The sequence below is a fragment of the Chionomys nivalis genome, chromosome 6 (assembly GCF_950005125.1).
Source record: "Chionomys nivalis chromosome 6, mChiNiv1.1, whole genome shotgun sequence".
In the NCBI taxonomy this organism is placed as follows: domain Eukaryota; kingdom Metazoa; phylum Chordata; class Mammalia; order Rodentia; family Cricetidae; genus Chionomys; species Chionomys nivalis.
The window spans coordinates 44,144,429-44,216,517 of NC_080091.1; the positions used below are offsets into that span (position 1 = coordinate 44,144,429).

Sequence of the window (72,089 nt, forward strand, 5' to 3'; positions counted from 1 at the left end):
TTGCAGCCTTCAGCTAGAATCAGCGTCACTTCCTGATAAGACGGAGTAGATGTTACACGAAAAGGCAGCAGATCCAGGAACACCCCTGGACTTCACCCAGGCTCCCTCCATTAGTCTGCTCACTCTTTTGCCTTGCACTATTGTTAGCTGGTACTTATTCTATGTCCTTCATCTACCACGCTCTCATGTTGACATTGTCCACTCTTGCCCGCACCTTTCCCGTGTCCAGCAACAACAGTGAAGTCTGAAGTTTGAGAGTCAGGCCCAGTTAGGGCTTTACCTGGAGCATCTCCAGCAAACCCTGCACAGCCCCGTGAGGTATGTGTCTTTCTGGTTCTCATTTTCAGCAATGGAAGCTGACAATACCGCTGTGGACACTGATAAACACCCCTGAGATATATTCTACTCTCTTCCATTCTGTATGTCAACACAGGACAGGTTCTGCTGTGCTGGCAAGCATGTTCATGGCCTGGTAAAATCGGGGCTAATTTCTTGCTCACACTTAAGTCTGGAGTCATGTTCGTTGGGTATGTATTAGCTTTGCTGGTTCTGTTCAGACACCAGGTCCCTATCCTTGGCACCCACTCCCTGTAGCAAGCAGCTCTGGTTAGTGAGATCTAGGGGGACTCAGCCATCGCTCTGGGAAGATCTTTTCCTTTTGATACTTACACCACTTTCTTTCTCCTCCACCTTCCTTTCCAGATACAGCCTTGGAGGATGGACCCACATAAGATGGGCCAGAACTGTCAGCCTCCATTAGCAGAAGTTTCGGGTTGTTCTGTTCTGCTGTGCACCTGAGAGGGTCTTACCCAATGGGGATTATCATAGTACTCAGGGTACCCTGTGACCCAGGCCCCTGCCAGTTCAGTTTGGCTAGCGGGAGGCTCTACAGAACTCCCTGATCCACCTGCACAAGCCCTCTTCCTTTGTACCTTTAAGCTCAGCACTGATAACAGCTTCCTGCAAGGTACTTGCAGGTGCTCCTTCACTCTACCTGCCTTTAGCATCCCATCCACAGCCCTTCAAATGGTCCATTTGCTCAGCCATCTCCAGTCATATCCTTGGAGCTGGTGTCTGCTGTATACTCAGAGGTGCAAGCTGCTCACTGCTTCCTGAGGCAGCTCGTCCCATCCAAGAAGTGGGTTGTCTCTCCATGTTTTTCCTGTGCTCTTGACTCTGCTTTGAGATCCTAGGGCTTGCCTGGAGGATTCCGACAGGCAGAGCTATTTTCAAGTCTCTGTGCTATTCTCTCCAGTTACCCAGCAGACTCTTGCCTGCTTCGGCATCTGTTATTTGGGGAGTAACACCCACACGTTAAAGGATGGCTGTGAGGGATAAACTCCAGCCCATCTGTCAGAATTCTACAGGTAGCAAGACATCAGAAACAGTGGATCTGAATCTATTACCCATGGTCATGCCACGCGGAGTTGTCTGGTCTGATCAGAAGGGTGCAACTACATGTGGAATACATGGTACATGCTTGTGCTAAAAAATAAAAAATTAGGTGCCATTCATCTGAGACTCAAATGCATCTAGGTGTCTTATAAAGTATAGCCTCCAGTGGCAGCAATTCTTATTATTAATCTCCAGAACTTCTTGACCTTAGGTCAATATTAGACAACTGATTTTTAAAAAGCAAAATAATAATAATGAGTCAACAGGTGAAGAGAAGCTGAGAACTGGTGGAGGGATTTGTGGGAGTGAGGGATGCATGGTTAGAGAGTCACAATATGGAGCTCAAGTACCCTTGCTTCCAGTCAGTATTCCCCAAAATCACATTGGGAAACACAGAAGAGGAAATTTCTAGAAAGAGGGAATCCTGGTGTGGCACTGAGTAGACTCTCAGCATTATGGGAAACAACCTTTGGTGTATTCACCCAGGGTAATAATTATGTCTTGTCTATGTGTTTATTTATGGTGTTAGCAATGAAACCAGGGCGGTCTCACCTGCAAGGTAGATGCTGTCTCATTGAGCTACATCCCCAGCCCTGTTAATGCTAAAGGAACCCTTACAACGACCCTTGCTTAACTGCCTCTTTAGGGGTATGGGTTAGAGCAGCAATAGCTTTGTTTTTCTTAGGAAATTTCCCCTTTGAATAACAAAAATAGTAAGAATTAAAGGTTAGAAATTAGAATCTTTCTGTAACTAAATGCTCAGGCAATTTTTTTTTTTTTTTTTTTTTTTTTTTTTTTTGGTTTTTCGAGCAGGGTTTCTCTGTGGTTTTGGAGCCTGTCCTGGAACTAGCTCTTGTAGACCAGGCTGGTCTCGAACTCATAGAGATCCGCCTGCCTCTGCCTCTCAAGTGCTGGCGTGCGCCACCACCGCCCGGCTGTGCTCAGGCAAATTTAAAGTTGTTTTTGGTCTACAGAAATAAATTGTTGGTTTTTAGAGTTGATTTCATTCAGTGGTTGTCAAATTTTGTACAGTAAAACTTTTACATATAAAATGATACCTAGAATTCTAAATGGCCAGGGTATTTATTAGTTAAAAATGAACAGCATCAAGCTGAACTATATGCACAACTTTATCCATGTGGCTGTTTGAAAAGCCATGTTTGAGCTGCAGAACAGACTGCATTAATATGATGGGGTCCTCGTGACTTCCTGCCATGTGTGTGGCACGGCCACTGCAGCTTTGTGTCCATCATCACAACTGCACGCTCATCAGTTGTCAACTGTTGTCTGCTCTGAGTTGCAAGATAATTGAGAAAATCTTTGCTCATGAGGATGATACGCAACTGATAATTTTTTCTAAATCACCTTACAATCCAAATATAGTTAACATACATGTAAGAAACAAAATAAAGCTCCTTAATGTATTCCCTGACTTGCCCAGAAGTCTTGTGTGGGCATTTGCTGTGAATGGGAGGTTGGTTGATCTCCTCACCAATTCGGGAGCAGTCACACTGGGGAGGAGCCTACCTCATTGTGGACTGTTCTTCCCAGCCTCCAAGTCCAGCTCTTCAGCCCTCTGAAAGTGTGCTCACAGGACTAAGGGCGCCCATAAAATCAGAGTAGATACTGTGGGTGTGTATGCCATAAGCCCACATGGATGCCCCCTCTTCCTCCTCCTGGTAGGTGAGATCAAACAATGCAAACCAGACTTGAGATTACAGGAGCAGAGACCTAAAATCCTGGGATAGCCACTCAGAGTTGTGTCAACTCTTAATATTAATGGTGCTACGTTCATATTATTAATATCATGGTGACTTGAGAGAATGGGACTAACAGATGCTTAAATGAATGGACCATTTCCAAATAATGTTTCACACTGGTAAATGGATACAAGAAAAATCCAAGGTGGGTTTCAACTTAACAGAGGACAGAAAGTCAGTGGCTGGGATTTCAGGTTGCTCAAGATAATTCCTGCTTGGCTTCTTACTGGTCTGCCTTGGGGTAGTGTCCAAGATGAAGACCTACAGCTCTTGTCTGCAAAGTGGACCAAGTCCTTCCTCTGTGCATGAGACCAGATTGTCACTTCTTGAACAAGAATGATATATCACACATTGGAGACATACATTCCCTAAAATGGAAAACAATGCTATTCTTCTAATTTAGGGAAAGGGGGGGGGGGCATGTTTTTCTGGTAAGTGTGCACTGATAAGAAGTGTTGTGTTAACCAGCTTCTTTCAGATACACTCATATGTCGTTTTGCTTGGTTTTCAGTGGCGTGTCTCACGATCATGGATCTTGGGGTCATTAAGGAGGATCTACACTTCCATGGAGCCATCAGCTCTGAGGTCCATACTGGGAACATTCAGCTCCAACAGGTTCTGGGTGACTTGATGAGGAAATCCGCACAAGACTAACCCCAAGAGATCCTCGGAGAGCTATTTTCATGCCTGTCGGGTGACCACCATCACCACTGTGCCAGTTCAGGGGTCAGCTGGCCCTGCCTCTCCATGGACACTGCAGCAAGAGAGCTGACCCTGCACTCAGGAGAGACGCCCCAACCCTCACTGGAGGTGAGGGAAAACTGACCCTGAAGACATGGGCACAGGGGAGCTGGCTCTGCCCCCTTATCTGAGTCCAGTGGCTGGGACTGACCAGCTCAGCTACCACCTGGGTCCACAGCCGGACCATGTGTTGGCCCACCCTAACTTCTACCCCGTCTAGGACCTGCTGGAGCTCGTGAAGGTTCTGGTCCCGAGGAATAATATCTGCAGGACCTCCATGACTCGGGATGGCTGTGGGCTGAGGGGAGTTTCAGTGAGGATCCAGCGATGATGGTGTACCAGACACCAGAGGCTTTGAACCAGACCAATGACTCACTGCAACGAACATTTGCAAGAAAGGCTGATTGGACAGAGGGTATGCTAAATGACACAGTGCTGCCAGTGCCACCAGGACAAATGAAGGACTTGGAGAGGCGGGAAAGATGGAGATTTCCTGTGCTTGTTTTTGTTTGCATTTTAAAAATTTTCTTTTGGCGCAGGGGTGAGGGACGAATATGCGAAAACTGGGAGGTGAGCATAGTTAAGGTGCATGATGTAAAATTCCAAAGAATCAGTAAATAATTTTTTAAAAAAACTATATATATCTATATATCTATCTCCCCAAGTATCAGAGTTGTGTATGTGTGTTGGTGCATGGTCTTACCCAGTGAGACTCCACTGGAGAAAACTGCACTGGTTCCCTCAGGGTGAGAAAGAATTAGGCTTCACAGTGCCTGAAGCTGGCTGATGGGCCCTGCTGGTGGGCATGCTATTCTGATTCAGTGTAGCTTGGGGATCTTAGCATCTTTTCTCTTTTCAGGCAGTCAGAACTGTACCCCAAATGTAGTTGGCTGGCATAGAGCTGTTATCCTGGCTCTAAGAGGAAGAGGGCAGGTCCCATCCCACTGCTGTGAACGCTCCTTGAACAAGTCAGTGATGACGACCTGGTGGTCTGGTGTGTGGCCACCAAACCGCTGGCTCACTAAAACTTCCCACGCCCCCCTCAGAGTGGACTTTCCTTGACATTCTGTGCTCCCTTGAAGCTTTCACATACAGATCTTTCTTGTTGAAATGATAATAAAGATTGTGGGTACGGGTACTTTTTTGAAGTGTCTTTAGAAATGAAGCCAACCCCACCAGCCTGCTGTACACTGGTGGCACTTGAAATGGGGTCACTCAATAGGCATTATCATGCACTGTGGTTTCTATTCCTATATTTTGAAAATTGTACTAATTTCATGAAAAAAAACCTTCAAATGTGTTTAAAGAAAAAATTGCTAGGTATCAAACTCATGAAATGTTCCTTGGTCTGGTACAGGGCAGTGTCTGTATCATTGGTCAAACTGTTATTCTCCTTCCAGCATTGGCTTAGTTATGAATATTGTCAAATGCAACCACTTTAACTTGCTTGTCTTTCTTGGAACCAAGTTTGGGGGCTGCAGGAATGTGTCAGTAGCTAAGAGCACTTACTGCACAATCACGAGGGCCAGAATTCAAGCCAAGTATTCTTGTATGCGTCTGCCTCCAGCACCAACGGAGTCAGACAGGCGTGCAGTCTATCAGAGAACAAGAACCCCAGGTTGTGGGAGAGGGCTTGACTTGAAGCTTCTGGTCTCTGCATGTGTGCTGTAATACATGTGCACTTACATTCACACATATAAAGCTTGTGTTTAAAAAAACCAAACCAAACCCACTTTCCATTGAATTGTCCCTTGGCATCTTCTACCCTGAAGCAAATGATTCCTTTTGTCAAACTTTGCGGCTCTGATGTCCCTCTGACTCCACAAGGATTGAGACCTAGACAGGCCGCCACCCCTCAGAGGCTGTCCACTTTCATCCACTGACTCACTGACATGAAAACATCTGGTCTCATTGCCCAACATGGGTCTGACCTTGTTCTGTGGTGATTTGTGTTTCAGATAATGGCGTCCTTTTTACACCTGAATGGAGGAGCAACATCAAGAACCCGAGAAAGGATTGTTTTTATGGAGAGTATATACTTGACCCCAAGAGCGGTACCTTTTGCTTCAAATTGCTTTGGCTGTAGGGGAAGTTTTCTTAAATACTCAGATCTGGTTCCTGGCTTGAGGATTTAGGCTGATTATAGACAGGAGGGTGAGATAACGTCAGGCCTAATGCTCAGTTTACAAATGAGGGCCTAAGGGGATGGACCAGGCCACATGGGGTCTGGAAGCAGGGATGGGAACAGGCAGTCCTGGTTTCTCTGGGGCTATCCTTCCATGTGATTGCCATAATGTGGGTTCGTGAGGACCCTACCAGATATGCTGGCTGGTGGGTCCTTCAAAGCATCCCATCCTCCCGCACGTACCACCACACAAAGCCAGTGATCCACAATCAAGAGAAAAGATATTTAATTATTTCTCAGTCTAATCTCTTAAAGCGCTCAAAGTGTTTTCACAAATGCAAGGGGAGGGATTGTTCTCAGCCAACATTTACCAGTGATTCCGACAAACGCAAAGAAACTGCCAATCATGGTGCTTTATACTTACTTTAATTTCTGCACTGAAAAAGAAAAAAAAAACAGGTAAAAACATGACAAGTTACAGTGACATCATCTTGTCCTTAATCTCTGCTCTTGGGGCCAGAGGGGGGGAAGAGACAGGAAAACATTGAAGCATGGTTATCATGTGACCAGAACACCTCAGTCTGGCTAAGGGCTCTACTCGCCTAGACATGGTACTGTCAGTGCACCAGCTCAGGAACAAGACAGACAACAGTCAAGATACATTTAAAAAAAAAATAATTTCCATGATTTCCGTTCTTAAAATCAAGCACAAAATCTGATCTGACAATGAGGTCAAGGTTCACGTGTCCCCGTGGGATCCGGGGATGGCTCCAGAGAGACAGCCATGTAACGTGACTAACACCAAGGAGCAGACACCTGTTCTCCACAGAACGCTGACACAGGGGTCTGCAGAGCAGCTCCTCCTCTCCAGTGCAGCTGCATCCTGCATCCTGCATGGGAAAGGGGAGTCGTGGCCTGCTCCCTACCCAACTTCCTGATAAGCTGCAAGAGCCACAGGGGCTGGGGTCTGTGCTTTGGAGGCTGCTGCCTCTGGAATGTTCCACGCTCTCATGGTCTGGTGGGCTGTAAGTTTTTAGGTACGCTCCACACGCTGTTTAAGTGCTTGCTTTATTTCTCATGTGCAAACTGTTACTGTCTAAAGCTTTCAGAAGGACGCGTACAGACATGGACACCCTGCAGAGAGGAGGGTATTCGCAGGCCCTGCTCACTCCCGGGGCAGGCGGGAAGGGGAGCATTACAGAAATAGTTAAGAGAAGGGTGCTCCGAGGCAGTTAAAATCTAGTCCCTGATTCGGTCCATGGGGTGAGTGGTGTCCTCAGTAGGTGATTGTCCACTCCTTCACAGAGGCGTCATGGGAGGTGGTGACCAGTGTGTGCTCATCTAGCCAGGCCAGGCTGCTGACATGGTGCAGCCGGTGAGCATCTGGGAAGAAGAGAGCAATGTGAGGAAACAGGCCCACTCTGCCTCTCCCTGTATTTGATTAAGAAGAGAGAAGTCAAGGCTAAAGTCATCAGTGAGAACCAGAAACTACCACAGAGGCAGTTTCATTTTCACAAGGACAAGTTTGTGAGGGCAGAGGCAGGACCAGGTGAGCTCAGCCTTGTACCAATTCCAGGCTTCTAAAATGCCAAGTGGTTCCTCTCTAATTCCCAACACTGATATATATCACTAGTCAGATAAGAGAGAACAGACACACGTGTGGGTCCACAGGATCTACATTCACAGATTCAACCAGTCAGCTCCACACTGGCTCTGAGCTCAACAGACCAGTTACTCCGTCAATACCACAGCATGACAAGCGGATGAAGTGCACTGACACTGTGTCAGTTTATATAAAAACGGTGCCGTGCCATTTCCAACAAAGGACTTGAGGTCTTTGAATTTTGTTACCTGAGGAGGTCTTGTTACTAAAGTGGAAAGGATGGGTGGAGAATGGACAGCAAGAGTTGAGGACGTGTCTGGTGCCCTCCAGAAGTCATACCAGAGTCATACCACAGTGATGGGATTCCAGTTGCCATCTTACCTCCATTATTCTTGACTCCAGCCATGAGATCCTGCACCTTTGGACTCCTTCAGCTCAAACTTCTCACAAAGCCCCAGGGACCTCCCAGTTCCAGGAAAGGGGTTCCCCAACAGGATTCCTAGTCCCTAGGCCCAGGTAGCTCCTAGCCTAGATCAGCAGCCTAACCTAGGTGGAGCAGCTGTCTTGGGGGGTCGGGCCATCCTGGGCCAGAGAACTCCCTAAGCTGCAGCACTCTCCATGGCAAGGCCAGGAGTCTGTGACCACAGCAGACAGACGCCAGCACTGTTCTTGGACCACTAGCGCTGACACAGTACCTTCCTGATCCATTTATTTGTGAAATTTCTAGATTTCCTTACAAACCAAAATGGCTCCTTGGAAGTTGCTTCAGGATTCCTCCTCCTGGTCTGCCTTATATGAATTCTGACACAGCAGATAGTGGGTCTCTCTAACCTGCAGCTGTTGGGGGTGGTCTCAGGACAGCTTTAAGATAGGCTAGGATCTCTGTTCTGGTACACACAGGAAGTTGTCTCCCAGGGGACAGTATAAAATGGAATGTAGCCGTCTCACTCAGGATCACCAGCCATATGTGACTCTGGATCCTAGCATGGAACTACCAGCAGAAGCAGTGTGATAAGATAACGGATAACCAGAATAAAGATTAAAAAAAAAATCTGTCTCCTTTGAAAATATGTTTGGAAAAACATGCTTCCCATTACTCTATTGACGTCACCATGGTGGGACTGAGCTAACTTAGTTGTGAGTTAAGGCACAGGAGCAGGGTGGGAAAGAAAGGTGTCAAAAGCTTTTCCTCATTTATGTCCTACATACGGAGAGCAAGGATTCCTACTGTAATGAGTGTCTCAGGATCCTTCTGCACAGGCCAGCAGAGTGTCTGGTGTGTGCTGGAGGGAAGGACAAAGCATCATCTCTATCAGGTCACCTTTTAAAGCACAAACCCCATTTGACCCTAGGAAGCGTGGTCAGGGAATTGACAGACTGAGACCCAGGGTAAGTTACCTTGGATCTTCACTTTGGTCTCTGGATCACTCAGTGTCCATACGTATACCATCATGTCCATGCCACCAGAGGCAAAGTGTTCATTGTCTGGTGACCAGGCCAGGCACACAATTTTTGCATGGTGTCCATAAAAAACATTGTTCTCCTAGTACAGAAAGAAAACAGAGGCATAGGATCGGAGTGCAGGCCAGAGTGCATGTGTCCTCCCAGCCAGCCCCCACAGTAACAGGGAAAAGTCCTAGTCCCTGATCACTACCAGCAGCCTCCCAAGAGTTCCAGCAGGTATCTGCCATTCACAGAGTGGAAGACATAACTGAGCAGGTCAAAACCCAAGAGCATCTGGCTAGGGTGGGTCCTCCCTTAGGTCTCTAGTACAGGGCTCTGCACCCTACTCACCGAGTAGCCATCAGCCACACTGAACACTGTGACCACCTTACTGGCATCACACACAGCTAGGAAGGCGCCATCATGGGAGTAGGCCACGTCTGTCACTGGCCCCTTGGCTTCTAGGAGCTTGCCTTCATCCTTTAGTGTGGTGCCCAGGATGGAGTATACACGCACATTGCCATCCTGTAGGCAGGGATAGGAAGTGGTCACTCCTTAATATCCACACTATGTGCCCTCTGTCACAGCGGAAGGTCAGGTTTTCACTAAAGAAGTACTCTGCCATGGCTCAGTAGGCACCAGTATGAGCCCAGGGCTCTAATTGCCAAGAAACAACTGATTCCTCCTCCCATACTCCTTTATGCATGTCATCTCAACTGGGCAGAAAAGACTGGACCCCAGGCCTTCTTACTGTTGTTCTTGGTGTTGGCTGGCTACCAAATAGGCCCCATAAATAGTATTCATAGCTCCCTGAAAGGTCAATGTGGAGAAAACTGCACCAACAGCTTCCCAGTCTCTAGGGGCACCAGTTGTGCTGGGCAAGCTGCATATATCTGTCTCCAGCAAGCTTCCTGCCACCATGTGCCAAGTATACCTTGTATAATTGCTATTCTTGGTTATTAACTTGACTATATCTGGAATTAACTAAAACCCAAGAGCCTAGGAATATCTGTGAGGCTTTTTTTTCTTAATTAAAGCATTTGAAGTGGGAAGACCACTTTTAATCCAGAACTTTTTTTGTTTTTTCAAGACAGGGTTTCTCTGTGGCTTTGGAGCCTGTCCTGGAACTAGCTCTTGTAGATAAGGCTGGCCTCGAACTCACAGAGATCTGCCTGCCTCTGCCTCCCAAGTGCTGGGATTAAAGGCATGAGCCACCACCACCCGACTAATCCAGAATTTTTAAATCAGGAAGATGCTTTAATCTGTGCTACACCTGCTGGCCGTCTATAGGAAGGACATGGAAGGACCTTGCTCTCTTTGTTCTTCCTCTCACTGGCAAGTCCATTCTTTCTCTGGCATTAGAGCATACTTCTTCAGGATTCCAGTGTATACTGAAGACCATGGCCTTTTCCAGGCCCCAAATTGTTCAGATACCAAGGTCACAGGGTAAAGAAGAAAAGGACCTTACCGAGCCCCCAACAGCCACTGCGTCCCCACCAGGGTGCACAGCCACGACTTCGGGCTCGTAGCCAGGGTTGTCGATACTGAAGCACTTCTTCTGGTCCTTCAGGAGGACAATCTGTAACATGAAAGATGTAGTCAGGTCAGTGGCCCTTTGAGTTACTGTTCATCAGTAGGAAAGGTGAGTTCTGGTTAGTGGCTCTGGGCTCCAAGCCACACCCTGGGCCAGTCTCAACCTCGATAAAAGCATTTCCTCCCTCACTGTAGGGACCGTGTTACTTTTAGTTGCAGGCCAGAACCTGAGAAAATGTTCAGTGACAAGCATGTGAAGTGCTGATCTCTGAAGGGCAAAGGGCAGAAGTACCAGGGACTTGGCTCAACCATCAGGGAAAGTGGCCTGACTTGAGGATTCCACCTCTAGATCCTAGATCCTAGGTCACAAGAAACAACCAATGCCTACATAGTGCAGGTTTTTGTTCAGCTTGGAGGACAGTGTGTTATCCAAAGTAATAGTAACTAAGGTTACTGGACACTCAGCACAGAGTTGTTTGTGCAGCCCTTCAGGGCACCAGCGGAGGTCTGTGGGAACAACTGTGCAATCCGAGATGCAAGGAAGAGGAGGAGCTGGGAGGCATAGCATAGTTGGGGTGGGGGTGTAGCAGGGGGTCTGCAAATGTATTGCTCTGAGAGAACCCTCAAGACCTACCCCGCTCTAAGAGAGGTGGAAGACTATGTGTGGAGAACGCTATACCACACTCAGTCAAGCTGGGGCAGGCCATGTTTGCCCGAGCAGCAGACACTTCCATGTGTTTGCTGTTAGGACTTTGGAGATATGTGGCAGCCTGATCTTAACTAAGCTACGTTCTGGTTAGGGGTAAAGGTCATACATGGACCTTGCCTTGCTCCCCACAACAGCAGATAAAATGTTTACACACATGCACAGAGAAAAGCCCTTCTTTTGGGAGATGGTGCCCTAATCTGCTATTACTCTGTGGAGGAATTTGTCACTACCTTCTGAATGACAGGTAATCTGAATCCCTGCTTTCACCCACCTTGGCTAATTCTTCTGATCAGCCTCAAGGACAGGGTCAGCTTAGGGCCACTATGACCTCAGATGAAGTAACTGGGGCCTGGGACAAAGAAGTGCCTGTCTGAGGCCTTCTCACAGAAAAGGCCTTAAGTCTTCACGCACTGTTCACTAGGGCCAGGTGCTGATACAAGGCTGACAGATCTGCCATGGAGAAGCAGCTGCCCAGAGAGCCCCATGCAACACATTCCTTTTTGTGCCTTGTGGCTGCCCAGACTGAGTTACTTGGCAATGCCATCGAATTATCTGGGACACAGAATCCACGCTCCCTTTAGCAATCAGCTTCACAGACCAGGGAGGGGCGGGGATTTTCTGAATGGCTCTTTCTTCAGCAGAGTCTGTCACTCAAGCCAAAGGAAGCACTAGTCAGCTTCTGGCTCTGACCACAGATGGGATGCCTGGGTTTGCAGAGATGACACATTGTGGAACAGAATTCTGCACAAAGTAGGTCAGGCACAGATGTGAGCCCAGGGCTCTGTTCTAGAGGAACAGATATACAGGAACTAGAGAGTTAGACCCTATCATGGCCTGGGATCTACCTTCTCATGTGGCAGTGTCACCCCAGCTAAGCTGTACTAGGAGTAGAACAACTTTATCTTCACGATCACCCGTGCTTTTGTTAGAAAGAACATAAAAGCTCAGAGAGGGTGAGCTTCATTAGGGAAAGGCACATCTGCAGAATAATGGCAAAGCCATATAGCTGAGTGCCTCAGACCTCATGGAAAGATGGCTCTATAATTTAGTCTCATGAGACCAGCTCTGCCCTCTTCCTGTGTCTCAATTTTGAGGGCAGCACTTTGCTAAAAGGTCCTAACTAGTAGCAGAGTGAGTCCATGCAAAGGCAAGCCTGTAGCACAAAACCCTGGCTACACGTACTTGTTATCTTGACACAACCTAGAGAAACCTAGAAGATGGAACCTCAGCTGAAAAACTGCTTTAATTTAAACAGGCGTGTGGGGGTATTGTCTTGACTACTAATTGACACACACAAGGAGGACCCAATTCATTGTGGGCAGTACAATCCCTAGGCAGGCATTCCTGGGATAGGAAGGAGACCAGCAAGCAGCATTTCTTCAGAGCTCCTGCTCTAGTGGTCCTCAATGATGGCCTGAGTGGCTGCTCTTCCATAAGTCCTGAGTTCAATTCCCACAACCACATGGTGGCTCACAACCATCTATAATGAGATCTGGAGCCCTCTTCTGGTGTGCAGGCATACATGCAGGCAGAACACTGTGTCAACCTTTCTTCCCCAAGTTAGTTTTGGTCTGTGTTTTATCACAGTATCAAAAAAAGAAACCAGAACATGAGTCATGGGTGAAACTAGACAGTAGTTATACATCTCATATCCCACTACTTCTGGTTAAAATGTAGCCAACCATACCTGTCCAATGCATACGACCACAGTATATCCCCCAGGGCCAACAGCTACACACTTTGGTTGGACATCCAGTTTCACAACACCTTGTCCACTGTTGAGGAGGAGGGAGGGCAGTTACTTCCACATTCAGCTGGTTCAGCATGGTTATTAATACATACTGAGAAAATTGCACCTCTTAACTATATGGAGAAGAAAATCCTACTGTAATCTCTCCTGAGGGGCAACTTGCTAAAATTTGAGGTGACAAATAGGGCACTGAGGTCTTTTTATCATAAAGGGAGACCAGAGTAGGGAAAAGGTGTCAGCAACAAGTGGAGGTTAGAAGTTGGGTAGATTCTTCCTGTACACCTGTGCTAAAAGCAGACATATTATCCCCACCCATCTGTAGGCTCGAGACTAGATTTTCTAGGTATATACAGAATTGAGTTCTGCTCCTTCTGTGTGTCATAGCTGCTCTTCCCCTCACGGTTAACTAAAATTCCAATACCTTTAATGAAGACCTAGTTCCCTCTTATATTAGACAAATGCTATCAAAACTCACCTAGAATAATTTATAGCCCTATCTTTCTTGAAAACATTAACAAGCTTCCACAGAACTGAGTCAAGCCATGGTTGGCCACCAGGACAACTTTCATGAGTGATATCACAAGGCAATAAGAAGCAGACAGCCGAGACGCCTGGGTTCTCAGGTGCCTTTGTTCTCAGATGCCAGTGGCCACTCATCAAAACAGACTGCACACATTGGCAGGTTTGCTGCCAGTCTGAAGTGGGACCCTTATAAAGATGCACTCCTGCCAACCCCATCCTTCTCCTAGTCACACATTTCTACCAAGATGTGAGCTACAAGAACTGCTTTAGAGGGCCGAGTTGGGGGTGGGTGGGAGGTCTTGCTAAACTAAGGTCAGTGGGTCTATTTCTGAGTCAACGACTTGGAGCAGCCCATCTCACCCCCCCTTGCCTGTTCTCACCTTTCATTGCTGAGGATGGACACCTCTGATTCAGTATCCACTTATACTCTAAACAGGAGGTGGCTCCTTATACCCAGCATCTGGCATGCCATCAATCTGTGAGCTTCCCTTGAACTTTTCAATAGCCTAAGCTTTATTGTCACTACCTCTACTGGCAGAAAGATAGACAAAATAATAATGCATGGGCTGCATCTGCTTTGGTGCAGAGTCTACAACTGGCCACACCTATGAGTCTGGTTACTAGGGCCCTGCCACTCAGTATCCTGGGCTTAGTACCTGAATGATGTTCAGAAACAAACATAAAGGGCAGACATAAACCCCTTGACATGGAATGTTACAGGCACCTGTGGCTCCTTCTGGACCTCTCTAGAGTCATGGCTGGCTTCCTCGGGCAGAACGTACCTGTAGTCCCTCAGCGTGAGGTTGGTGTACCGCACAGTGTCGTCCATGCTGCAACTGACCAACTGGCCAGACTCATCCACTGTCATTCTGGACACCTGATTGGTGTGGCCTTTTCCAGAGAAGGAGTCATTCTCTCCTGTCTCTGAATCCCAGTAATGTGGAGTACAATTAAGGAGAAACCAGACCTCAGGATGACAGTATCTACTGCACTGGACAGGCATGGCTGCCCTTCACACAGACAGAAGACACCGCAAGAACAGGAGGCATTCTCACGGATGGCCAAGCTTAGAATTTCAGAGCTAAGGCAGTGTAAGTCAGTGGGACAGCCTGGCTACTAGCCAAGAGACCAAGGCAGTAAATAGCACAGCCTTGTTTTAAGAAGGCACATAAAGCTAGCGTGCTGGACACAGGCGGACTTGTCAATGATGGACACGACGGCTGACACACCTAGTGTATCACAGTCTAAAATCTAACTTTCTGGGTGCCAACATAAGGCCACGGTAGGCCAGGAAGTTCCATAATATGTGGTACTTGCAGTCAGAACACAGGCACACAATAAACACTGTATATATAGTACTATAACCTCTGGACTATAGGATATACATGAAACAAATGATTTTAGGTTTAGACTTGGGTCCCACTCACAAGGTTGGTATCTCTATGTAATACTCTGGAAACAAAAACAGACAAAACACTTTTGGCCACACAGTTTCACCCTTTTTAGGATGGGAGAGTTTCCTGGGTCTTGGGAAGAGAAAAGTTGTCTCCAGCACCACGGGAAGAGAAAAATTGTCTCTGTGACAGCTCCGCAGTCAAAGGATATTGATATGTCCATCATGGCTCCCGGAATAGATGTAGGACTTGCCACCATTTCTGTGCACTGTCAGACACTGGATGGATTTACTGTGACCCTGAGAGGGAGACAACGGGAAGGGGTGAGCCGAGGCAACAAGTCCTACCCTCTGCCAACCATGAGCTGAGCTATGCTGGAACCCCAGCCATAAATAAGTCAGGAGCTACAATTAGTCATCCATCTCCCAGTCAGCTGATCTGACAAACCTCCATATGCTGCCTCCCTCAATACCTAAAACCCACACCTGGGCTAAGAACAAGGTCTACACTAAAGCCTAGCACTTAGAACCTAACCCTTATCCCTGCTGCCACCCATGAGCACATTGGCTGGGTCTCTCTCAGGGTGTGAGGCAGCCAGGATAGGATTATACACTGGAGGCCCTGGTGCTCTAGGGGTGACCACTTTGGCTCAGGCCCTCCTTGGTACTTATTCTTCTTAGTATTCCTCCCAACTGATGAAGGAGGTGGCCTTGTGTACACAGGACTCTCTAGAGAGCACCTCTCACATTCTCTGCGATTGGCTCAGAGAGCACGTCTTAAGCTCTGACCTCACCCTTTCCCTGGGTTCTCACTAGCCTTGCTGGTCTGCTTTATGTTTGGGATTTCTTCCCTACCTCTTGTCTCAGGGATCCTGTGGGTCCCCTTTATTGCTGCCACAATATGGCATTTACCCTCAGCTAATAGTGACAGTCCTTGGTAGAATGCACTGTATAATGTCTTAAGAGATGAGAGCCCAGGCTCTGTTCTGTTCAGCACAGTACGAGCCTTACGGGAGTCCAGGAGATTTCCTAGTCTGCTGCATGAAAATCTAAGCTCAACAAGATTCTGGGGACCTGTGTGTTTCTTGGTTGCCTCTGGCAATGGCCCTGCTTGAGAGATTTAAGATTTCAGTCTTCATCACAATGTCTAGTCCTCTCTGAGGTTGGGTTGTTTAAAAAGCTAATATTCTTAGGTGATTCTCACACACCCTCAAGCATGAGAAACAGGCTAGAGAAAGCACCACATAGGCCAGCCAGGAGCCCTTTGCTATAAAGCTCCCAGGTAAGGTGGCCATGTAGCCAGGGCTAAGAATCGCATTCTAATCTCAAACTTCTGGTTCCCTGGTACAGCTCGTGTTCTCAGCAGCCTGAGAGCGGCAGTGGCCACCTGGCATGAGCTATACTGCTGTACAAAGAGGATGAGATATAGGTTTCTTTGAGAACTTTTATCTGTACAATTTCTCACAATTGAAACTGGAGCCATAGCACAGAATTGTCTGTCTCTGGGAAGCTCTGGCTTCATCATACATGACTTCCCACCCGCAGCAGTACCCATGTTCTGTCACACACCCAACCCTGGTCTGGGACCCAACAACAGAGGGGCTCCCAATTCTGTCCTCAGGGTCAGCGCCAAGTTGCCTTGTTCTGGGAAGTCACTCAGTGGGACTGGGAGGTCAGGAGATCCCCTTTGTGACCCTGCATATTTGGGCCCTTTGAATAGCGGGTTGTACTGGCTAGAGAAGAGATGGGACTGGGCATTTTTTTTTACTCGAACAGCTTAAAATGTAAACTCTGGAAATTATTAGCAACTAGGATGAGAAGTGGGGAGCAGGAAAGGGAGCCTATGTTCTGGATAGTTTTATGCCCACTTGATACAAACTAAAGTCATCTGAGAAGAGAGAACTTCAATTAAGAAAATGCCTCTCTAAGACTGGGCTATAGGCCACCCTGTAGGGCATTTTCTTAGTGACTGATGAAGGAGAGCCCAGCCCATTAGGGTAGTATTATCCCTGGACTGTTGGTAATGTGTTCTATAACAAAGCAGGCTGAGATAGACATGAAAACAGCATCCTTCCACGGCTTCTGTAGCTCCTGCCTCCAAGTGCCTGTCCCTTCCTTCGATGATGAACAGATATATGGATGTGTAAGCCAAATAAACCCTTTCCTTCCCAAATTGCTTTTGGTCATAGTGTTTCAGCATGGCAATAATAACCCTAAATAAGGAAGCTTGGCTGTGGAAAACCTCCCTGAAAATCATGGCTCAGTCATTAAGGACCCTAAGATCTTCCAGAAGACAGGGTAAAGGTGATCCTGGGGGCTGCCCCACTTGGCTACAGATTTCCTGAGAGGCTAAAGTGGCAGAGGCAGATGGAGGCAGAAGTAAGACGTTCACTCAGCCAGGAAAGCACAATGTGGCCTGCAGCACTTGGCTTGAACAAGCCCTAGGGAGGGTTTGGAACCTCAAGGTATGTTCTGTTCAGGATGGCCTTTGGCAGCTGATCCGTTTGCTCCTGTCCTCTATTCCTGTGAAGCCCAGGGTATCCCTTATGCCCATTTTCAAACTACACCATGATCCAGATTCAAGGCCATCCCTCCCACGGACTCCTAGCTGAGCCCCCTCTCATTTATTCACTCAGCCTCCATCTCACCCTCCATGCTCTATATTCTATCTAAACACTCAGAACGTTCCTGGTCTTGTCTTGAGTTGTGAGGCACAATGCAAGTCCTAACAGAAAGTCAAGCCACTCAGGAAATAGTGACTTTCAGCAGCAGAGAACAGCGCAGACCCTAACTGTGCATTGCTCACAATACTTCCAGGGGGTTACTAATGTCCCAAAATATCAACTTGACTTCTGCCGAAGGATGAAGGAAGCTTAACATTTCTGCTTCCATTTGGCTATCCCTGTTTCCCCATTTCACAGCAGACCACAGGAGTCTGTTCCCTAGGCACACCATACCTAGAACAAGGCTCACCTTGATGACCCGGAGGGGCTTGCTGGGGTTGTTTTTGTCCAGGTAGTTGATGTATCCAGATAGGGAGATGCTGAGAAGGTGGTCCTTCTGCCACAGGCAGCCCAGCTGCTGGTCCAGAACATTGGAGCCCATGGGAAATGTGCTGACCACAGAGTTCACATTGACATCCCAAATCTTAGAGGTTTTATCTCCAGACGCAGACAGCAAATGAGTGCTATCAGGACTCCAACTAATCTATTTCAACAAAACAGTGCCGTATGTCAGAGGGTTTCAGAACCACATGTGCCCCGAAAGCAGCAGCCTACCGCCACCGTTTCACGAGAGAGAATAGGGAACTGAAGAAAGTGTTAGGATGAGCCTAGTTCCCAGGGTTCCTGCTCAGCCATTGGCTGCACCCACCCAACTATCACTTAAAGCTGTGCCATGGTTCAACTCTTACCTGCTTACATCAATATTCATCTAGTTTCGAACAATCTACGATGACTTGACTATCAATACAGAACTGACTAAATTAAACCCAGCAAATCAGGAAACAAACTTATACTCACAGCATAAATTCCTCCGTCATGGGCCTTGGTTCCTCCAAGGGCACACACTTTCTCTCCCGTCTTCCCATCATAAATGAATATCTTCAAGAAACAAACAAGTTATGTAGAAGCTGGTGTAGTGTGCCATTACCCCACCATTTCCCCAGCAACTGTGGCTATACAGTTGGAGCCTTGAGCAGTCTTTGAAATAAGAGACCTCTATCTGCTGGACTTTGGTGAATCCTGGGAGGGGAACAGGGAGCACTACCATGAACCTGCCTAGGTATAGTCCCCTTCTCAGTGCCAGTTCTTACCTGGCCATCAGCGCTAGCTGTGGCAAATCTGTTCCCATCAGGAGAGAACCGCACACAGTTGACAAAGCGGCTGTGATCCTGTGGGAGAGAGGGCTGTCATACACTTGACAAAGCTTACAAAAGCATTCTACTTAAGCCCCTTCCCCTGAACACAGGTAGGATTCATTAGTCCACAGGAACATTTTAAGCTTAGAGAAACTCCCAGGCAGTCCCTCAGCATAGCTCAGTGTGAAAGACTATTCTTCAGTCAGGCCTCCCTCCCCTTATCAAGTGCCTCCTAATGCATCCATCCTCTTCCCTCTGAGGCCCCAGACGGCTTATGTACTAATTGCTGGCTCTGAGATAGCTGTTAAGAGGCACCTCCTGTCAGGCCTAGTTAGCTCTGTGGGTGTTTGCTAAGGAACAAATGAGTTTTTTTTTTTTTTAAAAAAAAATCAAGCAGCGGCTGTGACTTTTAATCAGGATAAAGAGTCTGAGACCAAGGCTTAAGGCAGGCCAGGGCAGTACCTAGTCTTGGGAGGTAGTAATGGCACAAAGGGCCCTTGCTCTAGTTCTGGAGACTCCTTACTTATGTTTGTGTTTGCCTGCTGTTCTGCTCTTCTGGTTACTCTCATCTGTTTAACTGCAGTTTCTCAGGCACAACTCGCCACACTGCATGGAATCAGTCTTCCCAAGTTAGGGTCTCATTGGCTCTGCCACTGTCACAAGTTGTCACCATTTCATGCACAGGGCCATGGCAAGCTTTAGGGCAAACTCTTCACAGCAGAGCATGAGGCTCAATGGATTTGGGCAACTTAAGCTGCGACAGTTGTGAAAATCCAGACTCCAATTTCTTGTCTGCATTGACTTGCCTACACTGGCAGGCCTGGGCAGGTTCTGGCCAAGGGGCAGCCTAGTGGGTTACAACCTTAACTCCTCAGACTGACTGCCACCATTCTGACATCCATCTCTGGGTGCAAAGAAGCCTGCTACACAGGAGACCCTGTGTCTCACATCTATTAGTTGCAGGGCTCAAGATGATGGAAGCAAGATCTCAGAGCCAAACCCCTTCCTGACCTCTGTGGTGTGGTATACACACCTTCTTTTGGTCAAGGTCAAATAACCCAGAGGAGGTACTGATGTAGCCACAGCTAGACAAGAATATCCAGCTCACTCCCCATTAATCTACCCCCAGCACAAGGGTTTCACACTGGGTCCTCAAATGCCTGCTCTGCCTATTCCACAGAAAGAAAGCAAAGGAGCCACACTGGTGTCAGCTTACTCTTGGACCCTCTATTTAGACAGGGTTATTAGGGCACTCTAGAATTCAGAGACTGAAGTGCCCATCCCAGTAGAGACACCCAGAGACCGAGGATAGACCAAGGGTACAGACTTGTTACTGTGTAAAAGGAACATGTAATGAAAGGAACATTAGAGAAAAGCAGACAGCAAGTACTCAGCTCCAGCCTCTAACAAACGCCTTGTCCCTTGTCACTGCTTCCCTGGGGTCAGACAGGCCCTTAGTACTTGACTGGCCAGATGCAGAGTGATCTTAGGAGGCAATACTGGAAACAACTCATAGACTCCAGGACCTCCATCAGGGCTTGTGGTCAAGCTCCAAAGCTTTTACCTTTGTGGGACTCTCTTGGAAAATGCACAATCTGGTAGAGGTGAGGTACTGTGCCCTAGAGACCACACAGGTTTAAGAGACTAAGAGAAGGCTGGACAAAGCAGACAAGGAATGGGTGACAGAGCCTACATGAGCCCATTTAGAGCCCTAGTCCATCATTCCTTTCTGCAACTCAGGCACCAGAGTGTATATGGGCAGGAGACATGCCTGCTCCTGAAATAGACCCTGTGCAGGCAGAACAGCCAACAGTAGCCCATTAGCCAAAGAAAACGAGGGCTAATAATAGTGTTTTCCACAGACAGGGCCCAGCAGTGTGGAGGGAGTTTGGAAAGTGTCTCAGTGAGTCCAGGAGTTCAGCCACGTCACATGGCTGCCGACCACTCCACTTGATGAGACAAAGACTTCTGGTCCTCGGCCCAGTCATCCAGAGGTATCACATTCAACCTCATAGGTCTCATCTTCAATATCCTTGTGTGAAATGTTCCATTCTCCTGTAATTACTCTTGCCCCCTCGTAGCCAACACTTAATGAACATGGGCATAGACTGTATCAGTTGAGTTCCCAAAGAGCCCTCTCTCCAACCCCACGCTCCTACACTATCCCCATCATCTTCTTCACCACCAAAAAACAAAAAAACAAAAAACCACCACATACACACAAAAACCCCAAACCAACCAAACAAAGAAACCACCACCACCAACAACAACAAAAAAAAAAATAAAAAAAAAAAACCCAAACAAAAAAAAAGTTTTGAGTAGACTTTCAAATCTACTCCACTGATGGGGATTCAGGTGCTCTTGAGCTCCTTAATGGTCTGACTCTATATTGGACATGCTTATTACCCACGTTGGCTCATTAAAGACCTTCTGCAGAAGGCCTCTTGAATTCACACTGGTTTCTCAAAGGGAGAATTGTCTGCAGATGATGGGAGAGCCCTGCTCCAAAATCCCAAAGGTCTTCTCTATGATTCATCCATAGGGGCATGCCAAAGGCCTCCAAAGAGCATCCCTAATGTTCTTTGGGATGTTTACTGACATCTAAAGTACCACTGGGTCTGCCAGAAGCAATATGTGCAGGAAAGGCAAATCCATAACCAGAAAAAGTACCTACTCTACAAAGCATTATCCTTCTCCATTAAGAAGTGGTCCAACGTGGTCTACCTGCCTTGTTTGGTTGGTTGCCCTAGAGAATGGTGCGATATTGGGGGCTCAGTGTTTCTCTCTACAGTTAGAAGATCTGGCATTTATCAGCAGCTGAGGCCAGATCAACCTTGGTGAGTAGAAGTCCATATTGCCAATCCCAGGCAAAATCTCCATCTCTGCTATCATGGCCACTTTGTTCATGGGTCTACTGGGCAATAACAGGGATGGCCCACTCACTCCTTCTAAGGCCAAGAGTGGATCCCCCAGGGGAAACCTGCCCATCTCATCCATGGTCTCTCCTTTGTTTCTGGAGAGTTACCTCCTAAGGTCACCTACTACATCCAAAATCCACAGTGGGTATAGACAAAGTAGTACTTTGGTCTATTCCAGGAAAAAGGTTTCTCCACCCTACTTTCAAATATGGACAACACCCAAGTGTGGTAGCTAGGGCTGGCAGGCATAAATAACTCTGGCTACAGGTAAACCTGGGCTCACTTCAGAATTGCTCAAGTCTATGCCCTGCTCTTAACAACGATGTGATGTGATATGATCTCCAAACTTGGACCAGCAAGTTGGACATGACCTTGGTAGATCAGGTCTTTCTCCCAGCTACTATTTTCCTTCTGAGGTTAGCACATCACAGGCTGGTCTCATCACATATCACACAGAAATTCTTAACAATTACTTTCTGAGGCCCCAATTGTGCCTTGTCCCAGTGATACACTATGGGCTCTCCTCCCAGTGCTCAGGAAAGCTTTCACAGGGCAACTATCCACTTCAGCCCCAAGACCCTTACAAGTCCTGGGTTTCTTGCCTAAAGACAAACCATGAGGTAGAAAGCAGATGTGAGATGTTTGACTTCAAGGACAGAGTGCCTGTGGGCTGTTCACTTGGATGAAGATTCTAGCAAGCACAGGCTATTTGGCCTGCAGACAGAAGGAAGTAGAGGTAGCCTGGTTCCTAGCATTCATGGACTAGGGATGAAATATCTGGTGAAAAAGGATTGCTATTTGGATTTCAGTTAAAAAAAAAAGTTAATCTTCTCTAACAAACATAATAACAAAAACCCAACACCCTCACATAATTTTAGTTAAAGCCGCAGATATTTTAATTTTTAAAGCCTTTCACTAGGAAGAGCTCAATGAACTCCTTAGAACCACTACAGCTCCAGCTTTCGTTATCAGACCCCACATGTGGGCACTCAGCCCATCTTTCACAGAGAGCCCCACCTACCCTAGGTTTTCTATTGTTCCCCATCTGTCAGCACACTACCCTACCTCAAGACAGCACGAGGGAAGCCACAGCAGGGCAGACATCACCCCTGTCCAGCCCTATAACTGCAGCTTCACTCCTACTGACTAGCAGCCAAGGTCAGATACACATTCAGTTACTGACTCCAAGTCTCCATGACCTTACCAATGGGCCCTCTCTCCCTTTTGTCAGTTGGTTCTGTAGGAATAGTTTTAGATGGAAACATGAACCTTCCCTGCAATTATGGGGTCTGGACGGGGGTGGGGTGTGTGTGTGTGTGTCTTCTGGTGAGAGAGTGCAGAGATACATTTAAGCTGGAAGGTAGCAGAACCAATTAGTTCTGTGCCAGGTGCCACCTGGGTCTCTGTTCCTTGGTCCACAACCCTTTCTGCATCTTCCAGGCCTAGTAGGGCCCAGGGTTGTAGGCTCCAAGGACTTCAGTATAAATGGTGGTGTCCACCTAGAGATGGCCAGCTGAGAATGTGAAGAAAGGGACGGGATCAGTCAGGCGCCCAGTGAGTTCACACAGAAAACTGAGGAGAGGCATAGGCTCCGTGCCAGTGACAAACCCTGACCCCACATCTCCATTAAATGCTCTTTAGCTGCTGTGTTCTTTTGCACAAGTCAATCCACACATGCAAGAGAAAGGACCACTCTTGCTTCAGGAAAGAGAGCCCCACCCACACATAGCTCAGATCGAGAGCCCAAACAGTGTGGAAGGAAGTCTGGGGAAGGCAGGTAGTATCACTAGAAAACTGAAGGACAGTTTTCAGTTGATGTAGAAACCTCATCTTCCCTTCCCCAAGATTAGACCCCAGAGATTGGCTGGCTCAGCACTCCTCAACTCAGAGTCCATGGGGCATCCACCCCTGCTTAAGAACACCAACCATGAGCCACATCTTTTAACAAAGCTCCCAGAATAGCCACACAGCCACTACCTCCCAATGGAAGCCACAGCAGACCAGGAAGAGAGCTACAGGAGGTTAAGAAACTTGGATCAGCACACCTGCTGGACACAGACCTTACTTAGCTTCCCCAGGGATGAAGCAGAGCCGACTTCACGACAAAGAAGGGATCCCTAGATAGTCACCCGTACTCTAGCCAAGACCTGTTTATGGAAACAGCCTACTACATGAGTCCTGTCCTTGCCCCTGCCAGGGATTCTGTGCCTGCTATTTATGACTTGTTACGAAAATACTAAAATTAACAGTCCTCCTCAGCAAGTCACTTTAAGGATAGTATCTCATTTAATCCCCAATGACGTATGGACACTGGAATCACTGACACTTCTGAGGGATAAGTCTGAAGACCTTGGAGAAGCTACAAACACAACCACCTTCAAGGACAGAAGACATATCCTTTCTGATTAAACAGTCACTCCATCTCCCGTTACCAGAACTAGGACTAGCTGCTTTGTTTATGGTATATGGGAAAGAGTCACTAGGAAAGCCAGCGCAAGCAAGAGAGCTGTAAAGACTGCCCAGGTCACAGAGCCTTCTCCCCCATCACTTGGCCTCCAGTGTGTTAGTTAGCCTGAATACTGGTTCTCATCAGTTACCCTCACTCCAGAATGGCAGCCTGAACACTAGAGCAGTGACAGGGCATGAACACTGCCAGCTACACCTTGGACAAGGCCCCACAGACCACTATCCTGTGATGGGAAACAGGAGGTGGAGGAGCCTGTCACTTGGCCAAGTCAGGGACAACTGCAGAGCAGGGACCCTGAATGCTCCTCAAAAAAAAAAAAAAAAAAAGGCTGAGCACTTGATTCCTCAGCCAAATTCCACTCCGGGCATCTCTGCTCTACATGGAGTTACCCTAGAGGCCAACTCAGATGTCCTGAAGGCAGATCTTTTTGCTAATTTGGTGGCTTAGCAAGGCCAGCTTAACAGAGCTAAATATACTGGCATTCACTACCCTAGTACTATGTGCACTCAGATTATCCTGGGATATGCCCTTCCCTGCTGGAGCCTTCATGTCCAGCTTGGAATCTAGGATTATGAGGGCCAGGGATGGGAACACCTCCATCTCTCCCTATTTTCCCCACTGAATCTGCTTCCTATACATTACAGCACTTAGAGCATACACTGTTCCCTTCTTGCATCCATATCTAAACATATTCACCCAGGCTCCATGATCTTACATACAAACCTCAAAACTCACCCAAAACCACCCTAAGAAAAGAAAGCCCACTTACGCCAATTGTAAACTTGAACTTGAATGGCGGGCCTTCAAAGAACGCTGCACAGTTATCATCACTTCCTGTTGCTAGTCGGTAGGGCCTGCTCTGCTTGATGTCCACACTGTTGATGACTTTGTTGTGTCCTGTGATCTCACCCACAGAAGAGCCACTGTCCCATAAGAAGACAGCTCCAAACCTTTCCCCAATCAGGGTCAAAGAGAGAAAGAAGAAAAAGAAAAAAAATTAATACAGAAAGGACAATGGGGAAGCCAATGGGAAAGCTGCTGGAGCACAGGCCTGTGATGGATGTTGCATGGCTACCTCAGGATTCTCTAGGGACTGATATTGCCCTAAGGCCTGATTTAGGGCTTTCAAGCTCATGTCCAAAGGTGTCCCAGAACAGATGGAGTCTATGCAGGAAAGGGGCCAGCTGTCCATGTCTGCATGGCCCAGTGTTAGCACCTTCAACATCGATGTGCTACAGGAAGCAGCACTGGGGAACAGCTTCCTGGCTTCATCACTTTCTAAGTTTCTTTAGGAAGGCCAGGCAACAGGCAAGGAACTGGCCTGCTCTGTGCTGGCACCTATGCCACAAACTGCTGTAGCTACTACTTCTGCTAATGAGAAAACCTGGGCTGCAGCTCTCACCCGGCTGGTCACTAGTCCCATGTGGGCAGCCTTCTCCCCAACAAGATCTGTTTACCTCTTTGTCATGCACAGAGAACCTCGGGACATAGGCCCATCTACAAGAAAAAACATGCCCAGCCCTTTTTCCTACAGCGCTGAGTGGACATGTCTAATGGCTTAGAGGGTGCTCCAATAAAGTAACATTTCTTTCACCACCAGGCCCTTTCTTGCTGCCTAGGATACAGGCATAACAACTAGAGTCCAGAGTTCCAGGAAGTAATGGGCTTAGGACATCAGAGTGTGGAGAGAGAAGGTGCTTATACCTTGATGACATCCCTACTATGTTATGGAGTCTCCCTGATACATGAAAAATTGGCCCTGAAGGGACTAGTGGCTCCAACTAGTCACACCACTGGAAAAGAAAGCGTGTTGGCATCCTCAGGAGCTGAGTCACACTTGTCCAAGCCCATAGAGACCTTACTGCAGCCTCTTCCTACAAAAGGGCAGGCAGGCCATAGCATAAGTATGGGGATGGGAGCAGGGAGGGGCTGAGGTGAATGACTCACTTCTCCCTTCCTTCCCCGACCACGGCGATCCTCTTACTGTCTTCAGTCCAGGCAATGTCCTTGATCTTCCCAGCAAAAGGCTGATACTCATACTTTAGAAGATGCTCCTTTTGTGTGGTATCCCAGATCCTTAGCTTCCCAGAGACATCTGCAGGACATGACAGGGTAGAAGGGCCACATTTCACCACCATCCAGGGAAGCATGGCCAAGGCACCAGCTCCATTTCTTCTGGTCCAGGCTTAGTACTCAGCCACTCTTAAATCAAGGTGCTGCCTCCACATAGCTGTCACAGTACCCTTATGTTCCACTTCGCCAACAACCCTTTGGTAGGATCAGAAACAGCCCAGAGATAGCCAAATCTCAGCATATCAGAAAATGGTTTCCAGTATGATTTGCAGAGCACTTGCATGAGCTCCACAACACTGGGACTAAAACCCTTCATTTCTCAAGTATGATAATGCTACAGGACCTGCCTCTCCTGTCAGGTACAGGCGCAGCTGAGCAGACCATGATGCGTGGTGACCGGTGGCCACTTGCATACCATAAGCCTTACTCCTACAGGCAGATGTGCAATCTCAGTCTCTTGAACATTTGCCCCTCCTCCCCACATGTAAGAAGTGGGGCTGAGTAATATGCTTCTGTGAGATGGATGAGGTGGGCGGTACAAAGAACGAACAGACTATGGTGTGAGTTGTTCCCCATGGAATGCTGCCAACAGATTGTAAAGAAAGGAATACTTGGGGTCCCCACCCACCTCTTCCCAAATTAGCATCATGCCTGTGCCACAGAAAGAAAGGGAGTGCTTTACCTAACTCTTTTTTTTTTTTTTTTTTTTTTTTTTTTTTTTTTGGTTTTTCGAGACAGGGTTTCTCTGTGGTTTTGGAGCCTGTCCTGGAACTAGCTCTTGTAGACCAGGCTGGTCTCGAACTCACAGAGATCCGCCTGCCTCTGCCTCCCAAGTGCTGGGATTAAAGGCGTGCGCCACCACCGCCCGGTGCTTTACCTAACTCTTGAGGTTTACAAAGCTTACATGGCCTCCAAGAAGGCAGGCAGGGTGTAGCTTCTCCTGAGGATGCCACAGTGCTTTAGTGAGCACTGAACAGAAGTAGAAGCTGAAAACATCTTCCCTTTCTGGGCTTAGCAGAAGTGGGGGAGAGCAAGGGCAGCTCCAGCGGAGGGCAGCAGCTAGCATCCAGACCTTGTGCGTCAAGTATTCAGGGACTAAATCTGTCTCTGTTGGATGCGGGCTTCTTGGACCGCATCAAGACCTCACAGAGGGCTCCTTTGTAAAAGTATTACCTAAAAGGGTCATCTCACGGGGTTGCTATGAGGTCAAAAAGAAGTCACATATGTAAAATCTCAGACTAATCTTCAGAGTACAATCAGTTCTTGTTCCAAGTGAACCACGAACTAAGGCTCTGCACACTACAGACCCCCACAACAAGCAAACATAGGACCAATGTCTAGAGCAGTGCTTCTCAGCTCCTAATGCCATGACCCTTAACATTATTCCTCAAGTTGTGGCGACTCCCAACCATAAAATTATTTTATTGCTATTTCGTACTGTAATTTTCTACTGTTATGAATTATAATGTAAATATCTGTGTTTTTCAATGGTCTGAGGTGACCTCTGCAAAAGGGGTCATTCAATCCCAAAGAGGTCACAACCCACATGTTGAGAACCACTGGTCTAGAGCCAGGACATGCACAAGACTGGAAACGCTATTCCTATGTTTCCAGCTATTTCATGTCCAGCTGGGACACCAATCCCCAGGAACAGAAGACAAGGTAGGTTAGTGGTGTGCCAGAAGTCCCTCCCCATTCACCGGTCGTTAAAAGTCCAGGAAGACAGCAGTGTTGAGGCATATTCCAGAAAAAAATAGAGACCTGTTTAGTCACTGAACCAACAGGCCAGGATGAAGCCATTAGTAAGAGGAGACGTGAGTGCATAGGAAAGGCACTGCCCCTCCCTCCAAACATACAGAGGCAATCCATATATACATAGGCACCCTACACAGATACATACACACATATGCATATAACTCATGAATAAAAATGTACACAGGCATCACACAGATACATGTTCATGCATACACACACACTCATTTGCACATTAACTCAAGCACACATGATCACGAGGCCTCTTCCTATCAGGGCCCACACTGTCCCCCCCTTTTAGGCAGGGCAGGACCCAGCTTTTCTAGCCCCTGGGTTCATCTACCTGCTGCCACTCTCTTCATGGAGTTCTCCGTGCCATCCCTTGAGTGGCATGCAGTCATTTATGCACTACCTCTACCACCAGACCAGCAGCGTCTTCCTCTGGGCCCACTTCACTCTTTTCAGAGGAAGTTGGAACAGGAAAGAGATAGAAAGAGCCTGGAGATCAAAACCAAGACCTCAACCTATCAGGGTAGACCTCAACATTCATCAAACATGGGATGGGGGCCACATCCCAGGTTGGGTGCAGGGGACAAAGAGACCGAATAGTTGACAAGTAGCTAGATCATTTTCAGTCATCTGTTGGTCTAAAGAGCACTGGGGGAAAACTGCCCAGTGCAGTGTGACATCAGGAATGGGCTTCTTCCAGGCAAACTCATGTTCACACTTAGACAGGAAGCAGAGCCACAGGAACAGCCATTCTTCTGAGACTGTGTCATCCTTCAATCCCACACAAGTGGTACTGGGAGCACACATCGCTCATCAAATGCCATGGGGCTTGAAGTGGGAGGAGGAGGACTTGAGGAGAGTAGCTTTTATTCCCCAAGGAGAGCTAGTCTATGTACATCTCCCTTCCTGCCATGTCTGTCCTTTAGGAAACCTGTCCTGGACAATGGGCCAAATCAGGTACCCTTCTGTATCTGTAGGGCAGTCTGGGAATTACTGTCAAGCATCAAGGGGATAGAAGAGCAGACAAACATCAACATCACTCCAAGATGTTGAAGAAAACTGAAACTGCCTTAGAAACGACTCCTGTGATTAGAGGGCCTTTTCAGAGGCACAGGCTCCAGGGACCCAGACCTCCCATGTAGTTAGTATTTCTAGGCTCCAGGGACCCAGGCCTCTCATGTAGTTAGTATTCCTGGTTCTATCTTCCAATAAATACTGGCCAGCTAGACTAACAGCATTCACATATTTCAAAGAAACAGGGGCCCCAGCTGGGATGGAGATGTATGCTTCATGGTACTGGGATCCAACCCTGTGGGTACACCCTTTAGCAGCTAACCTATTCAAGACAGTATAGACTTTCCTAAACTTCTCCACCCCCTCCCTTATTCAAACATGCTAACACTATTTTTAGTCCAGGGCATTCAGGTGCACAGCAAATATCCCACTGTTACTTTTAATAATCACTTTGCCTTCTTCAAAGAAGTATGCTGAAAATGTGAAACTGTGACCTCCACCCATGAGCTCCCTCCATTCTGCCAGCAAACCAGGGAGTTAAAAGAACATCAAAATCATACCAATGTCCCCTTTCATAGACTGTCCTTTGTTGCACCCTCAGCACCCACATCCTACAAAGATTATGCATTTAATCTGAAGGCCATCAGATTTCTGTCTTGCCCAACAGCCCCAAGAGGACAGTAGGTCAGGTTTAGGCTCAAAGGCTCTCAGACTGAGATGGCAAAGCAGGAGCTATGCCAAGATGGTGGCTGCCCTCACGAGCAACCTTCCTCTCTTGATAGATTTCTTAGAGCACTCAGCCCTGTGTTAAACACAATTTTAAAAGGCACTCCAGCCAAATCCTGGGGTTTAAATGAAGAGACATTTTTGCTGGCAAGAGGGCCCAGAGGCAAAAACCTCTACAAGGTTATAAAAAAAAAAGAAAAAAAGAAAAGAAAGAAATCACAGCACACCTGCTGTCCTGCCTGTTAGCTTCACTGATAGCTGCCATGGTCATCCCTAGCAACCCTTGTGCATACATCACCTTGCTGGATCCTCAACCCACAGAGAGTTTTATCTGCAGCCCCAGTTCACACAGAGAATTAAGGTACAAGAATGTAAATTATCAGACTGAGAATATACAACTAGTAAGGAGTGAGCTGGGGGCCCTCCCAGCCCTGCAGTCTGCCATGTCCTAGACACCACCACAAAGGGTGTGAGGGCAGTAGATAAAGATGGCCACAGCACCTGAAGATCCTGGTCCTCCCTGTTTTGACCAAGTGCTCTCACTCCCAGCCATCGCTCATTCACACTTCCCTCCCTGTGCTGAAAACAGAGATAAGCAAGCCATTAACTGTCTGGATATCTAAATGAGGAAAATTAATGAATGAATGATGAGTGGTTAATGAATGAGATGCAAGGTACACTACTCTACCTTACCCGCTTCTGCTTCTCATCTGTAAAGGTTAAATGCTACTTCTAAGAGCTAAGAGTGTAAGCTCCCACAAATGTAAATAAATGCCTGTCCCATCTTACACAGTTCCCAGTGGTTCAGGCCAGAGGGTATAAAGGCCAGGTCTTACACACAATGCCAGCACTGGTTGCAAGGCTGGCTGGAAAGAGGCAGCTAGTGGATTGACATAAAACAGTCACGACATGACCAGGCCAAGCTCCAACAATATAGTGTTTCTGCTGACCTCCAGCTAGAACACTGGAACACTGCAAACTACAAGGTATGTGCTGTCAGTCGGCATCGGGCACTCTGGAGGTATAGTTTCCTCATTATCTTAACTACAGCTAGTCAATGGTATTCTCCAAGCCCTTAACCAGAACCCACCCCATTCCCAAGTCAAAAGGTGCTATCTGGGCCACACATGTGTCCAAGAACGGCACTCAAAGTTACCTCCAGAAGCAATGTAGAACCCGCTGGGTGCATACTTGGCCACTACCACCTGATGGGCATGTTCCGTGTAGATGTCAGCAATAGCAGGGTTCTGTGGGGAGAAAAGTGGAGGCTGAATGGAAGAAATGTACAGGCAACTACAGCCGCTAGCTTACAACCTAAGACCAGACCAAGGACACACAATGTTTACCATTAGAGACCATTATGGACAAAGTCCTAGAAAGATATGTCAATCCACTGATGCCCATCTGGCCTCTTGGAGTGAGGGAGTCTGAGGTCAGTTTTTGCTGGCTTGCTTTTTTATACTTCCCAATACACCATGAATATGTACTTGTGGAACACTGACCAAACCAACAGTGATTAAGGAGCTCTACGGTTCTCCTGTCTTCCTGTGTAGAATTCATTGTCACCTGAAGCTTCCATCTAGTCTACCCCCACACCGTCTCCTGAGTAGTGCCAATCTTATCCAAGCACTCCTGGCTCTGATGTTCAGGAGCAGAAAAGGCATGAGGCTGGGGGCCTTCTGTCAGAAACCTGGACTTGGGGAGAAAAGAGGATTCCCTGCACCGTTCCATAGCACACATCAAAAATGGCTGGACTTGGAGGCAAGAACAGGGTAGAAACTGGGGCTAGAAGCTCTCTATTCCCCAGTTCATAAAAGCAGATCCCTGTTCATTCATTCCAAACCCCCTCTCACAAGTATGTACACCTAGGCAGCTCCCAGCACAGCCACAGATGCTTCTCAGCCTCTCCACAGTTAAGCTTGCTTTCTGGAAAGAATAAAGATGCAGCTGTCTACCAGATTCCCCGCTGTTGGCTTTCTCCTGACCAGTACTCTCTTAGGAAAGAAGGCAGCTTCCCAGTCTCAAGGCTGAGATCACAGGGGAGAGGGTACGGCAGTGCCAAGATTTTTCCTGAAGCCCCTGCCTATCTTCCCAAGACCCTAGAGGTTTGTTTATTCCTAGTCAAGGGATCCCATACAGCCTTCACTCTATAGACTAAGACCATCCACCACCAGTCAGCCAATGCAGCCCCTCTGGGACTCCTGAACAACCTCACTTCTCTGTATATGTTGGTCCCTTGCCCAGCAAATGTGCCTGCAACCACCACTCACGCATCTTAAGCGACATCTCCTCTACAACTTGCCAAGCTGCTTCACAGCTCTTTTGTAGTAATTACTGTAGTAAAGCAGTTACCACATCCCTGAGAGGGTTGCATGGAAAGCTGGAAGCCCCACCTCTCCATACAGCATACCTGAAAGTCTTTAATGTGCCTGCCCTTTTCCAACATTTCTGTGACTTGCTTCATGATATCCCATGAGCCATCACAGCACTTAGCAAATAATGTGCTAAATACATTGTGTGAGGTAGGGGAAAAGCACTGACAGTCTTTCTCTTTCACCTAAAACGTAACCCATAGAATAAGCATGTGAGGAAAAAAAAAAAGACAGAGACTCCAAAGAGGGCATTGAACTAAGTCAGTATACAAGTGAGTGTTCAATAGCACTCATCTTTTAGGAAATGAAAATCAAAACTACCATACCTACAAGAACCAATGAGACCAAAGAGACCAGCTGCTAAAGAGGATGGAGGGAAGGGGCACCAGTCTGTCCACACAGTGCTGTTGAAAATGTGATGACAGTTGAAAAACAGCTAGGTAATTACTTATGAAGATTAAACGCATATGGGATGGCAAGATGGCTCAGTGGATAAAGCAACCTGAGTTCAATCCCTGGAACCCACATGAAGGTGGAAGGAGAGAACTGACTTGGAAGTTGCCCTTTGACCTCCATACATATTCTACACATGCCCGCCAATGATAAAAATAAATTGAAAAAGAAAACCCCATGCCCCCAAAAGGCAACCATGGGAAGAGGGTCTCAAACTGGGGACAACCCTGATGGCCATCAGCAGGTGAACAAGAAAACTAGGTATGATATATCCACCATTCTCAAGACAACACTGTTCAAAACACAAAATGGACCAGGACCAAACTACTAAAACCTCACCCAGCTGCACCTCCAAAGCCTGTCATGGAGACCCAGGAGAGACCACACACTTTTGATTCATGTCACAGGGAGTAAGTTCTAGAATGGTAACCCCCATTAAAATTGCTCAGGAACTGCTATGGATAGCATGCCTCGTAGGAGTCAGGGGGCTTTCTGGAATGCTGGGAGTATTGCCATGGTTACAGGACTAGTCAGGTCAAGCTGGGCACTTGCATAGCACACCTCACCAAGGCAACCCCCCCTCTTGCTCAAATCAGCTCAAGTTTCACATTCTGACCAGCCCCTGATACATCTATCCTCATCTACAGCTGACAGAGCCTCTTGAGGGCTACAAACCCTGCACTAGCTGCAGAATTGGGTGACCTCCTAGGCTGCAAGGGTAGGAAACAAGTCATGAGGAAAAGGCATCCCAAAATGAAGGAAGAGGAGGCAGAGGCGAAGGGACTAAATTCTGCTCCTAACATTCCTGACCCTAAATGGTCAGGGTGCCTGCAGAGGGCTTGCAAAGCCCCAAAGGGCACCAAATCCCGCCTAAGCTGGATGAATCATTCACTTTCTCTTACTCGCTCACTCTCGTTTGTATTCTGACTACAACTGGGTCAAAAGACTCCAAATTACAGATAATGACTTGCATCTGAGTCAGCAGCCTTCTCCCCACCTCCCTAGGCTCACAGCAGGAGAATCTACTAGTGCCAGGAAGGTGGGGTGGCTTCCCTGCCCAGGTAACTGTGTGTCCCATTGCAGGAGGCTCGGTCCAGGTCAGAAGACACCCAGGGTGACCATAAACGCCCTCACCCCTATTCTGCAAGCACCCAGCTTTCTCTCTAGGGGGAGCAGCCTATCTGAGGAACCAATTTCAGAAGCACGGGTGCATGGTTACCACTGTTACCACTGTGTGCAGGGTCCCACTGCCCTAGCTGGAGTCACCATTCAGGAGAGCCTCCACATGGTAGTGCTCCTCAGCCCAGATGTCCTTCTTACAATACTGCAAGGGGCAGGGGACCAGGCTCTAGCCATCAAGTCAGAGGCCACAGGAATACTGGGAGAAAGCAAAGTGCCACCTCACCACATGGAGACACCGTGGGGTCTACAGGCCTAGTTCTCTACTAGGGTTGCCCAGGACTATCCACCAGCCCTGCTGAACACACCCATCTTTACCCAACACATTTTCAACCCAGCTCTTCCAGCGGCTCCTGGTGTTAGCGGCAACCATTTAACCAATACCTCTATCATTCATCAAGCCGGGCATTCATCAAGCTGTGCCCTGGAACCACAGGCCTTTCTGTATTTCTTACACCTGGGAATCCAACAGCAATTAGTACAGCCCAGAGTGCTCTACGTCCAGGAGGAAAAGGCTGAGGTTAGGATTAGACTAGAGGCTTGCCTAAATCCACCAGGGTAGCCTGCAGAGGACCTGAGGGAACATGCAAACTAAACCTTTAAGCCAGGTCAGTCAGAATCACAAAAGGGGCCTTCATGTGCTTCTTTAATTGTCAAAGGTCACGAGCACTGGGCACCCACCCACTGTTCACCAGTATAAGGTGGAGGCACACTTCCAGGAAGGGCATTGCGATCCAAGTACTCCTAGGCTAGAGGTGGCAGGGACTGGGAGCAGATCCTGTTATGGGCAGGCCTGTGCTAAACACAATGTACAGGGCCCTTCTGTTTCATCAGTGACACATGGCGACCCTGTGTTATTGCAGTCACACAGCTCCAAAACAGCACACACACCTTCACATCCAGAACGTAACTTATGCCTGGGCCAAGCTGAGCCCCAGACTACACCATGCTGAGAGAATTGGAGGATTCCAACTGATCCCTTAGAGCCACCTTCACTTGGTACAGTGCCAGCCCTTGGTAGTAACCACAAGCTGTGGTTCACATGCTGACCAGTCATGCCCCCAATAACTCACAGTGTATTGGTTAACCTGACTGGGCAGACACCAAACAGCACATCAGACACCTTCCCTGGCTCCAAAGCACAACCCTCAGCTTACCATGGTACAAAGTCCTTTCCCTGATACACCCCCTCATCCAGCCCATGCTCCACAATCACTGCTTAATCCCCCACTTCCATCTAGAGTGTGCCTCCTTCCCAATCCTAAATCCCCGTCCCAGTTAAGATGTAGCAAAATGCACCTTGCCTACCTGGCCTTCCCTGATGTGCTGTACCACATTACCATATATGCTCACAACACCCACATTATTTGCGATGTGGTAGCTCCCACCAACCGTCTATATTAAGTGGACTATACACTTTAAGCAGGACTTGTGAGTATGATGTATCATCCTAAAGAACCCTGTATTCACTATGACAGGCACTGGATAGACTATTCTACTGACGCTCCCTTCAAAAAGATGTGAGTTATAATCTAATACCTAACTGAAAAAGTCAAGGCACAATGACACTAAGTGACTTGATGTGACCCAGGCCAGTTATGGTTAAGGGCAGGACCTTAAATAACAGTCTTCCTCCACTTGGTCTTATTCTCCTATCACAGCTGGCTATCAACATCAGTCTGGTTCCTGAGCTTACCCTGGCTGACACACATGTACATGGCTATCATGCTGGATAGAGCCAGGTCCTGAGAGGAGGCAGGGTGGTCACTTACAGATCTAAGAGTATTTTAGTGTAACCTGAAACCTGAAGTGTGCCTCCTTCCCAATCCTAAATCCCCGTCCCAGTTAAGATGTAGCAAAATGCACCTTGCCTACCTGGCCTTCCCTGATGTGCTATACCACATTACCATACATGCCCACCCTTGGTCTGTGTCAGGATGCTGCCACCTTGCTTCTGTACTTCCTCCTACCTGCCCAGCCCCGGTTGAGCATGAGCCATTGGGAGATGGCTCCATCTAACCAATAGCAAGGCAGGGAGGATGTCAGGGGAGAACCAGCACAAGTGGACAACTTTCTACAGATGTTCTGTGGGTCAGCTTGGCTATACCTAAAGACTATTATTATTCCTCCTCTATCCCAACATTTGTCCTGCTCAGTAAGGGGTACAAAGAGATGAAGATTCTTGACAGGGAATGATTCTATACTGGGTGGAGACTGAAGGTAGAATTGGCTGTGGAGGTGGTATAGGGCCTTTCCAGGAAGGTAGCAAGTCCAGTATCAAAGCTGGGAACTAGGATCTTTCTCGAAAACGTGTCACAAGTAGGGAACACTCTCTACAGAGACGACAGATGCAAAGCAGGTAAAACTCTTCAGAGAGTTAAGGCCTGAAGCAGAACCACTTGTTCAGTGGCCTCAAGTCCTAGCTGCAGCTTCTTTTTTCATACCAAAGGGGTCTGTCATCTCTCTCCCTGCTCCTCCCAGAAGATATACACCAACCCAAAGCCACTGTGCAGTATACTGGCTTCCTGTCTGGATTTTGTCCATTTACTGTCTGTCTAAACCCTCCTCTGAGGAAACTCTTGCCCACTTTCTGAAAACCCAAGTGTGCCACTTCTTCAGTAGCTGTCCTTGTGTCCCTTTGGCATGCGTGGTTCTTTCCTCATGCTCTACAGCACTCACAACATTCTTATAACATGGCTAATACACTGTGTGTGAGAATGTCATCTACTAGGGTTGCCAAAATCCGACACTCCTGCCATTTTGGAGTAGGTATTTCTGTTACAGGATGGTCCTGTGATATGTATAATGTTCAGCAACATCTATCTGTTGAACATCACCAATACACTGTATTTTACATTGATTGTGAACAAAATCACCCTCCTCCAGGAAACAGTGACAGAAGTCTTGGCTTACACCTTATGGACTAAGCTAAGCAACACCCTGGCTTACTGGGTACTAGAAATATCCAGAAACAATAGACAGCTACCTAGATGACAAGACTTTTGAGCAAGGCATTTATCTCCAGCTTGCTAATGGGCCTTCCATAATCAAACCATACTGACTCAAACCATAAATACTAGTTTCAACTGCATGGGTAATTGTCACCTTGACACTGTCAAATATCTTTGAATGCTTCCGGGGGCCTTAAGAACAATGCTGGCCCAGGCAGTGGTGACACAAGCCTTTAACCCCAGCACTTGAAAGGCAGACACAGCCTGGTCTATAAAGTGAGTTCCAGGACAGCCAGTGCTATACAGAAAAACCCTACATCAAAAAATTGAAAGAGCAATGCTAGGCTACTGAAGGGTAGCCTGAGCCACACACCCACACCCACAACCTCTGACTGCTGTCTTGAGTCTTCTCCCTCATCCGTGTTGTGGCAGTCACTACTCTATCTTTACCCATCCGGTAACCATAGATCCTATCAGAGCCCATAGACCCTACCTGCCCTCTGTTGAAGCACTTTGTCTAGTCCTCATCCACCAGGTGGTCTTGGGTGAAGGGAACAGAATTCTTGGCCTTAGACACTGAGCTGTCTAGACCTTATCCACCAGGTGGTATTGGGTGAAGGGACTGGAGTTCCTGGTTGTTGCTGTTTGCTCATTTCTGTCTAAGTGGTCATCAAACACACAACCTGTACAGTTGCACAGAACTCAATTTGCTACGACAAATTGTGCTCTATGAGCATGTCCTTTAACCTGTACCCCATAGGCTGCAGCCATCCTAGAAGCAGTGACTCCTAAGGCATGCACCTGGACAGAGGGACTGTCAGTCTTCAAGTCCTGTTTCTCCACCCCCACCTGCAAGGGCTCACACAGGGCCCTTTGTGCACAGCTGGTAACAGACGGTGCCAAATGAAAACTGGTTTGAGTTCAACCTCCTCCAAGCAAGCAGTCCAAAGAGACAAGCCCATGATTACTCCAACTGCTGAGTGTCACTTCCTGAGACCTGATTTTATATAACCAAGTTTCCCAGATATATACCTTAGTTCTGCAGCCCAGGAACCAAATACCTTAAGTTCTCATCATGTTCTTTCCCCATTTGGGGTGGGTGGGGGGTGTCACATTTGTCAAGGGATAGAACTAAAGTTCTCAAATGCCAGTTTCCAGATGGCCTCCATCTCCACATGCTTTAACTCTGAAGAGAATTTCCTTTTCAAGTGTGGCAACAGGACATGGGAAAAGAAATAGGGAGCACCTTTCCTACCAGCTAATACAAAAGCCAGGTTCATGAAGCTGTTTCAGTCACAGAAAGCTGACAGGCAGCCCCAGCAGGAGGTGAGAAGAATAAACTCATGTAAGTTCAAAAGGTGGGTACCAAAAAACTTAGGATACAGCAGTGCTGTGCACTCTATCCCTGCCCCAGGGAGGCAGAAGCAGGCGGTGTTTGAATTTTATGCAGTCTTGGCTATATAGTGAAACCCTCTAACAGGAAAAGTAACTAGATGTGGTAACTCGGTGGGATGCTATGTGCCAGGTGTTCCAGTGTAAGGACGTGTGGGGAACGACACAGTCAAAGTCCCACTTTCCTGGAAATGCAGGCAAAGGAGAACATCCCTGAACACTTAGGAACAGCAACAGAAATAGGAACGGCTTGGTTAACATTTACTGCCAGCAGAAGGCAAGAGAAGGCCAGAGGCAGAAATGCTGTTTAGGATAAAGGCCCTCTAGTGAGGTAATGCATAAACAGAGCTGTAGAAGACAAAAGGGAGCAGGCCTTATGGCCTTATACACATTGGAGAATGACTCTCCAGGCAAAGGCCACACCACCAGCAGGTCCTTAGAGAGGTATGTCTGAAGGATATGTGGCATGCGAGGAGTGAGTACACAGGCAAGTGGGCCTAGAGCTGACGGAGGAGGGAAGGTCAGAGGAAGAGCACTGGGCAACGCTGCTGAGTGTGAGCCATGGGGAGACTTAGACTGTCAGAGCTGCTCCAGGAGGCACAGTAAGAACAAACCTCAGGGCAGCAAGTATGACACACCTGGATACAGCAGGGAGCAAAACAAGGTGAGTCTGCAGATTCTGCAGGACTCTAATGGATTGTGACATGGTGGCTAGGGGTTCAGAGTAGTCTTGGCTTTTATACCTTAACACCAGAGGAATAGGGCTGAATCTAGGGGAAGAGGCATCCAAGAACCCCAAATATGTTCAGGGACACATAGGAGTCAGGAGTCTACAAGACATTCTGACCTTCCTCAATATGGTGCTAGCCTTCCATCCCTCCTGAACTTGTATTCCTACCAGACCCTTCCTGCAGTCTGAATGTTCCTAAGAATTCACACCTCATTTTCTCTAGCAGCACTCTGTCCTAATAAAAATCTAATCTCATCTCTGAGGACCAGGAGCCCAACAGCAAATTAGTGCATGCCTGATGACATCTAGCTCACAAGGGGATGGAGTAACAGAACGTAACAGAACCTATACCATGTTGTCCTGGCACGCCAGGAACTTAACCAGGGGTGGGACTGACAACAGGACAGAAGTGGCTGCACCTTCAGGAGAGAAAAGTGAAGCCTGGAGGGGAAAACTGGCAGGTTTACACATCACTGGAGGTGAACCCACCCCTTTCAACCTCCCTGTGCACTGCTCCTCTAACAGTACCAGGCCAGCAGAATCAAGGGAAGAGCTGACCTAGCACCCGTGAGCACTCCGTGTACTTCTCCCCACTGGAGGTTAATAGACAGAGTGAAGCGGAGGGAAGTATAGTGGTATATTATTATTTGTTTTAATAAATAAAGCTTGCCTGAACGTCAGTGCAAAGCAGCCACAGTAGTCAGCCATACAGGCCAGGCAGTAGTTGCACAGATCATTAATCCCACCAGCCATACAGGCCAGGCAGTGGTGGTGCACACCTTTAATAGCAGAACTAGAGAGGAATATAAGACGGAAGGAGACAGCTATCACTCTCAATCTGATTCGTGGATGCAGGATTGCCCATTTTTGGTCTGACGTGGAGGTTAAGAGCCAGTGGCTAGCTGCTCTGCTTTTCTGACCTTCAGGTTGAACCCCAATATTTGTCTTTGAGTTTTTATTATTCGTGCTACAGAGAGACTGTGGAGGAGGCAAAACCAAAACCCCTCCCCCCCCCGACATATGAAAATGCTTTAGACATCTTTGTTAATTCACAGAGCTCCCAGGTGGCCATCTCTATTTTCCCTTTACTTTCTCAAAACCTTCTGACCTCAATACAGTATTCAGTCCATGACAAGGCTTCCCCAGTTCTAAGGAGGCTGGATCAGCTTTCTAGGAATCCATGCAACTAGCAAGGCAGGCTTGCACCCAAACATCCACCTCACTCGAGGTGCCCAATGATCCTTCGGGGGTCAGAAACTACCACGGGGCTGATGACTGGCTGGCTTAATCAGACCAGCAAAGACACAGTCAGCAGCCACCACAGTCCAGAATGCAGCCTCTCTTTATAAAGAAACTGGGGTCTGCCCGCAGTCAGTTGGGAGGCTCTTGGAGGATACCGGTGTCTGTGAGCCACCTCACCTAACCAAAGATGTTCCCGGCATGCCTGTAGGAGCTGAAGGTGACACTCTTGGTGGAAGAATCAACTAACACCTCCACCTCCATCTCTCTACCACTCCTTCACCAAGCATGGTAGCCAGTGCCCCTAAGCTCCTGGTTGCCACCTCGAGGTTCCATCCCAAAGCATTCCTTAGGGCTGAGGAGGGGAGAGACAAGATTTGATCAGCCATCCTGGAGATGGAAAGGAGGCAGACTGACTCATTTCAACAGAAGAAAAACAGTAATTTGCAAGGGCCTCCCAAAAAGCTGGCCTGGGAACAGCGGTCATCTGAAGGAAACCACCCAGCTGAACACACTAGTTCCCGTTTCTTCTGAGACTCAAATCCAGAACCGTTGGAGTTCAGACGACTGGGTGTGTTGTCTGGACTCTGGCACACCAGGAAGCCGAGCGTATTAGGAGATTAAGCAGAAGGGCCATTACCAAGTGCTCCATTTGTGCCAGGCCCAGCCAGCATGAGGACGGCTGACCAGCTCAGTCAGTCAGTCAGGCCGCCAGGGGAAGTGGAGGATCACCTCACTCTCTCCATTTCCCCAATGCGGAAACTGTGCTCAGAGAGGACCAATCACCAACCACCCGTGATCAAGCACCAGCGGACTCAAAGCCCTTGCTCTCGAGAGCCAAACTGATCCAAGCCTCAGTTTCACAGTCAATGGGGGATGGGGGGTGGACGAAACAGTTCAGTCTAGTAATCTGAGGCTCCAAGGTGTGGCTCCTGGGCAGAAGGGGCGTGGCTCCTCCGCTCCCCAGGCCAACCCGCTGGGAGACGAGGGGGCGGAAGGGCAAGAATTCCCGACGGTGGAGGTAGCTCGCGGGGCAGGGACGGAAACAGGCCCCGCGGGGGCATGGGGGTACTCACATCGATGTTTCTCAGGATGACGCACTTGCCATTGGTGTACAGGAAATTATCGCCCTTGGGGTCTCCACCGAGGATCTTGGAGACGCCCCGCTCCACCTGGGGGAGGCTGGCGAACACCTTCTCTGGGGAGACACAAACGCGGGACGGTGCATGAGGGGTGGTCCCGGACTCTCGGGACCCGGGGAGTCCCAGGCCGTCAGCTCCGGGGGTCCCAGGCCGGTCACCTGTTGCCGCCTGCGGGCGCGGCCGGCGGACTTCCTGGTCGGCGGCGGCCAGGCCCTGGGGTCGCGCAGTCCGGCCCGCCCAGCCCACAGCGCCCACTCCGGGGTTCCTGGCCCGCACCCCACAGCCGTGCGCGACCCCAACCGCGCCCGCCTGCCTACACCGACCCCAGAAGCCGGCGGCCGCGCGCCGAGGCCCACGCACTCACTGATCTCGTACGGCATCCTCGCCCACTAGTTACGGCGCCGCGCTCGAATGGGACCTCGCAGTGGCCGAGCCCGGGGACGGCGCGGAAGGCGGCGCCGGGCGTGCCGGGCGCGGAGGGGGCGGTCCGAAGCCCGGCTCCGAGACCCGCTCGCTCCTGCCCTGCCTGCGCGCTGCCGCTGCGGACGAACCCAACCCGGAAGCGCGGCCCCGGCGCGGCTCGCCCCCAGCTTTGACCATATATAGTCAAGCGCTCGGCTCGGCGGCTGCAGCCCCACGAGCCTGCGCGGACACCGCCCCGCCCCCTCGTGCGTCCCCGCCCCGGAAGTGACGCAAAGGCACGAGCCGTGAAAAGGCGGCGCGGGTCGCAGTGGAAGGCGGACGCTGGTCGTCTGCCCGTATTCTTTCCGTGTTGATCGTTTGTTCTCCGGCCTTTCGCCAGCTTGGCGCCCCGGCTCGCAAAAGACTTGAAGCCGCAGCGCGGATAGCTTTTAAAATCTCGTTTTTTACTAGGTATACTTAGGCGCTTTTCTTCCTAGTGCTCTCTAGACCTGAACTCTCGCTCTCTTCCTGTTCTTACTCTTAAAACTTCCTAGTAGCAAAAAAGCCCAGAGCAAAGGATGTAATTGCTAAGACGGCAGGAGTTATTTTCTAAAAACGGGGGCGGCGGCCGGGCATGGCGTGGGAGCGGGGGAGGCATAAGGGTTGGAACTCTTGTAGTAGAAGGGGAAAGAAAGCAAAGCCTGGAATTTGCTCTGAACCTCGCAATGACTCAGTAAAATGAAGACTTAACAGCTACTTGTCTGAAAAGCTCTGAAGCCTTAGTTGAGAAACCGGGGATAAGTGGCCTTTCAAAGGGGGAACTCTTGTAGGAATTTAATTACTCTGCAGGTCAATTGGACCCTTTTCTCTTGCTTCACCTGTTTACTTTTTGGCCTGACCTAGCTTCTCTTACTCTTAAGTTGCTATCTAGTTATATGAACTTACAGCCTACAGGAGTTCCAAATTTCTTGAAGAGTGCCTTTTTAGTTGTCCTAGGTCCTGTGTGGGAGCCTCGGGGGTTACTTGAAAATGTATCCTACTTTCCTTAGTACTTGGTGTGTTAGAGCACAAGAGACAAACACTAAGGTTCTAAGAATGCTATCCTAGCCGTCTGTGGCATCTGTTGTCTGCCAGGATTGTGGGTCTAAGGGTCGTACATGGTTAACTTCTCTCAAAAGTATGGACTTAATCTCTGTCACAGCTTTTCTCAATGAGTCTCACCTGCGCCAACCTTGAAACTAATCAATGACTCTCACCTGCTCCAACCTTGAAACTAATCAATGACTCTCACCTGCTCCAACCTTGAAACTAACTTTCTAGGGGCCTAGCCTGCTCTCCCCACCTGCTCTGTGATGTGACGGTTGACATTATGTCCCAAGCCTTGAACGAAGAATCACCAAACTGCCCACCAGCAGCATGTAGCTACTTGACTACAACTATGACTTAACAGTCCCTTTGTTACTCCCTTAATGCAGTGTAGATGAAAAACAATCGGGTGGCTCTGGTCTAAGGCTGTGCTAGAGATGTTTTCTCTAATAGCAAGATGTCTGTCCTAGAATTCTGGGACAGGATAGTGTAGGCTTGTGGGTTTCTGCTCTATTAGAATTGTTCAAGGGTAACAGCTGATAAAAATACTTCCTAGGGCTGGAGAAGTAGCTCAACAGTTAAAAGAGCACTGTCCTTCGAGAGGAGCCGGGTTCAGATCCCAGAACCCATATAGCACCTCACAATTGTTTGTAGCTCCAATTCCAAGGAATCTGGCACCTTCACAGATAAAGGCAAAGACACTAATGCACAAAATGTTGTGCTTTCTAAAACCAGACTATAGTCTCGGCTCAGCATGGTAGAAAACTGCAGGATCACTTCTGTGACTGCTGGGGTAACTTTAACAGATCCGGGTGCTTGACAAGCTGGTAACTATCCTGTGTGCAAAAAGCCTTGGCACTGGCAGTGAAAAGAGGGACCCTACAAAAGTACTTCTGGTTCAAGCTCTCTTCAACATCTGACAGAATCCAGGCTCTCTTGGTATATTTTTCAGCTTAAGTTAAATGAAAGCGCCAGAGTTTAGATACTTGGGGGCAGCTTATTCACTTAGAAAAATCGTGTGCCGTGTCAGGTTTTCCAGGCTTTAGTGTAAGGGTCACTCAGCTGTTGACTTGTTGCTGCGTGAAACCAGGTGTAGCCAACTTTGTTCCTTGCAATGAGATGAATGTCCTGTCTTCCTCTCCCTCACTGCAGGCTTTGGCACGACCTTTCCCACTGTGATTAGGGAGTGGTCCAGCTTTTCATATTTTTACATTTCTTGCAAATTTGTTTTTGCCTGTATGTCTGTGTGAAAGTGTTGGGTCACCTGGAACTGGAGTTACAGTTGGAAGCTGCCTTGTGGCATGCTGGGAATTGAACCCAGGTCCTCTGGAAGAGCAGCTGGTGCTCTTATCAGCCCTCTCCTCAGCTTCATACTTCAATGGCAAGAATCTCGCCCACTCCCGGGCTCGACTCCCCAATCTGTCCATCAAATCCAGTCTTTTTGAGAGCACTCGCTTTGAATCCTTGGATCTCTATCTTACTAGTGAGTGCTGCCCTGCTCTCTAAGCGGCCTCGCATCACCTGGGCCTATTTTAACCAGCTGATTCTGCTCTACATAGAATCAACCCACTATACCCAGTGTGGTCTTAGTCACCTTACCCCTCTACTCAGCTTTTGGTCTCCGAAGTCCAGAGTTACCTGTCCTGCCTGGCTGTTGTACTGCCTAATGATTGTGGTTCTGCTCTGCCTACACCTTGCTCAGCCTCCTGTACCTGCTCTTTCTAGGCCATTCCAGACTCCTCCACTTGATCAGCCCCCTTTACAAGCTACATGCCGCAGTGTTCAGCTCTGGTTACGGCATTTCTCCCTTCCCCCATTAGCACACTTTCCAGACAATTCAAATGAAGTTGCTGATTGCTATTGCTGTGAAGAAATGGGCGGCATAAAATGTCACAAAGTTACATTCAACTCCAAAGCACGCTACTTGAGAACAAGGGACCAGAAAATACTGAAAGACTTGGAATAGTTTGTCTTGGGTAAGCTAGTTACTTGAATTGGGGAATGTAGGCACCCCTTAATTGGCCTTGGGTGTGTTACAGCCCCCAGCTAGAATGTTGCCTCTCAAGCTTGTTTCCATTAATAAGTGGATACACGAGAGTTGTGAGATCCTGTGTGTGGTGGGAACAGGAAACAGATGGTTCTGAACGCCCAAGGCTTATCCAACCATTTCCTTGCTGCCCTTGTATTCTTTCGCCCAGCTCTAAAGGAAAGGGCTTTCCTCACCTATATCCAGCCTGAAACAGGGCTGGTGCCTAGTTCCTACCTGCCTAGACCTGCTGTGTGGACTTGAGTCTCTTGGAAAGTTTGTCACAGTCTTCCCGCTTTCTCACAGCCTACCCTCTGAAGGAATTTCAGTAATGCAGTCTGTTAAATGAGCTGAAGCAAACCCTACTCAGGCCATCTCCAGTCTCTGGAATAGCTAGAATTGGGTCGCCTCTGTCCAATGCATCCTCACTTTCTTCTGTCTGCCGTGGTGTGGCTGTCAGTGTGCTCTTGGAGAGGCCTGACGGTAGAAGTGGCTGTTCATTGCTGGACCCACTGGCCTAGCCTATTTTTGGATCTTGTAAATCCTAAAATCTAACCCAGGCTTAAAGATATCTTAAGCACACTTAGATGAGACCTAGATTTTTTAAATCATATGTGGGAAATATGAGCTTCAAGTACTTGTTTCCAGGGCAAGGGAGGGCACATTGTCAGGAGAGCTGAGCTGTTGTTCCAAAAGGTCTGCTGCTCTTCTTGCAAGCCCTTGTCTGAGGACTGGTTAGAGGAATTCTGGCCTGACTCTATAAACTTTTACCCAGAAGTTATTAGCCTCTGCATCCTAAACCCCTTAGAGAAGGGAGAACAAGTAGATCCTTTACTCATTCCTAAGGGATCTTGTTTACTGGATCCCTCCTGGGTGTCCATAAATACTTTGTTTTCAGTTGATCACCCCATGGCAAGCTCAGTGTCGTGTCTGCTGTAGTTTTAGTTTCTGTGACTGCTCCAAGAACCCCGGAAAGTTTTATCTTCGGCTTGCCGTCCAGGTTCGCAGCCTATCGCTGAGGGGGATGTCCAGGTGGGAACCTGGAGTAGAAACTGGAGGAACGCTGCTTTACTGTCTTTAATTCATGATCGTCATGCTTATCTTTGACAACCCAGGGCTACCTACCTGCCCAGTGATGGCACTGCCCACAGTGGACAGTGCTCCCCCATGTCAATCAAAACAGTTCATCACCTCCATCTGAGGTTTCCCATCTATTCCAGATAAGTTGAGGTTTGTGTCAGGTTGGCTTTCAAGTGTCGTGGACCCAGTCACTCTCAGTTTAAGATCTCTACAGTAGTCACTATAAGAACTTTGTCACTGCTAACATCACATCTACTTATAATTCGGGTGATGGGGGCAGATTTGTAGTTCCTTACCTACCTCAATTTCCTGAAACTTCCTAAGTAGCTAAACCTGTGAAGTCACGGGTTGATCCTTATGAGGCTTGACTGATGGCTAACTGCTGCACTTGGCAAACCTTGTTTTGAAAGACTTGGAGACCTAATCACGTGTCCTATGACCATTCGGGGAAATTCTCCTGTGGCGTAGCTATGTTACTGTCTCCAGCTGTGCAGCCCCACCCCTCTTAGAGTGCTGGAGCCACCTGCCTTTTGCTCCAGCAGGTAAAGTGGTATCCTGAGGCCTGTAACCTGGCCTCAGTTTGCCTACCCAAAGCTATTTTCCAGGACCATGTTTTCTGCTACCTTATTCAGTGCACATTCCAGGAGAGCTAGCTCTGGGCACTGACTGTATGCTGTCTGAGCACACCTTTTTTTTCGTAGACCAGGCTGGCCTCAAATTCTGAGACCTGCCTGCTTCTGCCTCCCGAGTTTTGCTGGGATTAAAGGAGTGGAGTATACCACTACACACGGTTTAACTTTTTTGCAGGGGCAGCAGGGGTTCAGGTTTTGGCTTATCCAAGTTCAGAAGCCATAAGTGATGTGCAACTAGGGTTCAAGATTAGTGTTGTCTTCAGAGCTGTTGCCTAGTACATAGAGAAGCCCAATACACAGGAACTGGTTTTTATAAACTTCAACCACTTAGCCAAGCTTGGTGTTAGTACCACTCAAGCTAAAAGGTTTTGTACATCTTTTCCAACTTTGATTGAAAAGCCAGCCCCCTTGACTTTAAAGCTACAGAGAAACCCTGTCTCACAAAACCAAAAAAGTTTGGTTCTTGAGACTGGTGTATTGTATGGTTGTACCCTGGGTGTTAGTATTTGGGCGTGTACTGGCCTGCCCTTGGGGTCCTAGCAGGATGTGTCCTCAGCTGCAGCCACTAACACCTGACTGTGCTTAGGATGTTAGCATTCAGGCATCTGTACTGGTCTGCCCTTGGGGTCCTGACAGGGTGCGTGCCTCCTCAGCTGCAGCCACTAAGAACACCTGACTGTGCTTAGGATGTTAGCATTCAGGCATCTGTACTGGTCTGCCCTTGGGGTCCTGACAGTGCGTGCGTCCTCAGCTGCAGCCACTAAGAACACCTGACTGCTCAGGATGTTAGCATTCAGGTATCTGTACTGGTCTGCCCTTGGGGTCCTGACAGGGTGCGTGCGTCCTCAGCTGCAGCCACTAAGCACACTTTGTGCACATTCGTTACATTCTCTTTTAAAAAGTGGGCCTTAACCGGGCAGTGGTGGCGCACTCCTTTAATCCTAGCAGAGACAGGCAGATCTGGGTTCGAGGTCAGCCTGGTCTAAAGAGCAAGTTCCAGGACAGGTCCCAAAGCTACAGAGAAACCCTGTCTCTAAAAACAGCCACAACACAGTCTCTTCCGTTTTTGCCTGTCTCTATGCCTTTCTCCTACTACTCCTGTTCCGCGTCTCTCCTCTCCCTTCCCCCTTTCCCCATTCACTTCCCCCAATTAAAAACCTCTCTACCTGAGCTGTTGCAATAGTGTCTTATTACTTCTCCCAAATTACAACACAAGCTATTGGAAGCTTGGCCTAGTGATTACTTTTATGTGGGTTATTGTATTGCAGAGTCATAGCAGAACCTATTGCTGTTTGCATGGAGACTGTTTCTACAGAGATCTGTTTGTACAGAACCCAGCCAAGCCTGACTTGCATGTCTAATTAGCACTGTGCTTTCATCTTGACTCTGGGAAAACTATGCCACAGGACATGCTCTTGTGTGTGTGGGGGGGTGCTCCTTCAAACCTTTTCCTATGGAACTAGCCCAGACCTCTTCTCGGGGGCTGCTGAAGATCTTGGTATAAGTCCTGAAGCTTCAAGAACTTCATTCCAGCTCCTGCCTGATAACCCTCTGACCTTGTCCTCGGTGGCTGCTTCTGAAGCCTTCCTCTGTTAGGTTTCTCCCTAGTCCACATCTGAATTCACAGCAACCAGAGGCCTGTTCCTTCCAAAAACACATAAGAGTACTAGAGTACTTAGCTTCCATGGAGAAGGGATGCAGATGAACTGGATGCTCAGCAGGCTTCTCTTAAAGAGTGGTGAACTCTGCCGAGGGGAAGGCATAGGTATAGTTAACCTTGATCTGAGCTCTGCCTGTTGCTAGCAGGTATTCTCTGTGATCTGCGTCCCTGTGAGTCGAGTATTCTTCACTGAAAGGGAACGGAGTTGTAGGTCTGCATGTGTGAATGAGGAGGGATATTGGTTGACAAGGGTAACCGTAATGGACAACTCCAAACCAGAGTGGCCTAAAGAACAGAAATCTTAAAGAAGCCCAAATAAAGGGAATGCTAGGGTTGGTTTCTCCTGAGATGGAAAGAGAAATTTCTTCAGTCCTCTTCTTTTCCCCCGAGCCTCCTGCTATGGGCTCTTGGTGCTTCTTGACCTGGAGTACCATCCTCTCGTTCTTGACAGTCTCCCTGCATCAATTGTTTTCAGTTTTCCGTATGACAGCACTGGTCCCAGAATGGCGGTTGGATGCTGCTGTCCTCCAGGCATCTCGTCAGTTTTGTTTTCATCAAGAGCATTCTAACCTCGAGACCATCCAGATTGGGTCTGTTGGCAGCCTCTCGTTGGAGGGTTGTGGGGTCAGTTTTACATAGTTGTATTCTGCTTCTTCCCACCCCACCCCTGCCACTCAGCCTTCCACTTTTGACTCACTTGGACCATGAAATAACATGTAGCTGGGGCAGCTTTTTGGGAGGAGTAACTGAATATTATCTGAGGGTCTAAAGGCAGATGATCCTGAGGTGGGGAGGGATCAGTTGGTTGATCCAGGAGGAAGGCTGTGCAGCAAATTTCTTTGAGTGTGGTTTAACCTTTATGGTACAGGGACTGGCAAGACTCCTGCAACCATAGAAGAGCTTACTACCTTGCAGGGAATGTCTCCTTGCATCAATTTTATTTCCTATTTGAAAAGGAAATTGGTCAAGTGTACTACCAGAAAAATGTAAATGAGAACCTGTGTTTCAAATGCAGAGAGGATGTTACCCGTGTCTTAGGGTTTCCACTTGTGATAAAATGCCATGGCTAAAAGCAAGCTTGGGAGGAAAGGTCTTATTTCAGCTCACATTTCCACATGGCAGTCCAGCATAGAAGTCTGGGCAAGAACTGAAGAAGCCATTGGGGAATTTCTTACAGCCTTATGCACCCCATAGCTTGTTTAGCCTGCTTTCTTGTACAACCCGGTGCTACAAGCCAGAGGTAGCACCACCCACAGTGAGCTGGGTCCCTCAATATCAAGGAAATGACCACAGGCTCACCCAGAAGCTAATCTGGTAGGGACATTTTTCTCAATTGAAGTTCCCTCTTTCAAAATGATTCTAACTCTGCTTTACAGAAGCTTCTCAGTTTCAGGAGGTCCCATTTATTCAATGTTGCCCTTAATGTCTGTGCTGCTGGGGTTATACGTAGGAAGTGTTCTCCTGTGCCCATGTGTTGTAGAGTACTTCCTACTTTCTCTTCAATCAGGTTCAGTGTGTTCGGACTGATACTTGAGGTCTTTAATCCATTTGGACTTGAATTTTGTGCATGGTGATAGATATGGATCTATTTTCATTCTTCTACAGGTTGACATCCAGTTATGCCAGCACCATTTGTTGAAGATGCTTTCTTCCATTGTATATTTTTAGCTTCCTTGTTGAAAATCAGGTGTTCATAGGTTTGTGGGTTAATATCCGGGTCTTCTATTCGATTCCATAGGTCTTCTCTTTTTATGTCAATACCAAGCTGTTTTCAATACTGTAACTCTGTAATAGAGTTTGAAGTCAGGGATGGTAATGCCTCCAGGTGCGCCCACCCACTCAGACGGTGGGGCTGATCTAATGGGAGCTCACCAAGGCCAGCTGGACTGGAACTGAAAAAGCATGGGATCAAACCGGACTTTCTGAACGTGGTAGACAATGAGGGCTAACTGATGAAGGTTAATATTCAGGAGGATGCCTATGTTTTTCTTTGGGTTCCCCTTATTTAGCATCTCTAGGATCACAAATTATAGGCTCAATGTCCTTTATTTATGGCTAGAAACCAAATATGAGTGAGTACATCCCCTGTTCCTCTTTTTGGGTCTGGCTCACCTCACTGAGGATCTATGGGCAGTCTGGCCTGGTTGTCCTCAATAACTACACTGGAATTTCCAACCCCCCAATCAGTGGGTTGAAGCTTTTGTCAAACCAGTTTAGTTTCAAGCTCTAGACGTCCCTGCTTTTAATTTTTCTTTATCAGAAGTCATCTGTACAAGAAAGGAACTGCTGGTTCTCAATAGCAGCTGTTCGTGCAGTTCGTTGATCTCTGAATTTGAAGCCTCACAACATTCATTTGCAAACCCATTAAGTTTTGAAGTTCCTCCTTTGAAGTAGGATGCCCACTGTTCAGGAAAACCAACTGTGTTGTGTTCAAAGCTTCACACCTGTGTGGTCTTGGAGATAAAATTCCCGGGTTGCTGTTGAGTTAATCACAGTGCTTTACAGATTCTTCAGCCAACATTGTGCCTTCTTGGCTAAAGTTGTCCGAGTTCTAGTAATCTGTCAGTATCCGCATTTTTTTAAATTGAACTGTTTATACATCCGTAGACTTCTGCTCTGAGGGTTGGGCTAAGATGCCTCTAGTATTGCTTTGTTTTTATTCTGTTGTGCTGTGTCGTGGCCACCAGGTGGTGTCAAATGACCCCCACTGCACCTGTCCCCTCAACTAGCAGCAAGCTAACAAGAAGGAAGTCTTAATTTTTTTCATTTTACATGCCAATCCCAGTTCCCTCTTCCTCCCTTCTAATGTCCCACCTCCTTCATCCCACCCCCACCCACTTAGAGGGGATAAGGCTCTGTTGGGTCCAGGGGAGGGGGTCGTGCAAAGATGGAGACAGACCACCAAAGTCTAATAAACCAGAAGCAAGCTTTATTTCAGAAACCAGAATCCAGGAAAAATTAATTTTCATGGGGCACAAAAGCTTATCAGCTGAGACCACAACCAGAGATGGATTTTGTAAGGCTGTGGCCTAGGCTGGTTTTTGAACCCACCTTTTTACTGTAGGAGTACTAAACATTAGGTCTTGAACAAAGGAATTTTTACAATCTCAAGGTAAAACTCAGATACAGTGTCTTACTTTACAATCTCCATTAATAGTTTTTCAGTTAAACTAGTGTTTGTACTTCAACTCTTGGTACTTCCAGGTAGTGTTTACTGAAGCCCAGTGCTCTCCCCTTCGATGCTGCCGGTTTCACATAGCAGGGATGATAATGTGTAACTTAGAGGTCATATATCTATTTCCTAAAAGTTGACTTGGCTCATATTGTAGACTAGCTCTCAGTTTGCAGAGATGCTTTTTCCTTGTAAATAGAGCTATGGGTTGCAAAGAGGAATAACCCATTGTTAATCCATAAGCTGCTAAGAAAGCTGTTGACAGTCTGTTCTCATTCTCCTAGGCTTACAACTTTATATTTCTACATTCCTATTTCTCGAATCTACATTTTTATATTCTTGGACCCTTCAGCCTCCTTTGGGGAGTCAACCAAAGACTGGTATACCAAGTTAAGGCAGGACCAAGCCCCTCCATCCTGACTCGGGCATCAGGCTGGGCAATGTATCCCACTGTAGGTAATGGGCTCCAAAAAGCCAGTTCATGCACCCAGGGTAAGTCGTAGCCCCACTGCCACAAACAGATCAAGTCATATAACAATCACCCACATTCAGAGGGCCTAGTTAGGTCCCATGCAGGTTCCCCAGAGGTCAGACCAGAGTCTCAGCTCTCACTAGCTCAGGTCACCTGTCCCTGGTTTTCCACATTGTGATCTTGACCTTCCTCTCATCAACTGAACTCCAGGAGCTCAGCCCAGTGCCTGGCTATGGGTCCTTGCGCCATCTTCCATCAGTTCTATGTAGTTCTATGATGGGAGTAAAGGTGGTCACTAATCTGATTCCAGAGGATGACCAATTTAGGCATCCTCTCAACTATTGCTAGGAGTCTTAGCTGGGGTCATTCTTGGAGATTCCTAGATTCCCTAGTGTTGGGTTTCTCCTAACTCCAAAATGGCTCCCTCTATCACTATCTTTCACCGCTCTCACTCTGTCCTCCCCCAACTTGATGGGGGACAGATCTCGATGGACTGATTCCTTATGTCCCCATTCTCATCTCCCTCCTTTACCCCCTTCCCTGTTTATCCAGGAGACCTGAACTATTTCCCCTTCCTGGGGCCCTCCTGCTTTGCCCATCCTAGAGTTCTCCTTTTTATCCTTTTTACCTAGCTTCTCTGGGGCTGTGGACTGTAGCCTGATCTCCAAAATATAAAGAACTCAAACTAGACTTCAAAATACCAAATAATCCAATTTAAAAAATGGGGTATAGACCTAAACAAAATATAAACGGAAGAAATTCAAATAGCTGAAAGACACGTAAGGAAATGCTCAACATCCTTAACCATCAGGAAAATGCAAATCAAAATGACCATCTTAGGATGGTTTAAGATATACCATCTTACACCAGACAGAATGGCTAAGATCAAAAACACCAATGACAGATTTATGCTGGAGAGGATGTAGAGTAAGGGGAACACTCCTCCTCCACTGCTGGTGGGAGTGCAAACTTGTACAGTCACTTTGGAAATCAGTATGGTGGTTTCTCAGAAAATTGGGAATTGACTGACCTCAAGACCCAGCAAGTACCCTCCCTCCTTGGGCATATACCAAAAGAAAGTACATTTATACTACAAGGGAAGTACATTTATACCACAAGGGCATTTGCTCAACTATTTTCATAGCCGTGTTATTCATAATAACCAGAACCTGGGAATAACCAAATGCCCCCCTCAACTGAAGAATGGATATAGACAATGTAGTACACTTACAAACTGGTAATTTTCTGGGATGCCTTAGCACCCTGAGATCCTCCTACCTATGAGATAGATGGTACCCATCTCCAAACAAGTGGTCATTTGGACCTAATACCTAATCAGCTGACCTTTCATGCTCAAACACATCCTCTAGAAGCATCCTGGGGCCGAATGAATGACACTAATGCAGTGTGGATTGGCTTTGTGTTTATGTATGAGAAGGCCTTCTCTCTAGCTTTCTCCAGTCCTAACATTTCAGGAGCCCCTACCTAGAGAATGGTATCATGAAGTGGACTGGGTTTCCTTACAGCAGTTGACGATTATTCCCAAAGATACCCACAGGCCAACTTGAACTCAATTTCTCAACTGAAGCACTCTTCAGGTGATTCTGGGTTGTGACAAGTTGACATTAAAAATTAATGACACCGAATGAGGTTTGGAGATCTGTTGTAGGGCCCATGGGTTTCTACCCCTGTTCCCCAGGTTTCGTCTTGGACAGTTTCTGGTCAGCCAGCTAAAACATTGTTTGTTCCTGTGCTCCCTCTGCCACCCTGATGGTCAGCTATAGGGTCATTGTTTACCCCACCTTGGGCATGGTAATTTCCCACCTGCCTGGGGGAATTCCACTGTGCAGCAGTGGGCTGATCTCCATTCAAATGACCCTGGTCTCTTGTGTGCTTTCTCAGTCTCTCCAGGCCCTTGCCTAGCTCGCGCACAGTACGGTGGCACACGAACTGTCTTGAGAGTAAAACGGGCGTTACAGTTGGAGGCCCATCAGTGAGATCAGAAGTTAAACATTCTGTGACTTCAGATGAGTAGGGGTGGCTTTGGGTGCTTAACGACTCTTTGTATGTAGAGGTGCATGGCCCTTGTTAGCTGCCTGCCAGTCAAATATTTCCCCTAGCTATGCAGGTGCTGTATTTGAGGGAAGGAAGTTTCTTTAAATCGTTGAATCTGAAAGGGAACTGTTTTGCTGTTAATGTAGCCTCTTGCCTATGTTTCTTCAAGATGAGTACATCTAGCACAACTCAAGGGATGGACCCGAGTGGGGTGGCAAGGGAATGAAAAGACAGAAACGCCTGGGGTAACCTCAGCTCTCGAGAAGCCACAGAACATGAATGGAAGCTCAGGATATTTGTTATATAGCTGAGCCAATCTCCACAAGGGAGTGGTCTCTGTATGGGAGTAGTCTTCAGTCCTAAATATCTAGGAGACAAAGATGGAGTATTCTTTCTGGAGTACGTTTTCTGCACATGCTGTCAACATCCACATAGACCCAGAAGAAAGCTTTGCAGCCCTCACTCCCCTGGGGTTCAGGGTGAAGTTGTTGGCCATTCTGCCACGCGTCTGAAGCTTTGGTCTGTAGTGCAAATTTTATAATTGGTCTTAAAAAAAAAAACCCAGAGAGCCATCTTAGGCAAGAGACTTGAACCTAGAGGGGCTCCCAGGTGCCCAGGGCGATTTCCCCAGTTAGTTCCTTGGGCAGCTGAGGATAGGGAACCTGAAATGGCCCTATCCTATAGCCATATTGATGAATATCTTGCATCTCACCATAGAACCTTCATCTGGCGATGGATGGAGATAGAGACAGAGACCCACATTGGAGCACCGGAATGAGCTCCCAAGGTCCCAATGAGAAGCAGAAGGAGGGAGAACATGAGCAAGGAAGTCAGGACCGCGAAGGGTGCACCCACCCACTGAGACAGTGGGGCTGATCTATTGGGAGCTCACCAAGGCCAGCTAGACTGGGACTGAAAAAGCATGGGATAAAACCGGACTCTCTGAACATGGCGGACAATGAGGGCTGATGAGAAGCCAAGGACAATGGAACTGGGTCTTGATCCTACTTCATGTTCTGGCTTTGTGGTAGACTAGCTAGTTTGGATATTCACCTTCCTAGACCTGGATGGAGGGGGGAGGACCTTGGACTTTTCACAGGGCAGGGAACCCTGACTGCTCTTCGGACTGGAATGGGAGGGGGAGAGGAGTGGGGAGGAGGGGGAGAGGAGGGGGAGGGAAATGGGAGGCTGGGAGGAGGTGAAAAAATTTTTTTCCAATAAAACCCACAAAAGAAAACAAAAACAAAAAACCCCAGAGTCCAATATCTAAAATAAAAAGATTATAAGAATCTATATAATAACTATATGCAAATATATACAGGCAATATAACACTCAAAATGGTGGCAGGTTTAAACTCAAAAGGCCACCCACCTTGAGGAATGTTACATCTAAATATATCTAATAGTCATTAACAGGACATGCATGGATTTAGATGCCCAAGAATATGGGGACATTTAACTAAAATTGCCACAAGAAGTTGGACTCAGGATCCAGCTCTGTCCATGGGCAGGTCTTCAGGAAGGACGACACTGGTGTTTTCTGGAGTCTGAAAACTATCACTAGTCACTATGATGGCTTTATCTTATTTTAAAACAGCAGGAAAATTGAACCCTGCCAGCTTTCTTATATACAGGGCAGCATCTGAAGCCATCAGTTTGTTGGGTTTAGGGGGGTCGCACAAAGATGAGAACACCAAGTCTAATAAACCAGAAGCAAACTTTATTCCAGAAACCAGATCCTAGGAAAACCAGAAGCAAACTTAAAAATAAAAAAATAAAACACCACGGGGCACAGAAGCTTATCAGCTAGCTTGAGACCACAGGCAGAGTTCGGGCTTCTGACACTGTGGCATCAACTAGTTTTCTGAACCCATCTTTATAGTAAGGACACCAAGCATTAGGTCTGGGCAAAGGAATTTTTACAACCTTGCCATGATCCTTGGGTTGATCAGCAGAGACCCTAAAGAGGGAGGGAGTGCTAATGTCAATGGGTAACTAGGCAGCCATCATGAAATGTTTCAGGGGAAATTACAACGAAAGTCACTAATTGCAAGAAAACAGATGTCTGTAGCAATTAGAAAAGGGGCTGCTAGTAATACTAAAGGTTAATAAATTAGGATTAACTGGTTCTTAGGCTGAGAACTTAGAAGATAGCAGAAAGTTCTTTACACTATCTCAAGGTAAAACTCAGATACTGACTGCCTTACTTTACAACCTCCATTATCAGAGCTCATTAATTAAACCATTGTATTTGTCCACTGTCTCCTGGTACTGCCAGGTGTAAACTGGAATCTTATGCCTCTCCTCTGGCGCCAGTTCTCCATAACGGAGACAGTGTCTAACCCTAAGGTCACATATCTCTGTCTCCTTAAGGTTAGCTCAGTTCACATCTGTCATTTATCAAGAATGGTCAGGACACTACTCTCAATTTTCAGGGAGAAGCTCTGGCCTCGTAAATAAAACAGCCAGTTGTAAAAGGCTAACCTGATGGAGATTTCCCAGGCAACCGAGAAAGTAGCTCCTGTGAATGATCTGTGATCCGCTGAGAAAGTTGGTAGTTTACGTAGGTTCACAGCTTGATATGTCTCTCTTCCTATATCCTAAACTACATTCTAATCTTTGTCTATATTTCTATTTCTACATTTTCATTCTTGTTTCTAGACCCTTCAAGTTCATTGCCAGTATCTTCTGTTCCTCCAACGTATGAGTCGGGAGTCCCATGGAAGGTCGAATTGTTTCTATGTGCATAGAAATGGCTGTCATTGCTTCCACTTTGGCTGTGGAGTATCTGAGAAGAGGTGATAATGGGGACAGCAGCTTGTACTTGAAAACTAGTGTTTAAGATTCAGTAGTGCTTGATGGTTTAAACTCGTAACATGGATTACCTACAGCAGACTAAGTAACCTTTACTTATGCATTGGGATATAAGAATAAAATGCCTAGACTCATTTAGCTGAGAAGCCATTTGTGTGAACAGATGACCTCAGTGTGTCCCTCCAATATTCTGGGATTGTTTTTGGTAACAATGGACTGTTAGTTTCAGTCTCTCTGAAAGTGTCCCCATTTGAATTGGTCAGGAATAGGCTTCTGCTTGGAGTTGAGGAAGTGGAGCATGGCCTTTGCAGTCTGTGGATGTCAGGATAGATAGGCCATGCGATGGGCACAAACCTGGGCAGGGATCCTACAGCAGCGAGTACCAGCAGGGCACAACCTAGGTGAGGGTGCCTCAGATAAAGACTTGGTTCTTTGATTCTTATATTTTCCTCAGTGAACAGCTATGTAGCCTCTGCGTCCTGATTCCACATGGTAGTCCATCATGGAAGTTTGGGCTGGAACCTGGAGGCAGGAACTGAAGCCAAAACGGTCATAAGTTGTAAAACTGAAAGTTCTTCCTACAGCCTTCTGCAACCCAAGAGTTTTAGTCGTCTTTGTTCAGCATATCCTTTATAGTATGATTTGATCTTTCTATAACTGCCTGACCTGTAGGATTATTTGGTATACCTGTAATGTGTTTTATATTAAGCAAAAAAGCATTTCATTTTCTTAGATATGATAGACCATTATCTGTATTTGTGCAGGTATACCCATGATGGCTATAACTTCCAATAAATGTATGATTACCAAATCAGCCTTTTCTGAGCTCAGGGCAGTTGCCCATTGAAAACCTGAATACGTGTCTATGGTGTAGTGTACATATTTTAATTTACCAAATTCCATAAAGTGGAACACATCCATCTGCCAGATTTCTTTTGAGTACCCTTTGGGTTACTCCCTGCAGGCAACGGTGTTTGATTATAGAAAGAACAAGTAGGACATCTCTTTATAATGTCCTTAGCTTGTTGCCATGTAATGGAAAATTCTTTCTTTAGGCCTTTACTATTGACGTGATGCTTTTTATGAAATGCTGAGGCCTGCAACACACTTCCAATCAATAATTGGTCAATCTCAGCATGACCTCGTGCTAGAGGACCAGGCAGACATGTATGGGACTGGATGTGTGTTATGTACATTGGACAAAGCCTATTCCTGATTACGTCTTGTACCTGGATAAACAATGAAGTCAACTCTGTGTCATCTGGTATAAATTCAGCAGTTTCAATAAGCAAGATAACTTTCTACATATTGTGAATTTGTAACTATATTAAGAGGTTCTTTAAAATCCCTTAGCACCATAAGAATGGCATATAATTCTGCCTTCACAGAATTATAAGGGCTTTGTTCCACCTTACTCAATTCTTCCGATTTATAACCTGCTTTCTGTGATTTATTTGCATCAGTATAAAACATTTGGGCTCCAGTTATTTGGAGCATCAATAGGAAGAATCCAAGAAGTTCTCTTTATGAGGTTAAGTCTATCACTTTTGGGATAGTTGCTATTTCTCCCAAAAAATTAGCACAAGCTCTTTGCCATGGTTCATTGTCTTCCCATAACTTTATTTCCTCAGTAGTAAAAGCCACTATAATTTCTGCTGGGTCTATACCTGCCAGTTGACGAAGTCTCAGCTTACCTTTTATAATTAATTCAGACTTTTTCCACATAAGTTTTTAATTTTTTACTTGGTTTATAAGGTATAAATATCCACTCTAAAATATCTTCCCTCTGTATTAAAATCCCTGTAGGAGAAATTCTGGAAGGCAATATGACTAGGATGCAGCTAATATTTGGGTTTACCCTATCCACATGTGCCTCCTGTAATTTTTCCTCAGTCATTGTCAGTTCCTTTTCTGCTTCAGCTGTCAATTTTCTGGAACTATTCAAATCTTTATTACCATCTAAGGTTTTGTTTAAATGAATTATTTAGATCAGGTGTTATCCCAACAGCTGGTTGTAGACTGGAAATGTCTCCTAACAATCTTTGAAAGTCATGAAGAGTCCGTTACCGGTCTCTCCTAATTTGTGCTTTTTGCGTCCTGATTTTCTCTAAACCCTATTCTGTAACCTAGGTAATTAATAGAAACTCCTCTCTGAATTTTTTCAGGGGCAGTTTGTAATCCCATTTAGGCAAGACTTTCTTTTACTTCAAACATCCTTTCTAAAGTATCCTTATTTGAATCAGATAACAAAATGTCATTCATGTAATGATAAATTATGGACTTGGGAAATTGCTTACGAATTATTTCCAATGGCTTACTTACAAAATATTGGCATGATGTGGGACTATTGAGCATCCCCTGTGGGAGGATAGTCCACTGGTACCTCCTAGTAGGCTGAGAATTATTATAAGTAGGCACTGTGAAGGCAAATTTTTCTCTATCCTTTTCTTGTAAAGGTATAGTGAAAAAAACAATCTTTCAAATCAATAACTATAAGGCAAAGGAATTCCAGATTGTAGTGGGTGCATAGGTTGAATTACCTTGTTGACAGCTCTTAGATCTGTCACCATTCTCCATTTACCAGATTTCTTTTTTACAACAAATACAGGAGAATTCCAAGGGCTGGCTGATTCTTCAATATGGTGAGCATCTAGTTGCTCTTGTATCAGCTGTTCCAAAGCCTGTAATTTATCTTCAGCTAGAGGCCACTGTTTGATCCATATTGGTTTCTCAGCCCTTTTAAAGGTAGGGCTGCTGGCACCTCTAAAGGTTTGCTATTTGCTGTATGTTCTTGTACAACCTGAATGGCTGGTGACCTTTTATCCATAATACCTCATCATATCCTTCCCAGAATTATGAGTTCCTGGAACTACAGGAATGTTAATCTGGGTATTCCATTGCTGTAGCAGGTCATGGCCCCATAAATTTATTGCAATATTGGCTATATATGGCCTTAGTCTTCCTATTTGCCCTTCAGGCCCTATGCATTCAACCCATCTTGTGCTTTGTTTTACACGAGATAGATGTTCAGTTCCTGGGAATTGGAACCCTACCTCTTGAAGAGGCCAATTCAGATGCCAAGATTCTGGAGTAATGATAGTTAAATCCACTGTGAGGGCCTGTGGAGTTTAAATCCATGTGGGGAGGCAAACGATAGGGTGCGTGGGAACTTGAAGCCAATCGGAGGCATGTAAAGAGAATATATAAAGAATTGCAGCAAAAAAGCCACCATGTGATAATTCTGGCTCCACACACAAGGCACAGGCTGCGGCTGAGGGAGGGCTCATACCAAGCCGAACTGGTAGCAGGCAGCCAGGGGAGGGGGGAAGGAGCCCCAAACGTTTGGGTGCCAGATGAAGGTGTAAATCACAAACAATCCCATACCCGTTTAGAATTGATTAATAGAATGGTTATTTAAGGGGGAAAAACTTACAGATCACCGTCTGAGCAATCAGGAAGGGAGCCTAGTCACCAGAAGTGAACCTGGAAGCCAGAGAGCAAGCGGAGGGCAGTGGCTACTTTTTGAAAGAGACCACAATCCAATGGGCTGGTATCTCAACAGCTATTGTCTGAAGGAGCAGAAGAAGCTCCTGCAACAATAGCAGACTAAGCATTGGGATATAAGAATAAAATGCCGAGGCTCATTTAGCCAAGAAGCCATTTGTGTGGATAGATGACCTCAGTGTTATCCGTACTCTTGGACTTGATACTAATGGGCTATTGGACAATTTCAGAGAGAAACTGAAACTGCCTTTGCACTGGTTAGGAGTAGGCTTCCGATTGGAGGAACTGAGAGGAAGTGGTGCATGGCCTTTGCAGTCTGGATATCAGGATAGATAGGCCACGCGATGGGCATAAACCCTGGGTGTAGGGATCCTGCAGCGAGTACCAGGAGGGCACAACCTAGGTGGGGATGCCTCAGATATAAAGTCTTGGTTCTTTGATTCTTACATTTTCCTCAATGAACAGCTCTGTAGCCTCTGCATCCTGCTGACAAGGGTCTTGATTTTTCCATAAAGGATGGAGTTGTGCAATTCTGTGTCCACCTGTGGTGGGCAATTAGTCTCATCTGCTGCTGTCACTGGTCTGTGAAAGGATGATTATGGCTAGCACTCATGGGTTGCTCTAGTTAAACCTGTTGTGTGAAGAACAGCACAATCAAAAGCAACTTGAGCAAGGAAGGTGGGGGTTATCTTTTATACTTCTAGGTCAGTTTGTCACTGATGTCAAGCTGGATCAGAAGAAACCACTGGCCATCTGCTGTGGGCTAGATCCTCCGCATCTGTCAGGACAATCTCCTACAGATGTTCCCACTGGTTAATCTTATCTGGGAAATTCTTTAAAGTTCCATCTTCCTAACTGACTAGTTTGTATGACATTTACAAGAATAATTAGTACATTGGTTTGGATAAACAATACCTTCATTCCCAAGAGGCCTGAGCTCCTTAAAAACCTTGGGCCCTTATCAATCTTATGTTTTTTTTTGGGGGGGGGAATTCCCACTACCCTTTAACACATTAGAGGTGATACACCCTTGGAAAGTCATGGATCTTGGATTTCTTGCCCTTTCTGCAACAGGAACAGTTTCTGCTCTTGGCAAGAGTTCAGATGATCTGTCACCACCCACAAAGCCATTAAGACTTCTGAGTGTGTGGCTAAAAGGCATGCTTCCACTGACTCGCTGACTCAAGATAACGGGAGAAAGCAACTTCTTCCATTAATCTTTATTTTCTGTGGCTATGATAAAATACTCAGTCAAAAGGAATTTGAAGAGGTTTTAACCTCACAGTTCAGGGGGTATAGTCTGTCATTGCATGGAAGCGACAGAAATAGCTTGCTTGGTGCAGTTGGTCGTGTGTGTGCTCAAGCAGAGTAATGGAAGTGGGCTTTCTTAGTGCTTGACCATTTTCAATTTTGACAAGTCCAGGACTGCAAACCTAGAGACCTATTCCTAAAGAATGGTGCTGCTGCCTGCAGCTAAGATTATCTCCCTATACTAATGTAATTAAGAAAATGCCTTAGAAATTGAGGTCTGACTTGAATATCATCTCCCACAGGTGTCCATAGCTTCTTTCTAGCAGTTTGAAGACTGTCAAGTTGACAGTGCCCAAGTAGTTCTTCTACCTATTATAGAATGCCTAGAATTCTATAATGATGGTTCAAAATTGGTGCCTTAAGTGTACTGGGCTGTTTGTATTAGGATTCTCTAGATGAACAGAAACAATGGATAAGTAAATGATCTAACCAATGGATAATTTATCTTGCATCAAAATAGCCAGAGTGGGTGAATCACACCTAAGAAGCTGAGAATACAGTACTTCCTGGACCCTTGAGACTGTGGCAACTCCACCACTTGGAGTATTGCTCACTGGGGAGTCTGCAGCTGGGGGCCTCAGCAGTCCTTATCTGGTGTGGAGAACCTGAAAAATTCTAGGGGAGCATCTATCCTTAGTACACAATGGAAGCTTGGAAAAGTTGCTTCTGACATAGCAACTGGATAAATCACCTCAGAAGCAAGAGTAAAGGCAAGGCACCTTCTGCCCATCCTTCCCACTTTCTCTTCTATGAGGTTCAGTGTGGCTGGCTTTGTTTTTGATCCATTTGAATTTGAATTTTGTGCATGGTGATAAGGATCTATTTTCATCTACATGTTGATATCCAGTTATGTCAGCACCATTTGCTAAATACGGTTTCTTTTTTTCCGTTTTGTTTTGCTTTGTCAAAATTAGGTGTTTGAAGGTGTGTGGATTAATATCTTGGTCTTCGATTCAGTTCCATTGACTTTCCTGTCTGATTTTATGTCAATACCAGGCTGTTCTCAGACTGTAGCTCTGTAGTAGAGTTTGAAGTCAGATTGTGATGCCTCCAGAGGTTCTTTTATTGTACAGGATTGTTTTTGGCTATCCTTGGATTTTTGGTTTTTCATATAAAGTTGAGTACTGCTCTTTCGAGGTCTGAAGAATTTTGCTGGGATTTTGATGAGCATTGTGGTGAATCTGTAGATAGCTTTTGGTAAGATTGCCATTTTTTACAATTTTACTTGATTAAGAAAACCATTTGGAATACAAGTCACCCTGTCTAGATTATTATGGCCAAATGCCATTTGTTGTTCACTATTTAACCTTGGACTTGGGCCTTCAAATTTTTTCTTGACTTAGATCCTTAGTATACTATCCTTGTGCTTGGCAAATAGCTTCTAATTTGTAGCATTCATCTATAGAGTTGTCAACAAGTTGGATGGCATTTATTCCTTAAAGCAGCATTTGTTCCTTGAAGTACTGGGCACACTTACTGGTATTCCTCTGGATTTGCTATGGCTGGACTTGACTAAGCTACCTGTTAGTCTGGTTTGAGACTTTTGAGAATGCGGCTAGATACTGGCTCATTTATCTCCTCAGGGCTTGTTCTAGTTGGAGGAAGAAATTTCCTGTCTTTGGAACAGCATTTCCTTTACAAATCTCTGTATTTTCTGTGGTCAAGGGCATAGCCATTGGCAGTTGCTGGACTCCTATGTCAGCTTCAGAACATTAAAAAATGTCATATGAACTTAGCTATGGGAAAGGTATTGCTGATTGTCTAGCTCATCTGACTTTAGGGTTTAGTGACTTTGGTTCATGTTGTCCCATGGCACATTGCCTTGATTGAAAGTCATTCTTTTGAATAATGACTTGCCCCAGGATTTTCAGGGTAATAGCTCTGTAGGCTATAAAGATGGCTTGCATAATATCAGGTCCCAGGAGGGCCAGGACTCAGCAGTGTCTTGACATTACCCCGTATGGAGAAACAAATTGTCTTACTTGCATGTTGTCACTGAACGCGTCTTATGGGAGTATTTTCCTCTTTTGCTTGAAGACAATTTTAATTTGTTGTAAACACCGTTTCACAACAATTGTTATCTAGAACCTGTGAACAAGTGTTCTGGACCCCATGAACAAAATAGCATTGAGCAAGTCCAAATCAGGGATGGATGGTCCAGTTCCTTAGACATTACAGGACGCGTCGATTCACCTCAAAACCTTGATGTCAGTCTAAGGTGGCAGATTTGGTGGGAGTGTTTTGTATTTCCTTTCAGAGCACTTGTCTCTTTCAAAGTTTTTCATCTTCTCTTGCTGTGCACACTTCTTAACACAGCACATTATCTTCCACTCCTGGGGATAGGCAAACACAGGCTGGTAATAGGAAGAGAACTATCATACTTTGGGGACAGTCTTGGAACCTAGGTATGTCCAGTGTGCATCTGCAGGCAAACCCAGCCTGCCTTATCTGCAAGGAATTCTTTCATGGACAATGCACCACCTGCATGCAGTGACTGGCAGCAGAAAGGCCATGATATTCAAGGGAAGGGGCTGAGGCTTCACAGCCTTAGGGTGAACAACTGTCATGGCAATTCTTCCCCAGGCTGTTAAAAACAGATGATTCCCTTTCTGAAGTTATAACTACCACTAAACCATGCTCCTCTTTTGAAGATTTGAAGCCTGTGTTCTTTGACTGTTTTGGGTTTTTTGGGAACTGGCTTCATTTTGGCCTCGAGATGTTTGGGGACTAACAGTTTGCTTCAAATGAGTATTTTTGGAGTTTCTAGTAGACTTCGTTCTTGCCTTACTCAAGTTATGAGAGCAACGCCATTGCCGAAGAGTGTTTCTGGACACCTCATTAATAGGAGGCAGGATGGCTGGCAGGAGCGGCTAGGTCTTTAGCTTGGAATCCGAGGGTTTGGTATACTGAGAAGCTGGCATTGGGGAACTGGAGTTGCCTGCAGTTAAGATTGTCTTCCTATACTAACATAATTAAGAATATACTTTAGAAATTGAGGTCTGACTTGATGAATATAATCTCCTGCAGGTGTCCATAGCTTCTTCCTAGCAGTTTGAAGACTGTCAAGTTGACAGTGCCCAAGTAGTTTTTCTACCTATTATAGAATACCTAGAATTCTATGATGGTTCAAAATTGGTGCCTTGGCTTACGTGTACTGGGATGTCCGAATTAGGATTCTCTAGATGAGCAGAAACAACGGAAAAAGTAGATAAAATATCCAATGGTTAGGTGAGCTTGCATCAAAATAGCCAGAGCGGGTAAATCGCACCTAAGAAGCTGAGAACACAGTACTTCCTGGACCCTGGAGACTGTGGCACCTCCACCATTTGGAGTATTGCTCACTGGGGAGTCTGCGACTGGGGGCCTCAGCAGTCCTTATCTGGTGTGGAGAACCTGGAAAATTCTAGGGGAGCCATCTATCCTTAGTACACAATGGAAGCTTGGAAAAGCTGCTTCTGATACAGCAACTGGATATATCACCTCAGAAGCAAGAGTGAAGACAAGGCATCTTCTGCCCTATCCTTTATCTGGACTGTTACCAGGAAGAAGGTGGCACCCACAACTAGCATGGATCGTCCCCACTCAGTTACAGAAAATTGGGACAGTTCCTCAGTTGAGACTGCCTACTCAGGTGGCTCTAACGGCGTCAAGTTGACACTGTTAAAACCATAAGCCATCCATGGTGGATTAGTGGTCCTTCTCTTGACTATAACAAACGAGGTGGTTTATGAAGAGAGCATTGAGAGTCTGACTCCTGCCCCACTTGGACAACACAGACTAGGGGCCCAGGTCCTTTGTAGTGATTGGTTAAGAGGTGTTTCAAGGAGATGGCTGAGTCAAGATTTGTTAGCACAAGGTCTTCTGAGACAGAGGCCTGTAAAGAGGAAGAGTTGAACAGAATGTCAGAAGGGTGTGAGCATAGCAGGGTGCTCCATAGCAAATAACTTCAGCTACAGTTGTCCTGTTAGGATGGCTGAGATCTCCCACAAATGACCTGCCTTGAAGAGAGGGACAATATATGGTACATTAAGTGTCTGCATGGCACACTCGAATATGCATATCATGTATTCAGACCTTCCAAGTGCTTTTGCTAAGAATTTAAGAATTCTTCCAAATATGCTGGGATGTATGGCAAAAGCATGCTAGCCTGTTCTGTTGATACTGAATATTGGTCTCTTGTTGAGGTGAATCTCAGGGGATTCTATGTAATTGGGTGTTCATCTAGATATGTCTCATGCATCCACACTAGGGTGGCTGTTCTTCAGGATGGAAAGTCAGATGTTGTTGCCTTGCCAACAAGAGGTTTGCCCTGATGAAGGGATTTTAGCCTTCTGGAGGGCTTAAATATTGGACCTAAACCATTAAATTCACACAGTTTAGGCTTCCAGGATGAATTTCTCGAGTGCAAAGCAGAGAAACTGTGACTGCTTGCCTGCAGGGCTATAGTGCATTCTTTGGATTAATCCCCAAGTAGACTGACCTTTGGGTATAGTGTGCTTTGGTTAGTGCTCCTACAACTTCCTCTAGATGCCTGTTCCTCAGAACTTATTGTCCATTTCCACCAGCATATCTATCATGTCATTATGTCATTACCTGAAAAGCAAACTTGGAGGTTTTTTTGAGGTCTGTCACAAGAAAGGCATGGAGTGGCAGGTGAGTCCGTCACAATGGAAACACATGGCACAGAGCCTGTTCACATGGTAGCAGACACTTTGCAGAGTACATGTCACTACCATGGGAAGCAATGGCTCTAAAAGATCACCTCTAATCTGGTGACAGAGCCTACCTTTAACAGCTCCAAAAGCCTTCAAAGCCTCCAAGCCGTAGACCAAGCACTCCAAGCAGGAGCCTGAGGACATTAAGCCAGGCATCCGGTCTCTGCCCAGCTGATCTCTTTGCTTATACGAGTGTGCACAGATAACTGTCTTTATCTTGAGCCTTGTCTGCCTTGATTGAATGTATCGACTGAACTTCTGCCCACTTGGAATTTTCACGACTAGGTTTAAGGATATCTTCATAGAACCATGGTCATGTAATCATTTTCAGTGTGACTTTGCTGAGCCATGAGACAGAGCTAGTATTTGCTTGTTTTCTGGTGTCTCTGTAAGGGGTTCCTATTGTGTGGTGAAATACAATTGCCAAAGCAAATTGGGAAAGGGTTTATTTGGCTTACACTTTAGCATTCCTGTTCATCACTGAAGAAAGTCAGTGAACAGGAACTCAAATAGGTCAGGATCCTGGAGGCAGGAGCTGATAGAGGCCATGGAGGAATGCTGCTTACTGGCTTGCTTTCCATAGCTTGCTTAGTCTACTTTTTAAAATTTCATACAAGTGGGTGACTCCAAATAGCTCCAGCAATCTTTACTTATACATAAAAACAAGCATTTTCTCATACTAACCAGTTTTTCCCATTCAATGTTAACATACACCAACAAATGAGGTTTTTTTTTTCTTCCTAAGTTTTACGTCAAAGCATCTTTAAACCAAAACCACTTGTTATCTTTGTCAAATATCCAGCAAGGTACATCCCATCTTTACAAAAATAAAAATGATAAACATAGGCACACCTGTTCAAAAACCATTTCAAAACATTTACAGAAATAGGGACGATCTGCCTCTGATCTTGTCAGCACTGAATTAAAATAGATCTTGGGGTCTGAAGTGACAGCTGGCACCCCCAGAAAAGAAACCTGAGAAGCAACAGCTCCAAAGGAATGTTAGTGGAAGATAATTGAAAAACTGGGGTTTCCTCCATCTGTCCAATGCGTGATTGACAAAATGACACTAAAACTGCCACATGAATCAGCAATGTAACAGGAGCGAAGACAGCATTATAGGTCATGAGGTCCAGCAGTATTCTGTACCGTCCCAAATCCACTGACCCTTGTTGAGTGAGACCCTCCGGTGTGCTTTTGCCTCATCTGGAGACCTGTTGGATAAGCACTTATAAAACTAGGCTATATGGTTCTGAACAGGATGGGACACTTGTTGATACAGGCCTTAGTCTTGAAAGTGGACTTGAATGGTGTCCAGATGATCCCCTCCCTTGAAAATGATGAACATTGAGAAAGCATGTGGCCCAATTCTCAACTGTGACTCTGCAAGGTTCAACCTAGTTGTGGGTTCTTTTGTGACAGAAGGATTTGAGAAAGTTTCCAGACACCTCTACTTCTCTGTACCTCCCCTTCTAAGGTTCTAAAGCATAAGAAACTAGGTCCAAAATGAAGTTTATCTCAGCACAACCTTATTTGGTACTGTCATGTTTGTTAGAAGATGCTTCTCAACACCCTTCGACCATCCTTCCTAGATACCCATGGCCCTTTCATATGTGACACTCTTCCCACACTCAGCTATAGTTCTTGAGTGTCTTCTCCTTAGGGTGGAAAGCGAGCTCACTAGTGCTTCTAGATGTTGGAGAGTCACCTGTGGACTCTCGTGGGCAGAGCTCTAAATGCTCGAGCCCTTCCTCCATCATCGTAGAATCCAGGGGAATAAATATTTTTCCAATACAGGATGATCCCCTCACCATTGCTGGGCCCTCCCTTAGTTATTTCCCATGGCCTAAGATAGGCTTCTCGTGCATTACTTCACTTTGAAAAATTTCACCACTTGATACCATGAAAGTTATATCATGGCGTTGAGCTGTACTATGCCTAGACATGCTTGAACTTATTTGTGCCCATGGTATGGATTTGATGTTATGACCTGACACCTTGGTTCATATGGACTATGGGTAGATGCTGAGGGAAAGTCAAGTGAATGCTTTGTCTGGAGTGGAACGAACTTGTGAATGGTGGGTTTCTGACTCTTAATTTTCTAGGCAGAATTTAGCCTTCAATTTGAAGACCATGACATACACTTCCAGTGTCTATAAGAATCTCTGGACCTGGCCTTGAATTAATGAAGAGAAGTCACTACTGAGCTTTTCAATAGTGGGTGCACTTGGGACCATAGAACTCTGGACCCTGGAACCTGATCCAGCAGTCTACTCTCGCCACAGGAATTTGGTGAGGAGTTGTCTCTAGGTTAGTTGTCACAGCTTTATAAATTGTACTAAAGTTGTCTGCGATGGTTCTTTCTAGATGTTCGAAGTGTATTTACAAAGGTTAGTTAAGAGCTGCACTGCTGTGGAAACCTTGGCAATGCATGGTCCTACCTGGAAGCCTCATCTCGCTCTTCTAGAGGTTGCCATGATACTTCGCAAGGACCTCCCACCCACTTTTATTTTTTATAGAAATAGAACATATTGATAGGACTGCCTATAGAAATGCACAAAATCATAGGTAGAAAGTCTAATTTGTCACAATTTCACTCTTGAAGTTGCCTCCTTGGAAATCTGACAGCTTCATGGTTCTGTTACCTCCAAACCTCAGGTTCTCAAACAGTATCATAGCCCAGGTAATAATTTGGTTTGTGAACTACTGACAGGGTGTTCAAATGATACAGTGGTAATAGTGTACACATGGCATCCGGGCTTCAGGGAGATGGTGTCCAGAGTCCTCAACTTTTGATGGCATGGATATGTATATGTCCAGAGCCTATGGACTTTATAGTCCTCCTTATAGGGTATGTAAGGTCTCAGTACCTGATTTTCCCTTTGAATGTTTCTCTGATACATTGAAGTCCTAGATGAATTCATTTGAAAACCATGTTCTCAATTTTCTAGAGCACATGACCTTGGCCAGTGCACACCATTAAAGCTATTAAACCTTAATTTAAACTTCATAGATGTCTTGATATTTAATAGCAATTAAATATCCACGAGGAATCTAACATGTGATTTTTAGGTGAAAATAGTGCAGGTGGGGCCTTTAATCATGCCATTTTAAGGGACAGCTTGGGGACATTTTATAGCTTAGTGGTCAGCTTCATCCCAACTGAACTCAAGAATGCATCCTTCTCATAAAGCAGTGCCTTAGTGTGTAGGGGGCATGTCCGGAAAGGGATTCACATCACTAAGTGCACATGTGCCTTAGTGAAGAGATGAGATGGCTAAATCTTGTTTTCGAATTCACTGGGAGGGAGACCTAGGAGTCTACACTTTGAAGAAATAGGACTCAGCAACCTGTTACCTTCTAACTCAAACTCCAGTTGTCAAAATAGGCTACATGTGTGCTTACATGTCTCATAACTAACTGGAGTGCAGGGTAGACAATAGGTCAGAAGATAGCCTCTCTTCTGCACTTAACTAGGATGAGGCTTCCCTCCCAGCAGCACCTGGAATTAGTGCAGAGGGATAGCTTCTCCATCATGGTCGTGTTGTATATACTAACAGGCTAGCAGTACCAATCTGTATGTAATTCGTGGATCATAAAGTATCACACGAGCGCCTGCTGGCTCTATACTTCACTTAATGATCCACTAGGGATTTCTGAGATCAGCATCTAAATGAGCTGATATTTGATTGGCTATGGGATGCATTTTTCTGGGAATTGAGATTTAATGCAACCCTTCTCCCTTCAGATGAAGGTCTTCCTAAGGATTCCTATCTTTGTACTCACTGCTTGTCCAAGGGTTTTCAATGACCTAAACCAGCATTGATCTACGGAAGGTGTCCAAGTATAGGTAGTTCCCCTAATTTGGGGTTAGTGGTTGTGGCAGGTGGATTTAGTTTGTCAGATGTCTTCTATTCTCAGCTAGACATGTCGCTCAAAGGCTGAGTATGATTACACACTAAGGTTTGATTCTATTGCCTGTCTTGTGTGTGTGTGTGTGTGTGTGTGTGTGAAACTTATTTCTACCTACTCTCTCCTTTCTCCAATCCTTTCATGTCCCCCTCTGAGTTTGATTACTATTGCTGGGAAGCAACACCATGATAAAACGTAACTTGAAAAGGATACAGTTTCTTTGCTTCATGCATCATAATTCCATAGTCCATCACTGAAGGAAGTTAGGATAGAGACTCAAACTGGGCATGAACCTGGAGGCAGAAACTGCCAGGGAGGGGGGGTACTCTTACCAGCTGCTCAAGCCATGGAGAGCAAGCTAGATTCTTCTAGAGCCCAGGAATACTGGCACCCCACAAAGGTCTAGGCCCTTATGCCATTAATCACTATTAAATGCCATACAGGCTTGCCCTCAATCCCATCTAATGGAAGTACTTTCTCTCTTTGCTTGAAGACAGAAATTTTATTTTGTTGTAGGCATCCTTCCACTGCAATTGTTCTGGAACCTGTGGACATAATTGTTTTCTGAACTCCATGAAAACAATAGTATATGGAACAAGTCAGACAAAGGGATGGATGTCCAGTTCTTTAACCATTATACGATGTGTCCATTCACCTCAGAAAATCTTGACGTCAGTCTAGCAGGGTAGACTTGGAGGGGAGTGTACTTTATTTCCTTTAAGAGTGTTTGTCTCTTTCAATTTTTCTTCTATTGCTGTGCGCACATTCTTGACACAGCATTATCTTCCACTCCTGGGAATGGGCCAACACAGGATGGCAATAGGAAGAGAGATAAAATCCTTTGGGTACTTGCTTTGGAACCCAGCGTGCACCTGCAGGCAAATCCAGCCTGTCTTATCTGCAGGATCTGCCAAGGACTACGCACCACCTGCCTGCAGTGACTGGGGGCAGAAAGGCCTTGACATTCCAGGGAAGAGGCTGAGGCTTCACAGCCCTAGGGTGAGCAACTCTCATGGCAATTCTTTCCCAGGCTACAAAAAAGAAGACTCCGTTTCTGAGTTATAACTTCAAATCTACCATCGTGGCTCTCTTCCTCTTGAAGCTTTGAGGTCTGGACTTTAACTGTTTTGGGTTTCTTGGAAACTGGCTTTATTTTGGCCTCGATGTTTGGGGAATATGACAGTTTTGCTTCAAATGTGAGTTTTTCTGGAGTCTCAAGTAGACTTCAACTTGCTTGCCTTCTGTAGTCATGACAGTAACACAATTCCCGAAGAGTGCTCTTGGACACCTTATAAAAAGGGGGCAGGATGGATGGCAGGAGCGGCTAGGGCTTCAGCTTAGATACCCAAGGAGTTGGTGTCCTGAGCAACTGGTGTTGAGGAACTGGTGACTTGGTCTGTGCCTGAAGAAGCACTTGGGTTTGTTGTAGGCACGTGTGTGGTGAGGTCCTCAGTAGCTGGGACCAGCATTAAAATTTCTTTATTAAACTCCTTTGTCATACCTGTGCTGGCTGGAGAATGACATTTTTGGCAGCACGCAAGCATTTTCTTAACAGTGGTTCCCTCTCAGATGATTTGACAAGTTTGGCCTAAGAGTTTGTAGCACACCTTCCCTGTCCAACTCATGATGTCTTTATTACACATGTGCTACCAAGAATAGAGTTCACTGAGAGGGGTCAGTGCTGTGCCAGGTGGATTTATTTTGCCAGATGGCCTTCCATTCTTTGCTAGACATGTCCCTGAAGGACTGAGTATGACTACACACAAGGTTTGATTCAATTGTCTTTGTGTATGTGTATGTTACAATCATTTCCACATATCCCTCCCCTATCTCCAACTCTCATGTCTCCCTTTCAGTTTGGGTTATATTGCTTTTTATCATGATATTTCCACATTTTAAGTGGAACAAGTATTTAGTGGCTTTATGCCTTTCAATTCCATAGTCCATGACTGAAGAAAGTTAGAATAGACACTCAAACTGGACAAGAAACTGGAGGCA

At 46.5% G+C, this 72,089-nt stretch overlaps 1 protein-coding gene across 1 annotated transcript; it reads right to left on the reverse strand.

The window, feature by feature from the left end:
• Positions 1–6,290: 6,290 nt before the first annotated feature.
• Positions 6,291–41,823, reverse strand: Wdr1 (WD repeat domain 1). The gene is made up of 15 exons (XM_057772596.1): positions 41,615–41,823; positions 41,185–41,306; positions 30,949–31,039; positions 26,166–26,313; positions 24,988–25,168; positions 18,789–18,866; positions 18,496–18,576; positions 17,948–18,181; positions 15,185–15,274; positions 14,364–14,518; positions 12,997–13,084; positions 10,536–10,646; positions 9,419–9,592; positions 9,023–9,167; positions 6,291–7,404 (listed from the first exon to the last, which is right to left on the reverse strand). Exons 1-15 carry the CDS (start codon positions 41,628–41,630, stop codon positions 7,298–7,300), a joined length of 1,821 nt encoding a protein of 606 aa, XP_057628579.1. The 5' UTR covers positions 41,631–41,823; the 3' UTR covers positions 6,291–7,297.
• Between the last annotated feature and the right edge of the window lie 30,266 nt (positions 41,824–72,089).

Coding starts and splice junctions, on each gene's coding strand:
- Wdr1 (XM_057772596.1), bottom strand. Junction 18,182..18,495: donor ATGACGGAGGAATTTATGCT/GTGAGTATAAGT, acceptor TTGTTGAAATAG/ATTAGTTGGAGTCCTGATAG. Junction 9,168..9,418: donor GTGTGGCTGATGGCTACTCG/GTGAGTAGGGTG, acceptor TTTCTGTACTAG/GAGAACAATGTTTTTTATGG.